The following is a 72,089-nucleotide window of genomic DNA, read 5'->3' on the forward strand; positions in this document are numbered from 1 at the left end:
TGGAATTCTGCCAGATTCCAAGGTTTTCGTGTGCTATTGGCCACGCCTTCCGCATTGGCCCGGGACCCAGGACCTGGACCGCCTAAAAAAATTTCGTACCATCAAAAATGACCTAAGGAATTGTAGTCACCGCCCCGCCATGATCGTTCCTCTTTTTTGGCATTTTATGTCCATAAAACTGGAATTCCGCCCGATTTCCAGATTTGTGTGTGCTATAGCCGATGCCTTATGCATGGGCTGGTTCCCCGAACCGCCTAAAATTTTCTCGAGCCTTCAAAAATGACCTAAGGAACAATAATCATCGCCCCTCCATGTTCGTTCCTCGTATTTTGGCATTTTAGGGCCATAAAATTGGAATTATGTCTGATTCCCAGATGAAACGTGTGCTATAGCCCACGCCTTCCATATAGGCCCAGGCCCCGGGCCCGGACCCGGATCGCCTAAAAAAATTTTGGACCATAATAAACGACCAAAGGAACAATAGTCACCGCCTCGCCATGACCGTTCCTCGTGTTTTGGCATTTTAGGGCCAAAAAACTGGAATTCTGCCCGATTCCCATCATCTTCGTGTGTTATAGCTCACGCCTTTCGCATGGGCTTGTGCCCCCATTCCGGACCGCCTATAAATTTTTCGGGCAATCAAAAATGACATAAGGAACAATAGTCACCACCTCGCCACGACTGTTCCTAATATTTTGGCATATTAGAGCCATAAAACTGGAATTCCACCCGATTGCCAGATTTTCGTGTACTGTAGCTCACGCCTTCCCCATGGGCCCGAGTGCCCGGACCGTCTCAAATTTTCTCGGGCCATTAAAAATGACTTAAGTAACAATAGTCACCGCCTCGCCAAGACCGTTCCTCATTTTTTGAGGTTTTAGGGCCATAAAACTAGAATTTTGCATGATTCTCAGATTTTCGTATGCATAGCCCACGCCTTCCGCATGGGCCTGGGCCCCCTGACTCGGACCACCTAATATTTTTCCAGAGCTATAGAAAATGACCTATGAAACAATAGTCACCGCCTCGTCATGACCGTTCCTCGATCGTTCAAGTTTTATGGCCATAAAACAAGAATTACACCCGATTATCAAATTTTCGTGTGCTATAGCCCACGCCTTTCGCATGGGCCCGAGCCCCCAGACTCGGATTGACCTTTTAGGGCCAGAATTTTCATGTGTTATAGCCCACGCCTTCCGCATGGGCCCGGGCCCCCGGATCTGGACCGCCTAAACTTTTTCCGGGCTATCAAAAATGTCTACAGGAACAATAGTCACTGCCCCGCCACGACCGTTCCTTATTTTATGGAGTTTTAGGGCCATAAACTAGAATTTCTCCCGATTGCTAGAATTTTCTTGTGCTATATCCCACGCCTTTCGCATGGGCCTAGGCCCCCGGATCCAGACTGCCTAAAAATTTCCCGGACCATCAAAAATGACCTAAGGAACAATAGTTCCACCTCGCCACAACCGTTCCTTGTTTTCTAGCATTTTTGGGCCATAAAACTTGAATTCAGCCAGATTGCCAAATTTTTGTGTGCTACAACCCACGTCTTCCGCATGGGCCCAAGCCCCCGTACCCAGACTGCCTCAAATTTTCTCTTACCATTACAAATGACCTAAGGAACAATAGTCACCGCCTCGCCAAGACCGTTCCTCATTTTTTGGCATTTTAGGGCTATAAAACATGAATTCCGCCCGACTACCAGATTTTAGTATACTATAGCCCACACCTTCCGCAAGGGCCCATGCCCCGGACCCGGATCGTCTAAAAAGTTTTCGGGCCATCAAAAATGATCTAAGGAATAATAGTCACCGCCCCGCCATGACCATTCCTCTTTTTTAGCGTTTTAGAGTCATAAAACTGGAATTTTGCCTGGTTACGTGATTTTCGTTCGCTATAGCCCACGCTTTCCAGAGGCCACGGCCTCTGGACCCGGATCGCCTAAAATTTTCTCATACCATAAAAATGACCTGAGGTACAATAGCCTCAATGACCATACCTCATTTTTGGCATATTAGGGCCATAAATCTAGAATTCTGCCCAATTCCCAAATTTTCGTTTGCTATAGCCTACGTCGACTACATGGGCCCGGGCCCCTGGACCCGAACCGCCTCAAATTTTCCTGGGCCATAACAAATGGCTTAAGGAACAATATTCACCGCCTCTCCATGAGTTTTCCTCATTTTTTGGCAATTTAAGGCCATAAAACTGGAATTCCGCATGATTTTCAAATTTTTGTGTGCTATAGCTCACGCCTTCCGCATGGGCCCGGTCCCCCGGACCTGTACCTCCTAAAATTTTCCCACACAATCAGAAATGACCTAAGAAAGAATAGTCACAGCCTCTCCATGACCGTTTCTCGTTTTTGGTGTTTTAGGTCCATAAAACTGAAATTACGCCCGATTCTCATATTTTCGTATGATATAGCCCACGCCATCCGCATGGGCCCGGGCCCTTAGACCCGGACTACCCAAAAGTTTTCTAGGCCATAAAAACTTACCAAAGGAACAGTACTCAAAGCCTCGCGACCGTTCATTATTTTTTGGCTTTTTAGGGCTATAAAATTGGAATTCCGCCTAATTCACATATTTTCGTGTGCTATGGCCCACACCTTCTGCATAGGCCCGGGTACCCGGACGGCCTAAAATATTTTTGAGCCATCAAAAACATCCTGAGGAACAATAGTCACCGCCACGCCATGCCCGTTCCTCATTTTTTGGGTTTTTTAGGGCCAAAAAACTGGAATTCTGTCCGATTCCCAGAATTTTCATGTGTTATAGCCCAAGCCTTCTGCATGGGCCCGGGCCCCCGGACCTGGACCGCCTAAAATTTTTCCGGGCTATCAAAAATGACTCCAGGAACAATAGTCACTGCCCCGCCATGACCGTTCCTCACTTTATGGAATTTTAGGGCCACAAACTAGAATTTCGCCCGATTGCTAGAATTTTCGTGTGCTATACCCCACGCCTTCCGCATGGGCCCAGGCCCCCGGATCCGGACCACCTAAAAATTTCTCGGGCAATAAAAAATGACCTAAGGAATAATAGTCACCGCCTCGCCACGTCCGTTCCTTATTTTTTGGAGTTTAAGGCCATAAAACTGTAATTCTGCCCCATTGCCAGATTTTCATGTGCTATAGCTCACGCCTTCCACATGGGCCCAGGCCACCGTACTCGGACTGCCTCAATTTTTCTCGGACTATTAAAAATGACCTAAGAAAAAATAGTCACCGCCTCGCCAGGACTGTTATTTTGGCGATTTAGGGCCATAAAACATAGGTTTTGCCTAATTCCCAGATTTTTGTATGTTATAGCCCACGCCTTCCGCGTGGGCCTGGTCCCCTGGACCCGTACCACATAAAATATTTCCTTGGCCAAAATAACTAACCTATGGAATAATAGTTATTGCCTCCCCATAACCGTTCCTCATTTCTTGGCGTTTTAGGGCCTAAAAACTGGAATTCCATCCGATTCCAAGATTTTTGTGAGGTTTGGCCACGCCTTCGGCATGGGCCAAGGCCCCAGCACAGCCTAAAAATTTTCTGGGCCATCAAATATGTCCTATGGAACAATAGTCACTGCCCTGCTATGACCATTCCTCGCTCTTTGGTGTTTTAGGGCCTAAAAACTGGAATTTCGTCTGATTCCAACATTTCGTGTGTTATTCGCCACGCCTTCCGCATGGGTCCACGTCCCCAGATTCGGACTGCCTAAAAGTTTTCCAGGCCATCACAAATGACCTAAGGAACAATACTCACCGCCTCGCCACGACGGCTCCTTATATTTTGGAGTTTTAGGGCCTTAAAACTGGAATTCCACCCTATTTCTAGATTTTCGTGTGCTATAGCTCACGCCTTCCGCTTGGGCCCTCAGACCCGGACCGCCTAAAATTTTCTCGGGCTACCAAAAATGAACTAAGGAACAATAGTCACCGCCTCTGTTTTAAAAGGCGTTTCTGGGACGAGCCCCGGGGCGAGGCATACCAAAAATGCCCCGGGGCAATGGTGTGGGGCGAAAGTCTCAAGAGGCATACGCCCCACAATTTGGGGCGTACGCCCGGGCGTTCGGGGCGTACACCCGGGCGTTCGGGGCGCCTTGTTTTAGTAAGGAGTAATCCCTAGAGACATTTTGTTGAATTAGTCCTTCAGATAATACCCAAAATCTCAAAAGTGAGTTTGATAATTACTCAAAAGGTTTAAAAAGGAACTCAAAAGTAAAGAACTTTTTTATTGATTTAAGCCCTAATTCATGGTTTTTTCAAATTTTTATCTTGTCCGCTAGTCTATTAATATCTCCCAAAAGAACCGAATATTTAAATTTTTTTTACAAATACAAAGAGAACTACATTTTTCTTCATAGCAGAAAATTTAAAATTTAAATTGCAGGTTAATCATCCTTTTTGTTCCTCCATATAGAAAACTTTATTCTTTTAGACTCAAATTACTTGTGCTTGTAAGTAACGTATAATAGATTGTTTTCATTAGTTTTTTGTGAGGATGGAGCACACATATATATATAGTTTTCTTCAATTGTTATGAAATTTTACCTGTTTATAAATATTAATTGTCATTATATTATTTTATAAAATATTAAAAATTAAATACCTATGGGGCTTAAACCCCGCTGAGGCATATGTAAAACACCCTGCCTTATACCCACGCCTTTTAAAACACTGTCACTCACCGCCCCACCATGACTGTTCCTCGTTCTTTGGCATTTTAAGGCCATAAAACTTGAATTCCGTTTGATTCCCAGATTATCATGTGCCGTAGCCCACGCCTTCCGCATGGGCCCGGGCACCCAGACCAGGACCGCCTAAAAATTTTCCGAGCCATCAACAACGACCACATGAACAATAGTCACCGCCCCGCCACGATCGTTCCTCATTTTCTGGCATTTTAGGGCCATAAAATTGGAATTTCGCCCAATTACCAAAATATTTATGTGTTATATCCCATGCCTTCTGCATGGGCCCAGGCCCCCAGATCCGGACTGCCTAAGATTTTTCGGGCCATCAAATACAACCTAAGGAAAAATAGTCACCACCTTACCATGACCGTTCCTTATTTTTTGGCATTTTGTGGACAGAAATTTGGAATTATACCCGATAGCTAGATTTTCGTGTGCTATACCCCACACTTTTTGCATGGGCCCAGGCCCCTACACACGGACCGCCTCAATTTTTCTCGGACCATAAAAACCGACCTAAGCAAGAATAGTCACCGTCTCGCCAAGATCGTTCCTCGTTCTTTGGAGTTTTAGCGCCATAAAACAAGAATTCCGCCAGATTCCCAGGTATGATATACCCCACACTTTCCGCATGGGCCCGGGCCCCTTGACCCGGACCACCTAAAAGTTTTCCCGGACCATAAAATATTACCTAAGAAACAATATTCACCGCCTCACCAAGACCGTTCCTCGTTTTTTGGTGTTTTAGGGCCTAAAAACTAGAATTCCGCCTGATTCCAAGATTTTCGTGTGCTATTGGCCACGCCTTCTGCATGGGCCCAGGACCCCAGACCCGAACCGCCTAAAATTTTCTCGGGCCATAAAAAATGACCTAAGGAACAATAGTCACTGCCCCTCTATGACCATTCCTCATTTCTTGGTGTTTTAGGGCCTAAAACTAGAATTTCGTCTGATTCCAAGATTTTGTGAGGTTTGGCCACGCATTCGTCATGGGCCAAGGCCCCAGGACCACCTAAAGTTTTCACGGACCTTCGAAAATGACCAACGGAATAATAGTCACCGCCCTGCTATGACCATTCCTCGCTTTTTGGCATTTTAGGGCCTAAAAATTGGAATTTCCTCCGATTCCAACATTTTCGTGTGCTATTCGCCACACCTTCCGCATGGGTCCAGGTCCCTAGATTCGGACCGCCTAAAAATTTTCCAGGCAATCAAAAATGACCTAAGGAATAATATTCACCGCCTCACCACGATTGTTCCTTATTTTTTGGCATTTCAGGGCCTTCAAATTGGAATTCCGCCCGATTTTTAAATTTTGTGTGATATAGCCCACGCCTTCTGCATGGGCCCCAGACTCAGACCGCCTAAAATTTTCCCGGGCCACCAAAAATGACATAAGGAACAATAGTCACAGCTTTGCCATAACCGTTCCTCGTTCTTTGGCCTTTTAAGGCCATAAAACTGGAATTTTGTCTCATTCCCAGATTATCATGTGCAGTAGCCCACACCTTCCGCATGGGCCCGGGAACCCAGACCAGGACCGCCTAAAAATTTTCCGAGCCATCAACAATGACCACATGAACAATAGTCCATGCCCCACCACGACAGTTCCTCATTCTTTGGCATTTTAGGGCCATAAAAATGGAATTTCGCTCGATTACCAGAATTTTTATGTGTATATCCCACACCTACCGCATGGGACTAGGCCCCCAGATCTGGACTACCTAAAGATTTCATGGGCCATCAAATATGACCTAATAAAAAATAGTCACCGCGTCGCCACGACCGTTCCTTGTTTTTTGGGTTTTTATGGCCAGAAAATTGGAATTCTGCCCGATTACTAGATTTTCATGTGCTATAGCACATGCCTTCTTCATGGGCCCAGGCCCCTACACACGGACCACCTCAATTTTTCTCGGACCATACAAACCGACCTAAGCAACAATACTCACCACCTCGCCAAGATCGTTCCTCGTTTTTTGGAGTTTTAGCGCCATAAAACAAGAATTCTGCCCGATTCTGATATATGTTATACCCCACGCCTTCCGCATGAGCCCGAGCCCCTGTACCCGGACCACCTAAAAATTTTCTCGGACCATAAAAAATGACATAAGGAACAATATTCACTGCCTCACCATGACCGTTCCTCATTTTCTGGCATTTTAGATCCTAAAAATGGGAATTCCGCACGATTCTCAGATTATCGTGTGCTATAGCCCACGCCTTTTGCATGGGCTCAGGCCCCCGAACACGGATCGCCCAAAATTTTTCAGTCCTTTAAAAATGACCTAAGGAACAATAGTCACTACCTCACCATGATTGTTCCTCGTTTTCTGGTATTTTAGGGATGTAAACTGGAATTCCACTCGATTCCAAGATTTTTGTATGCTATAGCCCACGCCTTCCACATGGGCCCAAGACTCCAGACCTGGACCGCCTAAAATTTTTCCGACCATAAAAAAAACCTAAGAAACAATAGTCACTGCCCCGCCATGACCATTCCTCATTTTTTTACGTTTTAGGGCCATAAAACCAGAATTCCGCCTGGTTCCCAGATCTTTGTGTGCTATAACCCACGCCTTCCGCATGGGCCCCGGCCCCAGAACTTGAACCGCCTAAATTTTTTCCAGGCTATCAAAAATGACCTAAAAATAATAGTCACTGCACTGCCATGACCGTTCCTCGTTATTTGGTATTTTAGGGCCATAAAACTGGAATTCCGCCTGCTTCCTGGATTTTCATGTGCTATAGCCCACGTCTTCCGCATGGACCCGAGCACCCAGACTAGGACTGCCTAAAAATTTTTTGAGCCATTAAAAACGACCACAGGAACAATAGTCACTGCCCCGCCACAACCGTTCCTCGTTCTTTGGCATTTTAGGGCCATAAAACTAGAATTGCGCTCGATTGCCACCATTTTCGAGTGCTATATCCAACACCTTCTGCATGGGCCCCGGCACCCAGATCCGGATCGCCTAAAAATTTCCTGGGCCATCAAAAATGACCTAAGGAACAATTGTCACCACCTTGCCACGACCGTTCCTTGTTTTTTGGCGCTTTAAAGCCATAAAACTTGAATTCCGCCTGATTGCTAGATTTTTGTGTTTTATAACCCACGTCTTCAGCATGGGCCCAAGCCCCCCGACCCGGACCGCCTCAATTTTGGTCGGACCATTACAAATGACCTAAGGAACAATAGTCACCGCCTCGCCAAGACCATTCCTCATTTTTGGCATTTTAGGGCTATAAAAAAAGAATTCTGCCCGATTACCAGATTTTAGTATGCTATATCCCACGCCTTCCGCATGGGCCCGATCCCCCGACCTGGACCACCTAAAATTTTTCGAGGGCATAAATAGCTTCCTACGGAACATTAGTCACCGCCTCACCATGATCGTTCCTCATTTTTTGGCATTTTAGAGCCTAAAATTAGAATTCTATCTGATTCCAAGATTTTCATGTGCTATTGGCCACGCCTTCCGCATGGGCCCAAGCCCAAGGATCTATACCGCTTAAAATTTTCCTGCGCCATCAAAACCGACCTAAGGAACAATAGTCACTACCCCGCTATGACCATTCCTCGTACTTTGGCATTTTAGGGCCATAAAATTGGAAATTCATGCGATTCCTAGTTTTTCGTGTCCTATAGCCCATGCCTTTCGGATGGGCCCGGGGCCCGAAACCTGGACCGCCTAATATTTTCCCAGGCCATAACAAATGACCTAAGGAACAATAATCACTGCCCCGCCATGAGTGTTCCTCATTTTTTTGGCTTTTAAGGGCCATAAAACTGGAATTCCGTTTGATTCCCAAAGTTTCGTGTGCAGCCCAGGCCCCCCGATCCGGATCGCCTAAAACTTTTTTGGGCAATCAAAAACGACAAAGGAACAATAGTCACCGCCCCTCCATGACCGTTTCTCTTTTTTGGTGTTTTAGACCCATAAAATTGGAATTCCGCCCCACTCCCTTATTTTAGTTCGCTATGGGCCACGCCTTCCACATTGGCCCGGACCTTTGGACCCGGATCGCCTAAAATTTTCTTTGGCCATAAAAATGACATGAGGTACAATAGTCACCGCCTCCCCATGACTGCTCCTCGTTTTTGGAATTTTAGGGCCATAAAACTTGAATTCTGCCCTATTCCAAGATTTCCACATGGGCCCGGGCCCCCGCCACCCGAACCGCCTAAAATTTTTCTGGGCCATAAAAAATGACTTAAGGAACAATATTCACCGCCTCTCCATGACTGTTCTTCGTTTTTTGGCGATTTAAGGCGATAAAATCAGAATTCCGCCTGATTCCCAGATTTTGTTTGCGCTATAGCCCACGCCTTCCGCATGGGTCCGGACCTCCTACAATTTTCCTGGACCATCAAAATCGATCTATGGAACAATATACACAACCTCTCCATGATTGTTCCTCATTTTTTGGTGTTTTAGGTATATAAAACTCAAATTTCGCCCGATTCCAAGATTTTCAAGTGTTATAACCCACGCCTTCCGCATGGGCTCAAGGCCCTAAACCCGGACTGCCTAAAAAATTTACGATCCATAAAAATGATCAAACGAACAATAGTCACAGCCTCGCCGTGACCGTTCATTATTTATTTCATTTTAGGGCCATAAAATGAGAATTATGTCCTATTCCCAGATTTTCGTGTACTATAGCCCACACCTTTCGCATGGGCCGAGGCACCCAGACTTGGACCGCCTAAAATGTTTTCAAGCCATAAAAAAGGACATGAGGAATAATAGTTACCACCTCGCCACGACCGTTCCTCATTTTTTAGCGTTTTAGGGCCATATAACTGGAATTCCGCCTTATGTGCTATAGCCCATGCCTTCCGCATGGACCGGGGCCATCGAATCCGAACCGCCTCAAATTTTCTCGAACCATAAAAAATAACCTAATGAACAATATTCACCGCCTCGCCAAGATCGTTCCTCATTTTTGGGGGTTTTAGGGCCATAAACTAAAATTCCGCCCGATTCTCAGATTTCCGTATGCTATAGCTCATGCCTTCCGCATGTGCCAAGGCCCCGGACCCGGACCACCTAAAACTTTTCTTGTGCCATAAATAACTATTTATGGAACAATAGTCACCGCCTCTCCATGACCGTTTCTTATTTTTTGTGTTTTATAGTCTTAAAACTGGAATTCCACCTGATACCAAGATTTTCATGTGCTATCGCCCACGCCTTCCGCATGGGCCTGCGCCCACAGATCTGGACAGTCTAAAATTTTCCCTGGCCATCATAAACGACTTAGAGAACAATAGTCACCACCCCAACATGACCATTCCTCGTTTTTGCGTTTTAGGGCCATAAAACTGAAATTCTGCCCGATTCTTAGATTTTCATGTGCTATAGCCCACGTATTACGCATGGGTCCGGGCACCCAGACTAAGACCGCCTTAAAAAATTTCGAGCCATCAAAAACGACCCAGGAACAATAGTCACTGGAACGCCATGATCGTTCCAAGATTTTTGGTGTTTTAGAGCCACAAAACTGAAATTCCACCCGATTGCCAGAATTTTTGTGTGTTAGAGCTCACGGCTTCCGCATGGGCCCGGGCCCCCGGATCCGGACTGCCTATAGATTTCCCAGGCCATCAAATACGATCTAAGAAAAAATATTCACCGCCTTGCCACGACTGTTCCTTATTTTTTGGCGTTTTAGGGCCAAAAACCTAGAATTATGTCCGAATGCTAGATTTTCGTGTGCTATAGCCCACCCCTTCCGCATGGCCCCAGGACCCTGTACCCGGACCGCCTCAATTTTTCACGAACCATTATAACCGACCTCAGAAATAATATTCATCGCCTCGCCAAGACCGTTCCTCGTTGTTTGGAGTTTTAGGGCCTTAAAAAAAAATTCTGCCTGATTCCCAGGTATGTTATAGCCCACGCCTTCCGCATGGGCCCGGGCCCCCGGATTCAGACCACCTAAAATTTCTCCCATACCATAAAAAATGACCTAAGGAACAATAGTCACCGCCTCGCCATGACCGTTACTCGTGTTTTGGCATTTTATAGCCTAAAACCTGGAATTTCGCCCGATTCCAAGATTTTCGTGTGCTATTGGCCACATCTTCCGCATGGGCCCAAGCCCCCGGACCCGGACTGCCTAAAATTTTCCCGGGCCATCAAATACGACTAAGGAAAACTAGTCACCGCCCCACTATGACCATTCCTCGTATTTAGACATTTTAGGGCCATAAAACTGGAATTCCGCGCGATTCTCAGATTTTCGTGTACTATAGCCCACGCCTTGTGCATGGGCCCGGTCCCCCAGACTCGGACCGGCTAAAAAAAATTTGGGCCATAAAAAATGACCTAAGGAACAATATTCACCGCCCCGCCATGACCGTTCCTCATTTATTGGCGTTTTAGGGCCATAAAACTGGAATTCCGTCTGATTCCCAAACTTTTGTGTGCTATAGCCCAAGCCTTCCACATGGGCCCTGAACCCCGGACCCGGATCGCCGAAAGAATTTTAGGGCCAGCAAAAATGACCTAAGTAACAATAGTCACTACCCCGCCATGACCGTTCCTCTTTTTTGGCGTTTTAGATCAATAAAACTGGAATTCCGCCTGATTCCCTGATTTTTGTTCGCTATATCCCATGCCTTCCTTATGGGCCAGGGCCTCCGGACCCAGATTGCCTAAAATTTTATCGAACCATAAAAATGACCTAAGGAACAATAGTTACCGCCTCCCCATGACTCTTCCTCATTTTTTGGCATTTTAGAGCCATAAAATATAATTCTGTCTGATTCCAAGCCTTTCGTTCGCTATAGCCCACGCCTTCCGCGTGGGACCAGGCCCCCGGACCTCCTAAACTTTTTTCATGCCATCAAAAATTACCTAAGGAACAATAGTCACAGTCTTGCCACAATTGTTCCTCGTTTTTTGGTGTTTAAGGTCTATAAAACTGAAATTCTGCCTAATTTCCATATTTTCATGTGCTATAGCCCCCGCCTTTTGCATGGTCCTGGGCCCCTAGACCCGGACTTCCTAAAACATTTTTGGGCCATAAATAATGACAAAAGGAACAATAGTCACAGCCTCGCCATGACCGTTCATTATTTTTTCGTGTTTTAGGTTTAGAAAATGGAAATTCTGCCCGATTCCCAGATTTTCGTGTGCTATAGCCCACACCTTGCGCATGGGCTCGGGCACCCAGACCCGGACCGCCTAAAAAGTTTTTGAGCCATCAAAAACAACCTAAGGAACAATAATCACAACCTGGCCACTACCATTCCTCATTTTTTGGCATTTTCGGTCCATAAAAATAAAAATCCTCCCGATTCCCAGATTTTCATGTGCTTCCGCCTTGGCCCGGGCCCTTAGACCTTGACTGCCTAAAAATATTTCGGGCCATAAAAAACGACCAAAGGAACAATAATCACAGCCTCGCCATGACCATTTATTACTTTTTGGCATTTACGGCCATAAAATGGGAATTCCGCCCGATTCCCAGATTTTCTTGTGCTATAGCCCACACCTTCCGCATGGACCCGGGCACCCAGACCCCAAACCGCCAAAAAACTTTTTGACCCATCAAAAATGACCTGAGGAACAATAATAACCACCTCGCCATGACCGTTCCTCATTTTTGGCATTTTAGGGCCAAAATATTAGAATTCTGCATGATTCCCTGAATTGTTGTGTGCTATACGCCATCCACATGGGCCCGGGCCCCCAGATACAGACCGCCTATAAACTTTTCGGGCCATTAAAAGCGTATTTATGAACAATAGTCACTGCTTCGCCACGATCGTTCCTCGTTTTTTGGCGTTATAGGGCCATAAAATTGGAATTCCGCTCGATTGCCTGATTTTATTGTGCTATAGCCCATACCTTCCCCATGAGCCCGAACCCTCGGACCCGGACCGCCTCAAAATTTTTTGGACCATTAAAAACAACCTAAGGAACAATATTCACCGCCTCACCAAGACTGTTCCTCATTTTTGGGGGTTTTAGGGCCATAAAACTAGAATTCCACCCTATTCTCAAATGTTCGTATGCTATAGCCCAAGCCTTCCGCGTGGGCCTGGGCCCCGGACTCGGACAACCTAAAAAATTTTCTGAGCCATAAAAACGACCTATGGAGCAATAGTCACCGCCTCGCCATGACCGTTCCTCGTTTTTTGTGGTTTTAAGGCCATAAAACTAGAATTTCGCTCGATTGCCAAATTTTCATGTGCTATAGCCCATGCCTTCCCTATGGGCTCAATTCTTAGATTTTCATATGCTATAGCCCACGCCTTACGCATGGGCCTGGGCCCCGGACCCGGACAACCTAAAAATTTTCCCGAGCCTTAAAAACGACCTATGGAAGAATAGTCATTGCCTCGCCCTGACCGTTCCTTATTTTTGACATTTTAGCACCTTAAAATTGGAGTGCCGACTGATTCCAAGATTTTCGTGTGCTATAACCCATGCCATCCGCATGGGCCCGGGCCCGTAGACCTGGATTGCCTAAAACATTTCGGGCCATCAAAAATGACCTAAGAAATAATAGTCATTGCCCCGCTATGACCATTCCACATTTTTGGCGTTTTAGGGTCATTAAACTAGAATTCTGCCCGATTTCCAAATTTTTGTGTGCTATAGCCCACGCCTCCCGTCTGGGCATGGGCCCCAAGACCTGGACTGCCTAAAATTTTGCCGAGCCATTAAAAACGACCTAAGGAACAATAATCACTGCCTCGCCATGACCATTCCTTATTTTTTGGCGTTTTAGGGTCATAAAACTGGAATTCCGCCCGATTCCAAGATTTTTGTGTGCTATTAGCCACGCCTTCCGCATGGCCTCCGGACCCGGACCGCCTAAAATTTTTCCGGGCCATCAAAAACGACCTAAGTAACAATAGTCACCACCCCGCTATGACCAATCCTCGTATTTTGGCGTTTTAGGGCCATAAAACTGGAATTCCTCAGATTCCTAGATTTTCGTGTGCTATAGACCACGCCTTCCGCATGGGCCCGGGCCCAATACCCGGACTGCCTAAAAACTTTTCGGGCAATCAAAAATGACATAAGTAACAATAGTCACACTCCTCCATGATCAATCCTCGTTTTTTGGAGTTTTAGGGCCATAAAACTGGAATTTCATCCGATTCCCAGATTTTCGTGTACTATATAGCCCACGCCTTCCGCATGGGCCCTGGATCCTGGACCCTGATCGCCTAAAAACATTTTGGGCCATAAAAAATAACCTAAGAAATAATAGTCACTGCCTCACCATGACCGTTCATCTTTATTTGGCGTTTTAGGGTCATAAAACTGGAACTCCGCCTGATTCCCTGATTTTCGTTCTCTATAGCCCACACCTTCCGCATGGGCCCAGGCCCCGAGACCCAGACCACCTAAAATCTTTCCGGGCCATCAAAAATGATCTTAGGAATAATAGTCACAGCCTCGCCATGACTGTTCCTCATTTTTTGGCGTTTTAGAGCCATAAAACTGGAATTCCGCCTGATTCCTTAATTTTTGAGCTCTATATCCCACGCCTTCCACATGGGTCCGGGCCTCCAGACCCAGATCGCCTAAAATTTTCTCTGACCATAAAAACGACCTGAGTAACAATAGTCACCGCTTCCCCATGACTGTTTCATTTTTTGGCATTTTAGGGCCATAAAACTGGAATTATGTCTGATTCCCAGATTTTCGTGTGTTATAGCCCACGCTTTCCGCATGGGCTGGGACCCCTAACCCGGACCTCTAAAAATATTTCGGGCCATCAAAAATGACCTAAGGAACAATAGTCACCACCTCGCCATGACCGTTCCTCTTTTTTGGCGTTTTAAGGTCATAAAACTGGAATTCCGCCCGATTTTCTACTTTTCGTTCGCTATAGCACACGCCTTCCGCATGGGCCCGGGCCCCTAGACCCGGACTGCCTAAATTTTTCCAGGCCATAAAAAACGATCAAAGGAGAAATAGTCATATCCTCGCCGTGATTGTTCATTATGTTTTGGCGTTTTAGTGCCATAAAATGGTAATTCCACCCGATTTCCAGATTTTCGTATGCTATAGCCCACACCTTTCTCATGGGCCCAGGCACCCAGACCTGAACTACCTGAAAACTTTTCGAGCCATCAAAAATGACCTGAGGAACAACAGTCACCACTTCACCTTGACCGTTCCTCATTTTTTGGCGTTTTAGGGCCAAAAACTAGAAATCCGCCTGATTCCCTAAATTGTTTTTTTGCTATAGCCCATGCCTTCCGCATGGGCCCGGGCCCCCGGATTCAGATCGCCTAAAAATATTTCGGGTTATCAAAAATGACATATATAACAATAGTCACCGCTTCCACATGACCGTTCCTTTTTTTTGGCGTTCAAGGGCCATAAAACTAGAACTCCGCCCGATTTCCTGATTTTCGGTCGCTATAGCCCACGGCTTCCGCATGGGCCAAGCCTTCCGGACCTCCTAAAATTTTTCCATCCATCAAAAATGACCTAAGGAACAATAGTCATAGCCTCGCCATGACCGTTCCTCGCTTATTAGCGTTTTAGGGCCAAAAAATAGAATTCTGCCTGATTCCCCGAATTTTTGTGTGCTATAGCCCACGCTTTCCGCATGGGACCAAACCCCCAATCCAAATCGCCTAAAAAACATTTCGGGCCATCAAAAACGACCTAAGGAACAATAGTCACCGCCTCTCCATAACCGTTTATCTTTTTTTGGCGTTTTTGGGCCATAAAACTGGAATTCCGCCTGATTCCCTCATTTTCGTTCGTTGTAGCCCCAGCCTTCCGCAAGGGCGCTGGCCCCCCGGACCTCCTCAAATATTGCCGGGCCATCAAAATCGATTTAAGAACAATAGTCACAGCCTGCCATGACCGTTCCTTATTTTTTGACGTTTTAGGTCCATAAATTTGAAATTCCGCCTAATTCCCAGATTTTCATGTGATGTAGCCCCCCAACTTCCGCAAGACCCCAGGCCCCTAGACGCGAACTGCCTAAAAAGTTTTCGGGCCATATAAAATAACCAAAGGAACAATAGTCACAACCTCGCCATGACCGTTCATTATTTTTTGGCGTTTTAGGGTCATAAAACTGGAATTCCGCCCGATTCCAAAATATTCGTGTGCTATAGCCCACGCATTCTGCATGGGCCCCGACCTCTGGATCTAGACCGCCTAAAAACTTTTCTGGCCATCAGAAACGACCTAATAAACAATAGTCACCGCCTCGCCATGACCGTTCCTCGTTTTTGGAGGTTTTAGGGTCATAAAACTGAAATTCCGCCTGATTCCCTGATTTTCATTTTCTATAGACCACGTCTTCCGTATGGGCCCGGGCCCCCATAACCGGACCTCCTAAAATCTTCCTGGGCCATCAAAAATGATCTAAGGAACAATAGTCACAGCCTCGCCATGACCGTTCATTATTTTATGGCATTTTAGGGCCATAAAATGGGAATTCCGCCTGATTCCCAGATGTTTGTGTGCTATAGTCCACACCTTCCACATGGGCTCAGGTACCCAGAACCGAACCGCCTGAAAAATTTTTGAGCCATCAAAAACGACCCGAGTAAAAATAATCACCACCTTGCTATGACCATTCCTTGTTTTTTGGCGTTTTAGGGCCTAAAAACTAGAATTCCGCCTGATTCCCTGAATTTTTGTGTGCTATAGCCCACGCCTTCCGCATGGGCCCGGGCCCCCGGATCTAGATAGCCTAAAAACATTTCGGGCCATTAAAAATGACCTAAGGAATAATAGTCACCGACTCGCCATGACCGTTCCTCTTTTTTGGTGTTTTAGGGCCATTGGAATTCCGCCCGGTTCCCCAATTTTCGTTCGCCATAGCCCACGCCTTCCGCATAGGCCCGGCCCCCCGGACCCGGACCTCCTAAAATTTTTTCGGCCATCAAAAACAACCTAAGGAACAATTATCATAGGTAGGGGTGTACATAGGTCGGGTTGGCTTGGATTTTGCAATTAAGAAACCAAACCAATTGTGTCGGGTTATTAAAACTAAAGATCAAACCAAACCAATAAACTCGAATTTTTCAATCTCGATTTTTCTCGGATTTTCGGGTTATTCAGGTTTTTTTAGTTTTTTCTCCGGTAAAATCTTCGTAGCACAAAACATGTAACTTGTGCTCTAAATATTTCTTTAATCCTAGTAAGATACAACTATATAAGGTATTTTCCAAGAAAATAATACAAAATATGAGATGTGTCGTGGCAATATCCTAAAATATTCAACAATAAAATTACGTTATATATATATATATATATATATATATATATATATATATATATATATATATATATATATATATATATATATATATATATTAGCTAATTAAAAAGGCATAATAAAAATAAACATAATCTAAAAGTAGCAAGTCATGCTAAAATAAGTAAACTAATAAGGGAGTATAAATTACATGACTAAACGCTAAAGAAAAATAAAAATAGGTTATGCATTTTTATCTAAATTATTGCAAAACAAAAAATAAATATTCAATACATTGTCATTCCTAGTATTAAATTGAATGTCTTTTGTTAGCATTGGTATTGATTTGATTTTGGTTTGGGCTTTTGTTAGCATTATTTGAGTTACTAATATTAATGGCTATAAAACTTATTAGAACATTCAAAAGTTCTAAATCCAGCCTTAGAAATAATACCTTAAAAGATAAAATTATGAAAAAAATTTAAGAAATATTTATAAATTATATCACAATAAATATATTTATATATTAAATATATCTAAAATTTCTATATATGTATTGTCGGGTTGGTTTGATTTCGGTTTGAAATTCTTTAGTTAAAACTAAACCAAACCAATTATGGTCGGGTTTTTTTTCAACACCAAACCAAATCAAACCGAACCATAGTCAGGTTTTTTTCTCGGTTTTACTCGGATTATCGGGTTGGTGCGATTTGTCGGTTTCCTTTCTACATCCCTAGTCACAGCCTCGCCACGACCGTTCCTCGTTTTTTGGCGTTTTAGGGGGAAAAAATAGAATTCCGCCTGATTCCCTAAATTTTTGTGTGCTATAACCCACGCCTTCCGCAAAGGCCCGGGCCCCCAGATCTATATCACCTAATAAAAATTTTGGGCCATCAAAAACGACCTAAGGAAAAATAGTCACAACCTCGCCATGACCGTTCCTCTTTTTTTGCGTTTTAGGGCCATAAAACTTGAATTACGCCTGATTCCCTAGTTTTCGTTCGCTATAGCCCACGCCTTCCGCATGGGCCCAGGCCCCCGAACCCGGACCTCCTAAAATTTTCCCAGGCTATCAAAATCAACCTAAGGAACAATAGTCACAGCCCCACCACGACTGTTCCTCGTTTTTTGGCGTTTTAGGTCCATAAGTTTGAAATTCCTCCTGATTCCAAGATTTTCATGTGTTATGGCCCCGGCTTTCGACATGGGCCCGGGCCCTTAGACCGGACTGCCTAAAATTTTTCTAGGCCATAAAAACGACCAAAGGAACAATAGACACAGCTTCGCCATGACCGTTCATTATTTTTTGGCGTTTTAGGGCCATAAAATGGAAATTTTGCCCAATTTCCAGATTTTCATATGTTATAGCTCATACCTTCCGCATGGGCCCCGGCATCCAGAGATGGACCTCCTAAAAACTTTTGAGCCATCAAAAAAGACCTGAGAAACAATAGTCACCGCCTCGCCGCGACCGATCCTCATTTTTGGCGTTTTAAGTCCATAAAACTAAAATTTTGCCTGATTCCCAAATTTTCGTGTGTTATAACCCACGCCTTCCTCATGGGCCGAAGCCCCTAGATCCGGACTACCTAAAACTTTTTCGGTCAATATAAAACGACCAATGGAATAATAGTCACAACCTCGCCATGACCGTTCATTTTGTTTGGCGTTTTAGGGCCATAAAATTGGAATACCGCCCCATTCCCAAATTTTCGTGTGCATAGCCCACACCTTCAGCATGGGCCCAAGCACCCAGACCCGGACCGCCTGAAAACTTTTCGAGCAATCAAAAGCGACCTGAGGAACAATAGTCACCACCTCGCCATGATCATTCATCATTTTTGGCGTTTTAGGGCCAAAAAACTAGAATTCCGCCACATTGCCTGAATATTTGTGTGCTATAGCCCACGCCTTCCGCATGGGCCCGGGCTCCCGGATCCAGATCGCCTAAAAATAATTCGTGCAATCAAAAAGACCTAAGGAACAATAGTCGCCGCCTCGCCACGATTGTTCCTCATTTTTTGGCGTTTTAGGGCCATACAACTGGAATTCCGCTCGATTGCCAGATTTTCGTGTGTTATTGCCCATGCCTTCCCCATGGGCCCAAACCCCCGGACTCGGACCTCCTCAATTTTTTTCTGGCCATCAAAAAAGACCTAAGGAACAATAGTCACCACCCGCCATGACCATTCCTCATTTTTTGGCATTTTAGGGCCATAAAACTGGAATTTCGTCTGATTCCCAGATTTTCGTGTGTTATAGCCTACATATTCTGCATGGGCCCGTGCCCCGGACCTAGATCGCCTAAAAAATTTTCGCCCAATCAAAAATAACCTAAGGAACAATAGTCACCGCCCCGCCATGATCATTCCTTATTTTTTGGCGTTTTAGGGTCATAAAACTGGAATTCCACCCGATTCCAAGAGTTTCGTGTGATATAGCCCACGCCCTCCGCATGGGTCCAGGCCTCCGGACCCGGACCACCTAAAATTTTTCCGGGCCATCAAAAACGACCTAAGTAACAATAGTCACCGCCCCGCTATGACCATTCCTCGTATTTTGGCGTTTTAGGGCCATAAAACTGAAATTCCGCCAAATTCTCACATATTCCTCTGCTATAGCCCATGCCTTCTGCATGGGCCCGGTCCCGGACCGCATAAAATTTTTTCGAGCCATCAAAAACGACCTAAAGAATAATAGCTATCGTACCGCCATGACCGCTCCTCGTTTTGTTTGGTCTTTAAGGGGCATAAAACTGGAATTCCGCTTGATTCCCAGATTTTCGTGCGCTATAGCTCACATCTTCCGCATGGGCCCGGGCACCCACACAAAGACCGCCTAATTTTTTTCCGATCAAAAACGATCCGAGGAACAATAGGCACCGCTCCGCCACGACTGTTCTTCATTTTTTGGCGTTTTAGGGCCCCCGGATCCGGACCGCCTGAAAATTTCCCGGGCCATCAAAAACTACCTAAGGAACAATAGTCATCGCCACAACCGTTTCTCATTTTTTGTCGTTTTAGGGCCATAAAACTGGAATTCTGCTCGATTCCCGGATTTTCTTGTGCTATTGCCCACGCCTTTCGCATGAGCCCGAGCCTCCGGATCCGGACCGCATAAAATTTTTCTGGACCATCAAAAATGACCTAAGGAACAATAGCCACCGCCTCGCCATGACTGTTCCTCGTTTTTTGGCGTTTTAGGGCTATAGAACTAGAACTCCGCCCGATTCCCAGATTTTCGTGTGTTATATTTTTTACGATTATTCTCATTAAAAAAAATATAAGAATGTGCTTTTTTGGGATGGACTAATAAGGAATCTAAGACGAACAAATTAAAATGGAAGGAGGACATCTTATAATATGATTACGCCTACGTCTAGTAATAATAATAAAGTATTCACCATCCCCTACGAATATCAATTGGCAGATGTGTTCTCATAAAACCAGTAGTTTGAAGGAATGAACATGCGAAGAGAAATTAGTTCAATGATTATCTTGTTCCAATGCAACATCTGAAATAAACTAGAGTCACAAGTTCGCCTTCAAGACATCATCAAGTGTCTTAGAACGTTAAGATAATGAGAACTCAATCATTTGAAAAGAATTTTAAGGCCAAAAGAATTGTGTACTCTAACTCTCTTCGGATCCCTATGAAAGTTACACAATATCATGTACAAAATCAACAATCTACTATCCTACAACTAGTAACTTCTCCTAAGGTTACACTCTTCGAAAAGAATGTCTTCTAACAAGTAAACTAGTACTATATGCATTTCATTTTTACAATCATTTCTACATTGAAACAAACATACAAGCTTACAAGATGGACGGCTTCAATAAGTTCTGTGCATATGCTGCAAATTTTCATGTATCCTAAACTTGGGTTTTCTCAGGTTGCCGAGAAACTTCCTTATCAGCAAAGTGAAGGAGCCTTCGAAGCCTTAATACCATGTCACAATGAAAAGGCAAAGCAGATCTTCTCTCCAAGTATGCTGGACTTACAGTCATCCATGATAAAGCATGGAGCTCTGCAGCTATGTTCTCGAGAATCAAGTGAGTCTCTATTTCAACGTCTCTTGTTTCTGAGCTGGTACCCCTTCCCCCAACCTTGCCGACACCCTTAAAGAATTTTTCCTGGATGATGTTGCTGCCACCATAGTAATCAACGAGGCTGACAGAAAGAACTGAGGGCCATTCCTCTTTAGAGATGCTCCTTGCATCTCTCCTCATTGTAGGTACTGCTTTTGAAACCACAAAACCAGTTGAAAGAGGGATAGCACAGCCCTTGCTGTGGAGAAGATGGGCGAGTGGTGGTGATTCAGCAGTTAGGCAAGTGTGAAGCTGAAGACCAACAGGAGGTAGGAATCGCATATTCGGTGACGGGATTAGAATATAGGAGTTGGATGTAGAACCAAGGGACTTCACTGGAGTATAACCTTCAAGATAACCTGGCTGACTCAGAACGCCACTACTTTGACTTGTCCCTGCAAATTTTACATATTCATATACGATCATACACAAGTATGAAACAGATATAACCAGGCATAAAAATGTGAAATGATAAATCCAAAGAAAATAAAAAAATTTCCATATGGTAAACCCCCCCCCCCCCCCCCCCACACACACAAAAAAAAAAAAAAAATACCAACACAGATGCCAATGCTTACCCCTATCCCGCTTTACTCCCTTGGTAACTCATATCCTAACCACAATTCCTTGACATTAGGCTATTCCTCCCTTGAGTTTAGCAAAGAAAAATTTCAATACCTCCAACTAGAGAAGCGATTCCCTTGGAGTTATCTTAAAAGAACATCATACTTACAAGTGGCCTAGTGCATTTTATCTCTGATTGGTTAAGTATTTAGAAATAACATCTCCTTTACAGTCCATAGTATAAGAGATTCCAGAAGAAAGGCAAGGAGCGGTAACTCAATCAGAGAAAAAAGGGAATCAAAACCAAAAGAAAACGGGAAAAGACGACACCTACCATGACTCACTATATCCGCTTGGAACATAAGCTGTAAGGAATGATCAATTGAAACAGAGACAAAACTAATGCTTTGCACCCATTGAAGTAAGCCCCTCGAGTTGTCCACCATACCCTGTCCACCAATTAACTGCTTCCTTGTGGATGGTTGCCCCATGCCACCTTTCATGAAAGAGGAAACCTTTGAGTGAGGACTGTACAATGGACTAGGGGAGGAAGGAAGTGCTCTTTCCTGAATCAGACCTATTTCCTGTTGCTGCAAGGATGTCCCATTACTACTTGCCGACATTCCATCAGGCACGGAGCGTCTTAGCTGCAGAGACCATTTCTTCACCTCAGATCCCCCAATTGCATACAAGGCTTTCTGCCATTCTGCGTCCAGAAAATTGCATTAATAAGATTAGCAACTTCAGCAACATTACAGATGAATGATCAACCAAGTAGACACTTTATTCTAGTCCCTCAAAAGCCAACAAGTCAATGTCATCAAAATTCAAAACCAGTAAGGAAAGCAACAATCATAACAATAAGCAGAAGATATTGATAGGATATGTTTACCCTGGCATTCGAGCTCAAAGAAGCTTCCAATACGTGCAATAACAAAATCCCTAGGCTTGGCATTGGCAGCCTCAGGAGGACATGCCTGAAGTATCTGGCATCCTTGCTGCAGAATTTGCACAAACAAGGATTGCAGACCTTTCGTATCCTGCCTACTACTAATTCCTCCAAATGGATATATATAATTATCAAGCAATTCTCCCCTGGAATCTGTCCATATACAAACCAGCCAGCGCCAATCCTCAGTCCATCCATAACAACAATGCAGGCTTGGAAGTGACTTTTGATGTGCAGAACCAAAGCCATCTGGTTCAGATGTTTCAGACTGTGTGTTTGGTCCAGTATCTCCGCCACCTGAAGAAGCTGAACTCTGCATAAAATTTCCACTTGTACCATCATCTAACAAAAGCTTTGAAGATTCAGCCATTAGATTACCCGACATAGGAAATGAAAGTCCACGATCCAATGAACCTGGTTCAGCAAGAATGTAAAGGGGCTCAAACAAATAACGAACTTCATCTTGAAAAGAAAAATCCCCAATTCTGTTTGGATCACATCCCAGACTTCCCCCTCTTGATATTTGCCAGTTGTCCCAACTACCAGACCTTAGGCTAGCATCAAGTTCAGCCTCTCTTTGAAGGGAAGTTCCTATGCTTCGAGGACCAACACAGTCCTTCCACATACCTGGAACTGGGGAAGTCATTTGCATCAAGACCGGATGAGATCTACCAGACATGGATGATGACTGAACCATGTCACTGGAGGACCCTCGAGATATTCTGCGGGCTTTGTTATAAACTGTGAAAGCAATTTCCTTTAGGACGAGAAGCTCACTCAGAGCAGGACTTGTAACCCTAAAAATTGCATCAACAGTTACAATCTGCAATACCAACTTAGGAATACAAAATCCTGAAAGAGTTAAAACATTTGAGAGTGACTCATCCACTGCTGCTGAGTAACTTAAGGCCTTCCCGACTTGATTCTGCAGTGTAGATCGCCTCTCTTTGTCTGAAGAAAGAACCACTGATCCAACAGCAATAGAAGATTCAACCACCGTCTGTAGGACCGCAAGAGGCTCAGGGAAAGGGCAAACCACGTATATCACCTGATTTGACATTCAAATATACACTCCGGTATCAGTTTCTGTGAAATATTTTATCCATATAATACTGCTTAAATCAGATACTCCAATGTTTCATAATTATGGAAATGGTAGAACAGCAAATAACACAAGAACAACTATCCTCAATCCCAAACTAGTTAGGTATGCTATATAAATTCTCAATATCTAGTTCTTCCCATTTGGACTCAATAGAACAGCATGTCAAATTCTCATTCAAGGCTACATCCCACTGATTCCTCAAAAGTATCGATAGGGTATTTCAACTTTTCCGAAGAGAAGCATTTCGGACAGATGGAAGTCAAAGACCAAAATGATGTAACAAGTGGGTATCCTAAACTAATAGAAAAGAAAAAATCAGTAATTATTGACTCAGAAATGTAACCAGGAGTATAAGAGCCATTTAGCCTTAACCAAAGTTGCTTCATCTCAATACTAATTAAGCTTCTCAAACGTTTCAGCTGGTCACAATATATCCTTCTTTATAATAAAAAACTTTTTAGCTATTGGTACGTCTAGTGAATCTCCTAGGCTACTAGTACTGTTTCTTATCCCTGGTTCTTTATTATTACATGTTGTATCATTCGCTTCCGTTGCCCTATTACATTGTTGTTGCTATTGTTTGTTGGTTTATTTCCACTGTTCCTTGAGCCGATAGTCTATCAGAAATAACCTCTCCATCTTGTGAAGGTAGGGGTAAGGTCTGGGTACACATTACCCTCCCAAGACCCCACATGTGGGAATTACAATCACTTCGTATGCTGCTCTACTTTAGAGATTTATCACTTTTGAAGCTGACTAGTCCCCTTTAACAGATGTATTTTAATAGAAAATTTTGACCCCTACGGAGGACGAAACATTTATAAATGCCCCCTACTATATTCGCCCATCCAATTAATGAGCATTTCACTAGCCTCAGGTAAGTGAGAACTACTCTACCAGTGGTAAATAGAAAATAGACATTGGGGTAACAATATTATAACAGACCAAGTCACTGTGCAAGTCATTCTTTTACTATCAACTTGACAGCTCCTCAACCCCAAGCCATAGCATCATAAACATTGTTGTTACGACCAATCATATTGAAACAAATGGGTATGTAGTGGAGGCACCAGAGACAGTAAGAAAAGTTCTAGTTGACAAGTACTTTCCAATTTGTCCTTTCGGATCCTCTTATCCAGAAGACATGGAATCACTCTTTTCTCTCAATCTATTCTTTCCGTTTTGCTTTGCTGGCGAAGCTTAAGTGTATAAAAAGGTTCCCATATCAAGAGAAAGGGGTGGCACTGTCCTAACATCTAAACTCTATTAACAGGGTACATTATTTCCACCAATCCACAATGGACTCGGGGAATTTCAGTTTAATGATGCATCTTCGACTTTATAGTGCAATAGAGAAACGAGAGGGAAAAAGAGAGAAAGAGAAAACAACAGCAAGATAGAGAAGAGAAAGTAGACGAGGAATAAAGAAGAACAAACAAAGAGAGTCACAACTTACTGTACACGGACCAGTACTTCCTTCTTTTGGATTCATAGTCATGCATGAACTAGGCTTTAAATTCCTGAGAACTTTTGAGAGAGACTTCAAATAGCTTTCTAAATCCCAGCCATTGGAGAGGGATAGGAAATAATCACTGATTGATCCCAGCATAGATGTGCTACTGCTGTCTATCTTCATTGACTGAGGGCAATCAATCAGAACAAAACCAGAAGATACATTCTTCCCGGAGTCTATCTCCATCTCATTTCCCATACATTGAGGTGAATGAGTTCCCAGTTTGCATGTCTCATAAACTGAAAGAGAGAAGTATAGTCAATATACAAGTCGAGGAAAAATTTCATTCCTCAAACATAGAGGTAGCCATATTTACATTACAAATATCCAAGTCAAGGACAATTTTGAAGCTTGATTTATATCGAGAGGAACGCAATAATATGATCTCCCTTTTTCAATTACTTTAATATACTACTTTCGTCTCATCTTCTTGTGCAATTAAAAAAAAGATCTTAAATTAGTCACTTATCCACATCTTCAAAATGGAAGAGACATGCAGATTGAGTAATAAAATGTAGAATATTAAATATGAACCAGCCACCTTGTAAAATCAACTCGAAAATACACTTTTCAGATACCTGAATGTTATAGCATGTTTGGCCAAGCTAGAAAATCATCTTATTTTGAGAAGTGCTTTTTCAAAAAGTGCTTTTGGAGAGAAACAGTTTGTGTTTGGCTAATCACTCCAAAAAGCACTTTTGAGCAATAATTTGTGTTTGGCCAAGCTTTTCAAAAAGTGCTTTTAAGTATCAAATTACAAATAAGGACATGTATAGATTTACTTAATAATTAATATTATAAGTAAATAAATAATCTCAAAAATTTATTATTAAAGACAATAATTAAATCTTGTCATTTTATTTAAGTAAAATATGAGAATAAAATTAAAAGTACTTTAATTCTTATAATATGATTTAAATATATTAAAAATCATTCAACAAATATAAAAGTATTCACCCCTAAAGTCACTATATATTAGAAAGTTATCCTAAAAATAAGAAGAAATACTTATACATTAATACCAAAGTATTAGGTTTAAAATAAGTAAGGTTATTTTGGTATATACTATATTTTGTTAAGGGTATTTTTGGTAAGAAAAAAAGTCAAAACTGCTTTTGCTTTTGCTTTGGGAAGAAGCTACTTTTTTCTACTTCTCAGAAACTACTTCTGCTTCTTCCCAAAAGCACTTTTCCCCTCAAAAAAAAATTGGCCAAACACCTTAAGTTGGGGAAAAAAAGTACTTTTGGGTAAAAAAACACTTTTGGAGAAACTTGGCCAAACAGGCTATTAACCTTCTTATAACCATAGCAGCCAGTATATTATTTTCTATTCAGATCAACATCAATTTAAGTATACTAACCAGTTCCAAGCTGTTGGAAAAAATCAGTTGCAGCTGTTGTTAGAGCATTGATGTCTGGGCAGACAACGTAATATGACATCTGAAAAATGTTGGAAAAAATGGTTAAGGAAAATAATAGTTAAGGAGATGCAAAAGAGCTTCTTAAAGATAAACTTGCTACTTGTGTTATCTATCTTAAACTTACATGCTTGGGCATTGCATAGGGCTCAAAAGGTGCCTTTTCCCAGAGCTGAAGAGAACTAGGTGATGTCTTAAGCCAATCATCTTGGTATCTGCAACGTAAAATGACTTTAGTTCCTACCTTATAAAAGCGAACTTAAGACCAGAAACAGAAAAGGAACTCAAAATAATTTGGTGGTCATGAATACAATGTAACAATGTCCATGTGAGTCCTCTCCATTAACAGGTGAATACAAGAACCAAATGCAGCTCCAGCATGCTTTCAGTTAATTCAGTTATCAGCAGGTTGAAGCCTTATAGGTAATCCATATGAAAAGAAGTCCTAGAACTTAGTAAGTGGTGACAGATTGCAACTAAGTAAAAGGTAATCCATATGAAAAGAAGTCCTAGAACTAGCAATTGGTGACAAATTGCAACTTAGTAATTCAACTAACACCATCACATTTTAAGGCTTCAGGAGGTCTCTTAAGGGACTTCACCGCCTTGTTCAGGGAGCATTATCACCTAAGGGTCATCCATCTTTTATTTGCAGACGACACTTTTTGGTTTTATGTGATACAGATGCTTCTCCGCTCTCATATTTGAGGCAAATTCTTATTTGGTTCCAGGTTGTCTCAGGTCTCAAGATCAACCTTAGTAAATGTGAGATCACACCAGTGGGGAAGGTGAACAATGTTGAAGAGCTAGTGCAAGTTTTGAAATGTAAAGGTGCATTACTTATTACATACTTGGATCTACCGTTGGGCGCTTCAAACAAGGATCTTGCTGTGTGGAACCCGGTGATTGAGAAAGTCGAGAAGTGGCTAGCAGAATGGCAGAAGAGGTACTTGTCAAAAGGAGGGAAGGAAGTGTTGACTAAGAGCACTTTGTCTAACATGCCTACATACTTTATGTCATTATTATAGGCACAGGCTACCGTGACAGAAAATCCGGAAAGACTTCAGCAGAATTTCTTATGGGATGCTCCAGACGGCACAAGCAAGTTTCATTTAGCGAATTGGAAAGTCGTCACATCTACGAAGATATTCGGGAGGACTTGAGTGAAAGATCTTAGGTGATCAACAAAGTCCGTCTAGGAAAATAGATTTGGAGGTTTGATACGGAGGAGAATATTGTTTTAGTCTCTACTTGATTCCCACAAAGATAACATCTGGAGCATAGTTGGAATTTTCTCTTCACAAAATTGTCTTGTGTCAAAACTGGCTCTGTCGCCAAGAGCCAAGTAAAGTAGGCAACTTTGTATGGTACTTTAACTTTCTATATCATCTTGCATGGTCAATATCCAACCCGATTGTTTGATATATTACATTCTTCATAAGCTGACTCATAGAGAACATTCCTTTGTTATCATTTTGCCATATCATACAGTCCTCCACCCAGTGTTGGAGGAAGCGAGGGCTTCAACACTTTAAGAGAGAAGCGAACCGAAGGGTAGTTCGCTTCAAATGACTGAGGCAAAGCAGTTTTAATGAAATGAGATCTTCATCCCCTGAAGCGCGAACCGTGTGCAGCAACTGAAGCGATGAGGCGTGTGTTTTTTATTTTTCTTTTTTATTGTTAAAAAGAAAAAGAAGTACCAGACCTGCGTGTACATGTTTCTCACCCTTGGTGTGACTTTCTTGTGCAAGTTGCGACTAGGTTTGGGACTTTATATTGCTCTACTTCCTCAAGCTCCAGGTATGGCTTTCTTTTTTCTCCTTTTTTTCTTCTCCTTCTCTTCTTTGTTTCTCTGTTGCTACGTTTTTTTCCTTTTCTGTTTCTTTTATTCTTTCACTTCTTCAGCTTTTATTTTATTCATCTGTTTGACTTTTTGTTTCACCATGTTAATTTAATTGAATTCTTTAAATTATTCTATTTCTTTTTAAAGTTATATTAATTGTATAAATTTATTTATTTGTCTTCTTCTCTCAGTTTTTTCCTCATTTTTTTCACTTTGTTAATTTAATTGAATGTTCAAATTGTTCTTTTTTTTTTGTTTTCTAATTTGATTAAATTTTATTTATTTATTTTTCTTCTTCTATCTGTGTTTTTTCATGTGCTCTAATGTTTACTTTGAACTTTTTTTAAAAACTGCACTTCACTTCAATGAAGTGAGCGCTTCGCTTCTCGTTTCGCGCTTTAAGTGAAACGAGCCCTTGTCGCTTTTTGTCGCTTCACGCTCTAACAATTACTGCCTCCACCACTAAAATCCCTCTGAAATTTGCTAGGACACTATAGAACTCTGTTAATCTGTCCACCTCACAATCATTCAACAACTTTCTGAAGCTCAGATTCCACGCTTGATCTGACCATACCTCACCCACAGTAGCTCTTTGTTGCTGACACAGGTTGAAGATGTAAGGATACAACTGCCTTAGGATGCTTGAACTAACCAATTGTCTTTCCAAATGATATTTTCTTGTCGTTACCACTATTGAAGTGTGTAACCATCTCATCTAAAAGCTTAAGTTGTTAGAGAGAACACACTTTTATTTACTTAATTATGTCTTCAACACGCCCCCTCACGTGCAAACGTGATTTTTTTTATGAGCCAAGCACGTGGAATTTTTTTTTTATATTGGGTGGCGATGAGACTCGAACCCAGGATCTCAGCCTGTTGTGATACCATGTTGCAGTGTGTGACCATCTCATCTAAAAGCTTAAGCTGTTAGAGAGAACACACTTTTATTTATTTAATTATGTCTTCAACAACCAACTTTGAGACTGGATTTCCTTTTGATAACTGGCCATAAATTACTTATGGATCTCTCCACTCAAAACGCATAAGGTGTATTTCCTGGTTTTGTTGTCCGATTGCATCTTTAGTTTTAAACTTCTAATAACATCCTTCCACAAGGATTTTTTCTTCAGATGCAAACATTTCAACAAGCAGCTTTGGTTATGAATCTTTAGGTTCCTAATTCCCAAACCCCCCCTCTTTTTTGCTAACAGTTAAGGACTTCCAGTTGACCAAGTGAATTTTTTACTTCTCGCTATTGCCTTGCCAAAAAGCAAAACTTCTCCTAAGAGCATCCAACCTTTTAGTTACACTTGCTGATGCAGGGAAAAGAGACATCATGTATGAAGGTATTGTATCTAGTACCCAGTTAATCAGAATTGATCTCCCTCAGACAAATATTGACTTTTCCAGTTTGTCAACCATCTTCACATCTTTCCAGTACTCCATTCCATATTACTTTGGATCTACTCTTAGCACCCAGTGGCACCCCCAAGTATGCTATAGGTAGATTTCCAATACCCCCTCCCCCCCCCCCCCAAAAAAAAATGTCTGCCAAAGCTTGTATCTCCACTGTTTCATTCCCTGGGTAAATATGACACTTACCCCAGTTAATATGTAATTCAGAGGTTGCTTCAACTAGGATAAAAATCACCCTCAGCATTCTATATTGATCTTCCTCAGCATCACGAAAAATTAGAGTATCATCAGCATATTGAAGGTGAGATATATCCGGGCTATTGTCTACCCTGCAGTTCACTTAAATCCGTTGATCCAATCATTCACCTTGGTAGTTTTTAACATGTTATTATATCCCTCCATTGCTAGGATGACCAGAAAAGGAGACACAAGATCACCCTGCCTTAAGCCTCTTTGAGATGAGAAAAACCTGAAGGAGACCCATTAATCAGGACCGAGAACTTCACGGTACTAATGCAGAAATTGATCCATCTATGACCAAACCTCATCTTTTGTAGAATCCCTGGCAGAAAGCTCCAATTTACATGATCATAAGCCTTTTCTATATCCAACTTATGGAATTGTGCAGGGGTAACTCACTTGTAGTGGAGAAGTATGAATTATGGAAGGGGGTGGAGAACTAGTAACATCACAACCTGTGTGGATGTGGTCTTTGGAGGGGCATGATGAAGGGGTAGGAAGATTTAGGGAAGGGGATGGCAGCAGGATAAGTTTTTTGGGGCGTAGGTGGTATAGAGAGAGTAACCTAAGATTTTCTTTTCCCAATCTATATAGACTATCATGCCAAAGAGAGTTGACTGTCCAACAAATCTGTGGAACACATGGGGGAGTTCGCTGGGGCTTAAGGTTTAGGAGGAACATCCAAAACTGGGGGGCGAATTTCAAAACCTGGTTGATCTATTGTACGGGCAAAATGTTCCAAATGACACTGCTGGCTTGTGGAGATGGAGAGAGAGAAGGGACGTTTGTTCATTGTTAGATCATATTACCAGAGTTTGCTAGTGAGAGAGGAATCAGCCTTTCCATTTGGATTCCCGGGGCGCCCAAGGTGTGCTCCTTCACGTGGCTGGCAGCGAGGGAAGTGATACTGACAGCAGTGAATCTGAGGAAGCAAAGGATCACTTATCTTAGTTGGTGTTTTATGTGCAGATGCTCGGGAGAGGATGTAGACCATCTCTTGCTACACTGCCAAGTGGCTACGCGGTTGTGGTCAGTGATCTTAAGTTGGTTTGGAATTTAATGGGTGATGAGGTGTGGCATAGTTGGGCCTTCCGAGGAAGGAAAAGAAGACCGAGAGCATGGGACGTTGCACCATTAGCCATTATGTGGGTTTCATGGAAAGAGGGAAACATGAGAGTTTTTGAAGGAGTTGTTAGTGATTTCGTTAAATTACAGAGTAGTCTCTTGTTTCTAGTTTTGTTTTGGGGTATCCATGAGGCTCTTTCATGTAGCTGATTGGGTTTCTTTTGTAGAGAACCATCTTCTGGTGTACCCATGAGGTTCCTTCATGTAAAGATGATGGGTTTCTTCTGTAGAGAACCATATTTTGGTGTACCCATGAGGTTCCTTTAAGTATAGATGATTTGGGTTTCTTTATGAATACAGGAATGTCTTTCTTATAGAAAGCAGGGGTAAATGGACCAGCACATGAGAAATAAAGCAATTTGGTATATAACGAAATTTGGAGAAAAGGCAACGTGCAATGTTCACTAATTCAAAGAGGAATGGACAAGGATCAACCACCTTCAGTATAAAATACATACCCAACAAGTATAGCAGGATACGGTACTGCAGACAATGTTGGCCTAAGCCTTGAGCCTGGTAGCTGCTCTGACTCTGATAGGCAAGTGTCTTGGCTTAATCTGCGTTCACTTGCCTCATCCACCCTAATTCCATCTGAAACAAAAAAGAATTTTATCAAAACCCATGGCAGGATAATTCACAGTATGACCATGATAATTCACACCTTTCAAACTAGATCCACCAGCGGAGGACTGAGATGGACTTATAGGTTCTCCAACAGAAAACGATATGGTACTTGAAGAATCTCGACATTCACTTGCACTTGCAGTGGACTCTGCAGAAAAACCATCACCAGATATTCCCCCATCATTTGATTGACTGCGACCTTTGCACCAATCAACAACAGATAAAGGACCTTCCATAGTACCAAAAGCAGATTTCATAGCTGTTTTTATATCATTCTGCAGCAGAGTGAGGGCAAATGATGCCTGAACCTGAATGAAGATGTTCAAATATTAAGTTGCGAAAGGTGAGAAACCCAAAGTTATACAATGTGCGAAATTTAGCAACAAGTAATTATGCATCTTCTCACCATTCAAACTAAAAATTTGTTTCAGGTGCTTACCCATGGAATCAATAATGAGAGTAGTCGCATGCTAACCAATGTGAAGAAGAAAATGAACGGAAAAAAAATCACAACTGAGAAAGAACTTTCCTCCGACTCAGATGCTAACCATGTGACACCTAAATTGATAAAAAGGAAAACTATACACTGGGGAGATAAAACTAATAAATAAAGTAACAAATTCTACATCATCTCATCGATAACGATAAAGATCAAGAGAAAAACTCTGAGCTGAAAAAACACGGATAGAATGCAATTTAACATCTCCATGCAGCTACACTCATGGATGTTTATAAAAATCTTGTTTAAATATTCTTTTCCTCAAAACTATCAGATAGCACTTCCCAATCTGTCCACAGTATCATAATCATGAGTAATAGGTCATCTGTGGTATTATTGCATTCTTATGAGACTACACCACCAGCATAAACAAGCCACTGTAGCCTAGGGTAGTAGACAAAGCAGGCTAAGAGTATGCCAGAGGTGCCTCTGCTGAAAGGGGAGAGGAGGGCTACATTCTATCAACTGTGAACTCATACAAAAAGTATTTACTTAAAAACAAAAAGCTTACATCAGCTGAAAGTGGATCAATAAGCTCCACGCCAGCAATATCCAGCGAATGACAGGAAGCCAATACTCCCCCACAACCTGCATGAACCATGGATGGTCCACATGAAAAGCCACGCCTCCACTGCTCCTGCAGTGTGAGCCAACCATAAGGACCATCATTATTATCAGCATCTAGTGCAACATCAACAAGAGATGTAGCTTGCTGCACAAGTAAAGCCACCCCGTCAAGGAGTTCCTGAAGCGGTTGCCGTAGCCCATAAGCTAGCATACTTTCCTCAATGAAAGAATTATGCTGAACAGAGTGGCAAGCTTCTAAAGCAGATGATGGTTGTTTCATGCCCTTAGAAACTCCAACAGAGCGCCACACACCAACTTGTGCATTAAGGGTCCCATCCAGTAATCCTCCATCAATATCACCTGCTATCCTAACTGGTATTATTTCTTTCTTTTTCATCTCGGATTTGCTTGACATATTGTCCACTGTAACCACTGCTTCACCTTGTGGCTGGTTTATAATGGTACTCCCTGACATCCTGCTCGCGCCAACAGGAAGGTAGCTGCTTGAAGACAATAACGTATGCCGAATCTTACACATAAATGCCTGGCACATAAGGCATTCAACTTCTGTTGCTAGCACAGTTTTCATTGATTGACCAAAGCTGTCTGCTTTTAGTAACGCTTCATTGGCTTTCTCGGTTTTATTGTGGATAGATTTAACAGAATTTGTTGAATTGAAACCATAAAATGGAGACTGTTCTACTTGAGCCTCACGTGTAGCGCAACTATGGTCAGAACCAGACAACTTGCCGTCATTTTTCTCTTTTCCACTTTCAATATGAGTGTAATATCTCTTTGATTGAATAATGGAGCTTGTATCACGCCTTCCAGAACCTGTTTTGAGGTTTACAGTGACACCAGACTTCTCCTCACATGCGTCAAAGTAAGGCGATAAAGGTGGGGTTGCAGAGTAGACATAGCTATCTGAGCTTGAATTTGAAGTATCCACTTCCCGGGACTTCGGGAGATAGGGATTCCTGAAAATCAAATGGGACTTCTCACCTGTAGGGGTTTCAACTGCTCCATACTCTGGAGCAAAAGTCATCAGAGCTTCAGCTTTAATTAAGTGATCGAATTCACCAGCAATAGCTGCTGAAGAATTGTTTACTTGATAAGCAACTGCAGTGCTTTTTATAACTTCTTGATGTTTGCTCAGTGAATCATCCAGACTTGCTGGCGGTGGTGGTTGATTAAAGCTATCAAATGATGGAAAACCTACTGGCAAAAGCATCTGATCTTTGACATCCATCATCGAAGGACAGGGGCTGCTACCAACATCTGCACTATCTGCTGCAGGATACATAAGAGCCTGAGACTCTGCAGTTCCTGGAGGCTTCAAGAATAAAAAAGAGAAATTAGCTCATTTACTGGTTAGGGAAGCAAAAGAAGAATATCTACTACAACAAGGTGACTCGCATTCATCTGGCAAGCAACAGGCATCTATTAGCTACCAATGATGTCCTGTTATGTCCAATTTATTCATAGTTCCACGTCATCCAGTAAAACAGCACATCCATCTCTTATGTGCATTGTGCTAACTTCGCAAACTCCAATTAATAACTAACACCCAAACAGCAGTGCATTCAAATATCTTGAAGCAATTAAACTTTACGGCAAATCTGTATACAAGTCGTAGAATTCCTATCTCCCATGGTGGCATGATTAATGTGTACACACTCTACTCCAAGAAAACAAAAACAAAAATGAATCATATTTAGGTTGTTGTGTTTCATGCGATGAAACTACTGGATCATCTGTTCCCTTGAGATGCTTTGGTTTGCTTAGTTTCATAGATTAGCAAAGCCTTCCATCTGATATAAGAGGGCTGATTGGTTTGACAAAAATCAGCTACTCAACTGCATTACACATTTATATTTTATAACTCTGAGATTTTCAGATTTAACTTGTAAGTTCCAGGTCAAGGAATAATCAGGGTCTTAACAAGACTCTAGCACATACAGTTGAGATGATGCAACCGCACTTTGTCATGGAAAATATAACTACCTCTCCAAACGGCAAAACGTCATTCTCAAAGAAGTCACCAAAATCTCCAAACTCAGATAGAAGTGCCTGAATATCCATGCCTACACCTCTATCATCATCATCCCAACCCCACTGAAGCCCAATCTGATCATTTCCTCCAGTTATTGCAGAATTATTAACTTCCATTGAGGCATAGTCACTTGTTGATGGATTTATCACTGCTCCTGCCTGACTAAATGACTCTGAAATCCCAGTTCGTGACCTCTTAAAGCCCTGCATAGAAACATGAAATGTCATTTCAGCCAATTCCTGTAAACACACGCACACCATAAGAATTGAGTGGAGAAAACAAAAGAGCACACGGCACATGCTATCAATATGGATAACTGGAACTTTCACATTTTAGTAACATTTATGCAAACATTTCAGAGAAATAAGGTAATCACTAGTCCAACAAAGGTGGGAGCAAATACTGTAACAGAGTTCCTCTTCAACACCCAAAAGAGGGGGAGAAGAATCTCTATGCCAAAGAAATTAATCATCATCGACCTCACAAAGAAAAGATCAATTATACCAATGTCATAATTATGCTGCAGAATCTATGCAATTCCATATTTCAGTTACACATGCTGTGCCAATTTAATACTTATATAAAAGGCGGATCCAGGATTTAAAATCTATGGACTCAACCTTTAAGATTCTTAGCATTGATGCCCTTGTATTTTTAAATGGGTTCAGACCTACCGTTTGTTGCAATTTTAGTGAACTTTTACACAAATTTATGTTCCACGTCAAAAGTACTGGATTTAGATGAACCCGGCACCGCAACTCAACATCCACCCCCAACTTATACTACAAAGAGCAGCTATTATGCTGGGGCGGGGCCTCTAAATCTTTTCTAGCCTTTATTAGAGTCCAAATTCAGCTAGAATACTATGTGCATCCAGTGCAAAATACGTCTTATCCACCCTCCACTAACTAGCTTCAATCAGATACTATTATCTCTGAAAACTCTTCTCAGATCCTTCCTCTTGGTTCCAACATTCCAGATCCTTCCTCTTTGTTCCCTTTAGCAAAAGAGGTATAATGAAATGGACAAACGGTTGTGCGTCTCTCCCTCTTCTATAATCATAAATTATCATATTTATCAATACTAATTATGCCACTGTTACAGAGATAACATAAGCAACAAACATTTCTGAGAAATTCCATCCATACAAATCTTTTTCATTAGCATCATTGCCTGCTGATCAGAGCAAAAAGTTCGCAGCCACAATAACATTTTTAGGTTTAAGAATTTGACAGATATCTTTATCCATGACCAAACAATCAAGTGAAAGAAGTAGAAGCAGCCAAAACAGAAATTGCAGAAGCGCAATGAACCAAAAATATTTATCTTTAAAGCAGAATTCCTAAAAATGAACTCAAACTTTAAAACTCCAGATAAGTTGTTGATTATCTTCATTTTGAATGTCAAACTTAACTAATTCTCGTAGTGAACTCACAATTTCTATATTTCTTACAACTTTGACCTTTTTCTTTCTCTATTAGGAGCAGAACAATGAAACAATTGAGAAGCCGGTATGTGGACCTGAGACCTCAAGGTTTGATTATAGAAGATACAAAGAGAAGAAAAGACCAACAGTATCGGCGTCAGCATGCTTGTCAGTTTTGCTGCAACAAAGTCCTGAGATAGAATAAGCTCTCTATTTGTGCACTACAGCAGAGAATAAACACAGATGTGCAAGACTTCATGCTTCAACAATTCATAGCTTCCAAGTCATGTTATACTTTCTTTAGTAGATTCCTCCTTGGATGGACATGGAGTGAAGCACATAGAAGGTTGCAACTCAATTCTAAGAAGGTACTATGTACCTCTTTGAATTTGAAAAAAAAAATGAGATAACAAGATAGTAATAAGAATTGTCTCCAGTTCACTAGTCATAGCAGGATAAAGAAGGTTAAGATCGAATCAGGACTACATATTCAAATATAAGATAGTGCGTACAGTCCAGTGGATACAAATTAGAGAGAACTCAAAATTATGTACAGGAAGCATACCGTTTTAAGATTGTCATTTCGAGACTGATCCACAGAAGATAATCCAGACGGTCTACACATCAAAGAATCGGCATCTGCTTCAAGATCGCCAGCTCCTGAGGTCTTGTAATCACTATCACTAGAAGAGGTACTTACGCTGCTAACACTACTACTATTGCTATTACTACTACTGTTATACTGCCGATTTGAGCGCATGATGTTTGCATCAAGCCAAGATCCATCTGTCGAATTGACTTTGGCATCACTACTAAAATCAAAACTGCAAATATTGTGGATTAGATGTATGAGATAGAAGTTCAACCTAAAAAAAGTTATGGAATGAACTGCCAATATGAACAAGCTGAGAGTACCAATGCATAAAGGAGGATGTAAAGGACAATGAGGGCCCAATCCAGTTCTGCAGCCAGAATCTGCGAATAGAATGTTTGAATGTTAATTTGTTCTCTTTTTCAGTAGTGGAAAAAGAAACTTGAACGGTTTCTAATTGTGCATGTCATCCTTGCATAGAACCATCTTAATAATCTTCTCTAAGCCATTCTAATTTTATCAAATGTCCACGGAGGAACTCTTCATGATTCTCAAGTAAGTTTTTAAGGGGAAAAAAAATTCAGAATCATTTTAATCATTCTATTTTTTTTTTTTTAGAATCACAATTCTCAAGTAATAGAAAAAGCAAAGTCCCAAGGGAGGTTCTATGGAGATCTTTGGAGGCTAGAGGTGTTCCGGTAGCTTACATTAGGGCAATCAAGGACATGTATAATAAAGCTAAGACCCAAATTACATCGGTAGGAGGAGACTCAGAAAACTTTCCAGTAGTGATGGGGTTTTATCAGAAATCGCTCTTAGCCCGTTTTTATTTGCCTTGGTGATGGAATATGGATGTATTGACGCATCAGATTCAAGGGAAGGTGTCATGGTGCATGTTATTTGAAGATGACATAGTACTGATTGAAAAGACGTGCGGCAGCGTTAACACCAGACTGAAGGTTTGGAGACAACCCTTAGAGTCTAAAGGTTTCAGGTTAAGTAGCACTAAGACAGAGTACTTGGAGTACAAGTTCAGTGCTATGACTCGTGAATCTGACATAGAAATGAGGCGGAATTCACAAGTCGTCCCCAGGAGAGGGAGTTTCAAGTACCTTGGGGCTATAATCCAAGGTAATTGGGAGATTGACGAGGATGTCACACATCGGATTGGAGCGGGGTGAATGAAATGGAGACTCGCATCCGGTGCCTTGTGTGATAAGAATGTGCCACCAAGACTCAAAGGTAAGTTCTACATAGTGATGGTTAGACTGACTTGTTGCATGGGGCGGAGTATTGGTCAGTCAAGAACTCTCATGTCTAGAAGATGAAAGTTGCGGAAACGAGGACGCTAAGATGGATACAAGAATGAAGATATTCGGGACAGAGTAGGCGTGACCTCCATGGCGGACAAGATACAGGAAACAAGGCTGACATGGTTCAGGCATGTCAAGAGGAAATGTACAGACGCCTCCGTGAGAAGGTGCGAGAAGTTGGCGATTGCAGGCCTAGAAAAGGTAGAGGTAGGCCGAAGAATTACTGGGAACAGGTGATCAGGCGGGATATAGCGAGTTTGCAGCTTACCGAGGACATAACCCTTAAAGGAGGGTGTAGAGGTCGAGGATTAGGGTAGAAGGCTAGTAGGTAGTTGCGCGTTTTGCTTTTCCTGTCAGTAGTATCAGTAGTATTTTCGTATTTCCTTATTCTTAGTTCTCTAGTACTACATGTTGTTTCTTCTGCTTCAATTTTCTTATTATCTTCTTGTTGTTACTGTTTATTTTACATCATTATTGTGTTTATGCTTTCTTGAGCCGAAGGTCTATCAGAAACAGCCTCTCTACCTGCACAAAGTATGCATATGGTCTGCGTACACACTACCCTCCCAGGCACCACTTGTGGGATTACACTGGGTTTGTCGTCGTTGTTTAATTCTCAAGTAAATTTGAACTGAAAGGCACCCTAGTCACACACAAACAGCACTAATATGCACTTTTGAGAAAATACTCGCACGCATGGATGTTAGGCAAGAATATATTGATTTGTCAGGTTGATTCTGGGTAAGGGTCAAGGTTAAAGCAACTAAGCAAGAAACACTAAAAATTAGCCAATAAGTATTCAATCCCAGCTTTATTAATTAGATCAAAGTATGAGATGTCAGTATAGAAACTTTGCTTACAGTGGAAACCACAGATATAGACTTCCCACAGAGAACTTATTCTCCATCAGCCACTCACATCGACTCTGATAAAATTTTAAGAGATGGAATCTATTATAGCAAAACCTCAAAAGATGGAAGACCATAATATTTCTACAACCTAGTAGTGGATGGATGGTTATCTGACCATTACTGTGGCGAAAAGGCCAGATATTTAAAAGAGTAGTTTTCTGTCATTAATGTGGAAGGTCACAGATTTGTCTTCCAGCACTCCAGTGAAAACCTTCAACAAGACTGAAAGGACACTAGTTATATGCTGACTGACACTAGTTTAATGTATCTCCTTTTTTATCAGCAACTACTTTAATGTAATCTTCTTCCACATCAGCTAGATGCAAACTTATGCTCCTTCCCATGTGCTCTTGTCTCTTGCTCTCTCTCTCTCTCTCTCATCAATGAAACTTCTGTTCCTACTCCAAAAAGGAATGAAGAGAAAAAACATTGTCAGAATTTAACAAATATACCTTTTTAGAGAAGATCTAGCACATGCTGTTTGCACCACTGGAACAAGAATAGCCTCAGGAGGGTAAATAAGCATTCTTGAACTTTCTTTTATATTGTTGTTTCCTGGCGTAGTGCAGCCAAGGCTAACTTCAACATAGCAATTCTGTCCCTTGAGCTGATAACCAGATCGAGAAACATTGCATGGTAGCCCAACAATACCGTTTGAAGCACTAAACTTGCAGGAACTGTTTGAGCAAGTCAAATAAGAAGAACCACAGTAAGGCAACCACATTAAGATGAGCTCTATCACTTTGAAAGAATGATGTTCACAAACACGAAAAGGAGGGAGTGAGAAGGACAAATTTTAAAACAACCAAAAAAAGGGGGAAAAAAGAGGCAAATTTGACCTAAGATACACTTGCTTCACAAGATCAGCAGGGCAACATCCAGTGAGCCTCCCACGCATTCCATGAGGTGAGACAATAACTGGAAAAGAGGAAAAAAAGGGATAAATGAAAATACGAACATACCTAACCATTCAGGAGCATAACGATGGTGCCAAAAGGTTTTTTATTGGTTGAAAACCAAGTTCAACAAAAACAACAACAAACCAATAAGTTACTACAAGTGGGGTCTGGGGAGAGTAGTGTGTACGCAGACCTTACCCCTACCTTGGGAGGGTAGAGAGGTTGTTTCCGGTAGACCCTCGGCTAAAGACGAGATGAATCAGTGGCAATAAGTGGTAACAACAACAAGGTATTAAGAAACAACAACAACAAACCCAGTGTATACACTCCGCAGACCTTACCCCTACCTTTAAGAAGGCAGAGATGTTATTTCTGGTAAACCCTCCAAGGTATTAAGAAAACCGAAGCGAAAAAAGAAATCAAATAGTAGGTAGAACCAGCAACCCAAGAAAGAAGAGATACTAGAGCAAGAAAAAGGGAAACGCTCGACTGCCTACTAATTGTCCACCCTAATTCTGGACTTCCAAAACCAAGTTCAAAATTTTTATATATGAATAAAAGCTCATATTTTTTATTGTTAAGTTTGTTTAAACTATAAGTAGACTGATTAAAATGTGGATTTTCTTTAACCCATCTTTCTCACATGCTAATAAGAAAGATGTTGCTAACCCGTGTTGCTAATAAGATCTTAAAATTTCAGGAGGCTCATAAACATTTGTGAGAGGACGAAATTTATAGCTTAACCATAGTGTATCATTTATTTATTTTTTTTGATAAGGTAACAAGTTTCATTAAAAGGACCCGTATACAAGCAGTACACCGAAAAACATAGAACCATAACGTATCATTTAAGCAATTGACAATCATGGCATACAGAAGATATCTATCTTAGCTTTCTAGCACTTTTCACAAGCCATAACAGCTTACTGCTGCCAGAAAAGCACTCCCATACAAGCAATACGTAAGGTTTGATCCTAAAATACTCACATCCTAAACAATCTCGGCAACCACCTCCCCAGAAGAGCAAAAGTTACAAACAGCCCCCCCCCCCTCTTCCAATCTTTACTCTTTTTGCACATAGAAACCAATTAAGGCTTAAAAATTTGTGGAGCCTTCTAAATTTCAGGAGGTCAATAATATCGACTCTACAAAGGACTAACAACCAAGAGAAATCAGAAGATCAAACCATCTAAAAATGCAGACTTGTCTATTAAAGTAAATATAAATTTAGGCCTTACAAATGATTTCTATATATGATTTTACTCACAAATTCAGCACATAATGGAGTGCAACAAAAATGTGCATGTTTTGCCGCTGGGTTTATTTCCAACTTCCATTATTTTTGGAGTACTTTTACAAAATCAATCTCAAGGATCAACACATTTCTTTAGCTTCGCTTAGATTCCATTAGGTTGTAATTAGTGTAATGATAGCAAGAATCTCACAGGTTCTGGAAGAACCTATTGGGTGATTAACAAAATTCAGCATCTGAATGTACATCCAAGCCTTTAATTGTTTGTAAAAGCATTGTTTTGCAGCGAAACCAACCTGGAAGCCTCTCACCAGAGACATTAGATGTATCCTCTGATATTTTATCAATGTCACCACTTGAAAGTGCTCGTATAAGCCTAGAAGAAGGTATGAAGAGCAATAACTTATTACAGGACCAAATAACAGATAGCCAAAAGGATAGATTGCAATCCCTCCCTCAAATTAACAATGTAAACAAGGGTTCATTAAACTTACTTTGCAGATATTATAACGTGGACAAAGATAGCCTCTTCCGTAGCAGAAAATATGAACTCAACCACTGGCTGTCCCTTCCTTTAAGAAAGCAGCAATTGCAAATCAAACAGATATAAGGGTTAATTACAATGAAATCGCGATTAGAATGACAGAAGAATAACTCGGGAACTAGCATACATCAAGGAGAACAGTAATACAAAAAACACTTAGACCATGATTAGTATCCAATTCAAAAAATGAAAATGCAAATTCCAGGCACTGGGGAAGCTATGAACATTTAGCAGGCAAATAAAAAAGATATAGCTACTACAAGTGCCACATCCAGAAAAGACTAAAAAGATGTACGTTTTCTCAAACTTCTAACTGTACATAAAAACAGAATGACTCCACAGATTGAGGTTGTAACTGAAAAATCCAAAAGTATACTAGATTGGAATCAGCACCACAGTCCTTTTATCTCCATAACAACTTCTAAGCCGAGGAGCGCACGATTTCATGGCAACATAAGGAAGATAGTACGGTAACAAAGGAGGTTATAAAATCATAGTAAAATCACAATTCTTGATCTCTGTGGTGTCAAACCACTTAGGCAAACAAAACAATGTAACATTAATAAACATACCTGAACAACTCTTCATTCTGTGAAAATGGATGGTGTTTTGTAAATACATCTCCATATCTCACATATGAAAGTCCTCTTAGTTTTCTGCCATTTCACGTTAACAAGTAAATAAATAATAGATCATGGAAACCTCTAACATGTTAGAATAACAAACATTACCTTTCCATGCAATTCCTTAAGGCCTGAGATAGCGCAGCAGCAACCTCTTCTGAATCTCCAGGAGCCACCCAGAGACCAGATGCCAAAACTGCAAAAGATATGATAAAGATTGTTAAGCAAAGCAAAACGAAAAACAAAAACGGGAATCAGGATAAGTTCAAGAGTTAAGTGCAACTCAATTACAAAAACAATGACAATTGGTCAATCAGTCCATCAACAACGCCTCAATCCCAAACTAGTTGGGACCAGTGATATGAGTCCTCTACATATTCCGCTCTATTCAGGCCCGTCAATATTGGTAAGTAACTTGCCGTTTAACACAGATGCCTAGTTCTCTAAGATTGGAGGTTTTCAAAATTCCACACGTGTCCTCGCCAGACCTAACTCAAGTGTAAAAACAACTAAACCCTTAATCTCAACTAGTTGGAATTGCCTACATGGATCCTTTGCTTCCATTGTATTCTACTCTTGGCTAAACCTGCTTTGATTCCTAAAGATTGTAGGCATTTTCAGACAATTTTCTTCATGTAACTTTAGGTCTACCTCATCCTCTTTTAGCACCTTCAATCATCATAGTGTCGTCTAATATAACATACCTCTTAATTTGGATACAGCTGACTGTGCCTTTTCAACAACAGATGAATGCTGCCCAGGGGAAAAAAGCCAGAGCTTGATCTTCTCATCTGAAAACTAAAAGCAAGCAGAAGTTAGACAACTAAGAAATTTACAGTTTAACTACTTTGCTGATCATCCATACCAGGGTTGTGAAGACCCTGAGATGGGTCCCAAGGTCCAACAAAGGAATTGGTCCACGTGCTGAGAAATCCTTCCTTCTGCAATTGCAGATGCGATGAGAGCACGAGCCATGTAGCAGCGTCTTTCTTATCCAGCTTCACACTTTAAAATAGATCGCAGAACACGAAGAATTAAATAAATTTTACAGGTAGTTTATTCAAAGGAGACAGCACTATGCATAAAATGGACTTTAGACTGCTCAAATATCAAACCTCTTGTCCACCAGAGAGCTGACATCAGATTCATGAGGAAGAAACTGAAACCAAGATATCTGATGTAAGCCACCCTGCAAAACCAGAAAATAATAAATGAGTCCAAGGCAAATATATGCAATCATAATAAGCATCACAACATCAGGGACAGTTCAAGAGTATCATATTAGAAGAAACTATATCTCTTTCTCAGTAATTTTAGACAATCAGTACAAATGGCATGAAAAAGATGCACACAGGCCACATATTTATTAGGATATACCATCAAAGCAGCTGAGACTTCCTCAAAAGAAAGAAAGCTGGAGGACTGATAAAATCCCGAACGTGAAAGGGAATTACCGTTGGTACTACATTATATGTGAACCAGTTTTTGGATCAATCTGTGTGGTCAAACTTTTGGGAGCACCGTACGAGAGCTACAAATATCTGGAATGGTGTAATTGAGAAGTTTGAGAAAAGACTAGTTACAAGGCAGATGCAATGCCTTTCAATGGTTGGCAGACACACACTAATAGTTAGTGTCCTTGACAGCATACCAACTTACTACATGTCACTCTATCCCATGCGAAATAAGGTTCTTAAACAGCTTGACATGATCAGAAGAACCGTCTTACGGGAAGCTAACAGCAAGAGCCACAAACTCCACCTAGTGAAATGGTCCAAAGTCACAATTCCAAAGCACCATGGTGACCCGGTATAAAGAATCTGACTATGCACAACAAATGCTTGCTCATGAAGTGATTGTAGAGGTCTACACAGGAGGATCAAGCTCTATGGAAGAAGGGTGTCAATGCTAAATATGAAGTTCAGAATCATTGGTGTAACAGCTGCTTAGAGTTCCACATGGAATATGCGAACTTTGAGGTCAGTTCTCTCAGAATACTCACTTTGCAGTAGGTAATGGTTTACATATCAAATTTCGGGAGGACAATGGTTGGGCAGTTGTACTCCTAATGGATGATTACCAAACCTCCTTTCAAATTTCACGTGTTCCAGATTCAACCATATTCCAGAACAGAGAAGACAGCACCTGTAACCTATACAAGACTGCATGTTTGAGGACTTACTTGACCTTTTCTCTAGACTGGATAATTGCATAGTGAATAACCAGGCAGTTGACAACATAAAGTGGGGGCAATGCCAGTGAAGGGAGACACCCAGTCAAAGCAGGCTACACTTTCTACTGTGCACAGAATGAACGGTTGATTGTTAGCCATGGAAGCTAATATGGAAAAACTAAAGTACCAACAACTGTTATATGTTTCAGCTGGAAAGCTCTGCATGAAGCATGTCTTACCAGGGATAACCTCGGTAAAAGGAACATTCAGATTGTGAATAGATGTTATATGTGCCTTCAAAATACAAAAAACAACAACCACATGCCACAGAGTACTAAGCACGCCTTTGAATGTTGCACTTGGAAAGTTGGTAAAGCCATCAGAAAAATTTGGAAGATGATCCCTTCTAGCATTTTTTTATAATGGTGGTGTCGGGGACAATTTGCACGCACTTTGACTAATTTTATTGGGTACCTCCTACCAGCACTAGTACCGGATAACTCGCCCACCATGACTTAGGCAGATCGGGAAGAAAATACCTAGTGTCTTTTGCCTCCGGGGTTTGAACCTGAGGCCTCATGATTCTTTCCACTTCATTGACCATTAGACCACACCCTTGGGTGCGATCCCTACTAGCATTTGTTGGTGTGCATCAATGTTGTAAATAGCGAGCGCTACATCGCTAATAGCGTGTGGCGACGCGAGGCGAGCCAGCTGCGCTTTTTTGGTATGTTGCGTTGCGAATCAGAAAAGGCGAGCGCCTCTGCCTGTGTAGCGAGAGGCACTGCGAGGCGAGAGGCGCTTCGAGGCGACGCTATTTGAATAAAAACGGAAGAAAAGTAAGCGATTTAGATTAAAACACAAAATTAGGGCTTGGGTTTCACTTCTTCTCCTTCAGCGACGAGCAGCGACCATTTCTCGGCAGAAAAATTAGGGCTTCATCTTCTTCTTCATCTTCATCAGCCATCAGCACACTAACTCAGGTATGTTACTTTCTTTTCTTTTCTTCTTCTACTTTCTTCTTCTTCTATTTCAGCTGTCTTTTTCTTTTTTTCTTCGCTCTGGTCGACTTCACTATTGTTGTCTTCTTCTTTTTTCTTTTTCTTTTTCTTTCTTCACTGTTCAACTCTTTCTTCTTTCATTGCTCTGTTTTTCTTCTTCTTTATTTGCTCTGTTTTTCTTCTTTCTTTGCCCTGTTTTTCGACCAGAGCTCTTTTTTTTTTTTTGGGTTCTGTTTTTCGAGCAGAGGCAGTAGCCCTTTTTTTTTTGCTTTGTTTTGTTTGCTCTGTTTTTTCAATTATAGACTTATAGTTTTATAGAGTAAAATTAATAGCATATTGACTTGATAATTTTTTTTCTATAAAACAGCATTGAAATGGCTTCACATTGAGTCTTTAATTTTTTTCTATTGAGTCTTTAATTTTTGAATTGATATATTTATTAATATATTATTGTTATTGAGTTTTTAGTTATATGGATATAATATTTTATGTTTTTGTATAAATTGTCACTTCACATCAAAAAGGCGAGCGCTTCGTTGCGCGCCTCTCGCCTCAGTGAAGCGGGCCCTCGTCGCTATTTGTCGCCGCACGCTATCCAAAACACCGGTGTGCATGGACATAATGGAACAGAAAATGTTTTGATGGTTTATCAACCCCAAATCATTCTCTTAAGGCTAGAAGTCTATTGTATCTCATTAGTTGGCATAATGTGTCCCATGTAGATCCCCTAATAACTCTTTTGAACTTTGTTAGCTCCCGGGACTTAGCATAACCATTGCAGCAGATCTATGGAGTATGTTTATATCACTTTTTGGGCTTAGATGGGTCATGCCACATAATATCAGGGATGTTTTTGAGTCTTGGAGTTACTGGAAAGTTGATAGCACCATCAGGAAAGTCTGGAAAATGATACATGCAGCTATTTTTTGGAGCATTTGGAATGAGAGAAAGAGCAGATGTTTTGATGGAGTATCAACTTCTCCTCACAAACTCAAGGCTAGATGCCTCATGTATCTGTATAGCTGGGCTTATCTATCCCCTATAAACTCCCCTGATAGTTTTTGAATTTTGTTAGCTCCCTAGAACTAGTATAAACATCTGTAAGGAGCTAACAATCCTCCCTTTATTTTGCTATACTCTTTTGTAATTTCTGCATCTTCTTGATGCCAGCAATGAAACCAATTACTTCACCAAAAAAAGGACTTAGCATAGCCATTATGTAATGGAGCTAACATCCTATATTTTGCAATCTTACATTTTGTGCTCTTTTGCATCTTCTTGACGGGAAGCTACTTACTTCATCAAAAAGACCCTAAAAGATGGAATAGGAATGTATATACAAGGAAGAAGATCACGTTGAGGAAATTGATGACAAGTTCTGGGACTCAGAGAGGGTAGGAGGAGAAGGATTTTACTGGAGGAGAAAATGAGAAAAAGGGTGATAATGGAACTAGTGGTTGTGGTAAGTTGCTAAGGAAATTAGCTGAAAGCAAACGAGAGTGTTCGGTAAAGAAACTGTCTGCTGGTTGGGGAAAAGTATTTGAGGAGGAGAAGAGGTCAGGAAGGCAATTGAGGGCCCCGCTGCTCTCCTTTTTTGTGGGGAAAGAGAGGCTAAGCTATGTCGATCAAACTCTTCAAAATCCATGTACATCCGTGTCGACACGACATGGGTTGGGTGTGGGTATGGATCCACGTCAGATTTGGACAACTTAGGTGCTTTGACTATATCTATGACCGAGAAGTATAGATTGATTAGTTTGATTAAGGGTTTATGTCATATAAAGAATGAGAATGCTTTGCTATTACGCGTATCTTATGAATACAATATTAGGTGTTTATAAGGAATTAAATTTTATTAATTTTAGTTCAATAACTTTAATTAACTAAAATATAAGTCGTAATATATATATATATATATATATATATATATAGATACGGGTGCTTTAATATAAATAAAAGAATATATATATATATATATATATATATATATATATATATATATATATATATATATATTCTTTTATCGGTCATATTCCAGCACCCGTATCCACACTAAAATCCATGCACCCAAATCCTAAAATTTATGTGATGAAGAATCCGACCTCTAGATCTACACCCTTATTGGATACCCAAACCCGAGCCCGAGCAACATAGAGGAAGTACAATTGAGGGCTTGTACCAAAAAAAAAATACTCTAGCAAGACTGGAAATAAGAAAACGCATGTTAAGTTACCTATTTGAATTCCATGGAAACGGGATAATAGTTAGGACACAATTTCATTACTAGGGTTTTCAAACTTATAAAATTAAGCAAGTAAAAATAACAAATCAACAATAAGAACTTGCAACTTAACCCTCAAAAATAGTAGTCCTAATATCAGAACAAAGGCAAGGGTAATGAGTCATAAAAGGATATAATGCAAGAAACATACGATCTTGAACACATTTGTCCACATTATTAGATAATTTTGAAGCCCGCTGAAGTAAACACGTGTAGTTCTCTGGAATTTGGATCTTAGGGTATATGACGTGTATCGAAGGCATGAAGCATTTCCTTGCACAACAAAGGGGCTGCAGTTCCTTCTAACAGAACATGGAAAACGAAAAATAACAAAGGATTAGTGTTTGTACGAAAAAGATAAAGGGACTTAATAATCTCACCCCAAAAAAAGTAAGCTTCTGCTTTTCTAGGACAACTAGAGAGCAAACAACTACTTTTATGTTACTTGGGGAGATCCTTTTAGCTAATGGTAAAGCAATCAATAGATTAAGCGTAGAACATAATTCAAAACTTTAACTCCAGATCTCTTCAGTATGCAATAACTTTCCATCTAAAAATATGCATCTCTCTCACTTCCAGCTTCAAATCATACAAAACTCCATCAATCAAATAAAAACAACAAAACACAAACAAAAAGGCACAAGATCAGAATCCAGAATTATCACTCCGCATTATAATAACACCAAGGAAGGCGATATTCATTTCAGAATTAGAATTCTACATAGCAAACAAATTTGAGATCAATAAATAACAAGGCAAAAATATTATAAATTCACATTTTAAATGAAAATTAAGTTGAGTACAAGTAGACGACAAGAGAAAAACTGCAGACGAAGCACTACCGTATGTACTAGTGACCATCTAAGGCTCCAAGTTAAAATAAAGAAGCGTCTTTCGAAATCAACCCCATTTGTAACAAGGAGAGCGAAAGAGTTAAAAAAATTCAGTAAGCCAAAACTCACAAATCCAAATAGATTAACTTAAAAGATTTTCTTCTAGATTAATAAACAATAAATTGAAAAATTGGTTGCAACATGAAAACTTGCTACTAGAGAATTGGAAGATAGCATCATCGATGAAGATTTTAGCCATAGAGATTTTAAACTTTTTAATAAATAATCAAAATTTCTCTTCGTAATTCGAGAGAATACTTCTCTACCTTCTTAAGGTAGGAATACGGTCAACGTACACTCTACCCTCCCCTGACCCACTAGTGGATTACACTAGGTTTGTTATTGTTGTTGTAATTCCAGAGAACACTTCAACAAAGCCACCATGCACACCGTCATACACCCGGCCGACATCCCAATGGCCATTAAAATCTCCTCCTATAATAAGCTTCTCGGTGAGCGGAATGCCCCGCACTAACCCATCTAAATCTTCCCAGAAGCGCCTCTTAACCTCCCCGTCCAAACCCACTTGAGGTGCGTAAGCACTAACTACGTTCATGGTACACCCTCCCACGACTATCTTAATAGCCATCAACCTGTCATTCACTCTCTTAACCTCCACCACTAACTCTCTAAGTTCCCTATCCACTAAAATGCCTACCCCATACTTCCCTCTCACTACCCCTCAGACAACTCTAACATATGAAAGGAAATTCTAGACAAGGTTTCTAAAGTAAATGATCTTAAACCATGATGTATAACTCGATAAGCATTAACATGGAGTCTTGAAATGATTTCTATACCCAGTGAAATTTACAATATGATTTCTACATGAAAATTCTAAGTCATTATTGCTAAACAGGACAAACCTCATACAATAAGCATTTTCTTTCTTGATAAACATGTACTGCTCACGTTTTAATTGATACAATCAGAGTTTAACTTCCTAACAGAACATGATTTATACTAAGAAATTAAACAACACCAAACGCTTATACAAAGAGCCAGCCGTAATTCATGATATTTAAACTAAAATATTCGCACAAAGGTCGATCCTAAATCATGGTATCAATAAAAAAGTAGACCTTAGCTCGCGTTTTCTAATCAAGCCATATAATCATTCTAGTTGTTAAGAAGAAAAATCAGAGCCTTAAATGTTACTGACCAATTTTGGAGCAGCGAAACGGGGCTTCGACGGCTTCGGATCTACTCCTTTTTCTACGGATTCGAACTAAATGGAAGAAGTTCGGAGTAAAACTTGCTGCCTTAAAAGAAAGTAATCAAACGAGAAACTACAGTAGCGTGGTCCAGAACTTTGTGTATATTTTGAACAGTGGTGGCGGCTCTGAACAAAGTAGTCTGAGATGCAAGTATTGATAATAGAAAATCTAGGGCTTGAGTCTTTGAGCGAGATTTTGAAAGGCTCTAGAGTTTTCATCCACAGTCATATAAAATCTTCGAGGATGGATTTTGGGTCAGCCTTCGGCAGAAGAAAAGCAAAGAACAGAAAGCAGGTGTTCTTGCTTTGAAATCGAAAAGGGGGAAAAAGTAGATTTTGTGTCTCAATTACCTTAGTCAAAATCGTCGAGAGTAAAGGATTTGCTTTCAAACGATTACCCAAGTGGTGAGACCCCTCCTACTTGCTTGAGATTTGTGATTTCTTGGAGAAGGAAAGAGAGAGAGGTTGAGATGGGAGGAGGGGTAATGTAAAATAGATAAATAATCTGTTTAATACATAAAAATGTGTTAATTAGTGAATGATACCCAATATATTATGGCTTTCCGAATGTGATTATTTAATGTTGAAATTCCAATTTGAGTCTTTAAAATATAAAGTTAAACATTATTCACGAAGTATTTAATTTTTAAGTTAATAATATAAATTTTATTCATATTTAATTTATTTTTAAAAAAATTATTATTTAATCCATCTTTATGAATAATTATTTTTTTAATTTATTTTGCCATCACTAGTTGAGAGTCACGGACCTATTTGTTTGTAATCTGAAGGGCTTTTGGGTTTGTGCTGGTCTTGATGGTAAATAAGATGGGTTTGTGCTAGGTTGGGCTATTTAGTTGTAAGAGGTCTTGCTAGGCCGAATTTGATAGGCTATTTTTTTTTTTTTTAAAGAATTAACCCAAATAGCCGTCTACCTAACATCTTAAATTAAAAATAGCCAATGGAGATATAGTGTATGCATAATTTATATATTATATGTGTATAATTATGTATAATAAATGTATAATCTATGTATATGCTAGAAAAAATAAACAATAAATATGACCGGCTATTTGTGTAAAGATCCCATTTCCTTTCTCAAATTAATTTATCTGGGCTTCTTAGTCTTAATAACTTGGACTAAAATAACAACAACGATAACAAACTCGTTGGAATCCCACGAGTAAGTTTTAGGGAGAGTAATGTGTATGCAGACCTTACATGTCATATGAAGGTGAAGATACAAGTTATTTATTGCTCATGTGTTGTCCATCTATCATTATTCATGATCATATCTAAGCAGGGCCTAAGGCAAAACCATATTCGGAGGCCCTTAATCCCAGTATAATCTCACTAGTGGGATCTTGGGAGGGTAGTTTGTACGCAGACCTTACTCCTATCCTAGAGTAGAGAGGTTGTTTCCGATAGACCCTCGGCTCCCTCCCTCCAAGAACTCCCAACTTGCTCTTGGGGTGACTCGAACTCACAACCTCTTGGTTGGAAGTGGAGGGTGCTCACCACTAGAGCAAACCACTCTTGTCAAATATACTAATTAATGAGGGAAGAAAATTATCGTAATTTATAAATTTATTGTATAAAATAACCTCAATCAAGTAACAAAAAATATACTGTAACACTTTTATTATTCTAATTATTTATATAAATTATATAATATATAATAATAACAATAATAATAAGAATTTAAAATAAATTTGGGGCCTTCAAAATTTGGGGGCTAAGGCAACCAAAGCCTTAGAACCGCCCCTGTATCTTAGTTTGGGTCAAGTTATAATTATTTGCTCGCTTGATTTATCTATATAAATCTAAAAGGGTAATAACAACTAAATTCTAAAGTTGATCAAAGGTTTACATTTGGATCGTACAAATAAAACATGTCTTCGCGCAAAGAAGTATCATTTGCTACCGCTGCCTTTTAAAAAGGCAAGAGGTCCTGTTGATTGGCCATTATATTCGACAATGTACCATTACTGGACGAAACAAATTGGAAGGGAATTTTCGATTTTAGCGTGTCAATTTTTCATTATTGTTAACATGTTGAATAAAATTAGGGGTGTCAATGGATATTTATAAATCGATTAAATCGATTGAACCGTACTGTATCGAACTGATTTTTAGGTTTCTTTATATAAAATCAAAGGTTTTTATATAAATCTACAACTGTACCGATAATTATGGTAGGTTTTTTATTTTATGAAAATAAATCAAAAAAATACCGAACTGTACCGAATAAATTTACATGTAAAAAATATATTTATATACTAAGTTTAAAAATAATAAAGTATTAAATTTTTCTTAACCTTTGAAATTATAAAAATAATTACAAGCCAACAAGTAATTAAAGTCAAAATCCTAATTTCCAAACCTATTATGTTACTAGCAAGACACAAAGTATTCTAACGATTATAAGTAGCAAATTATAATATATTGAATATGTTTCTTTTTGTATGATTTAGATTTATCTTTTTGAATATTTAATCTTCTATAGACTTTATTCTTAAGTCCCAACTTGGTTAATATCTTTCTACTCGTGTGATTTATTTTTTCTTTGTCTTTGTTTAGTTTCTTTTATGTTGTTGTAGAGTAGTTGATGGATCTATACTATAGCCATCTTTCATGTTTTCTTAATTCATCACCATTTAAACAGTAAAATCGTTTAGAGAGTTTTGCTAAGTCCAATAAAAGTATGTATATTATTACATTTTACTTTTACTAGCGACTTTTACATGACATTTAAAAAAATATCGAAAATTAACCGAATCATATAGATACCGAAAAGAAACCGACATGATCGGGACGATTTCGAAAAGTTTAATTTTAATTATATATAATAGAATAATCAAATAATAGATATGATACAAATTTTATAAATTGGTCGAACAATTGACACCCCTAACAATGATCCCACTAGGTTTTGTCTCGTATAATGATTGCAAATGAAAAGTAATGATGTTCAAGAACTGTCCAAACCATATTTTGTACGAAATGAGATAATAAGAAACCAAAAAGTAAAAATGAATTAAGAGTAGAGTGCCAAAAAAAAAAAAAAACTATTAAACTTTTCAGGAAGTAGACATTTTTTTTCTTTTAACTAAATTTTGTAGCATTTTTCCTCTTTAAAATTTTGAAGTTCAAAAATATCCTCCTCCCCTTGATTTTTGGTTAACATTAATTACAAAATACGTAGTAACTTAACTCTTTAGTCTTTTTTTTTTTTTTAGTAAGAGGGGAAACCCGCATACAACCTTTTTCATAGTCTCTTTCCTTTGGGCGAGCATTCGGTAGTAAATACTTTGTGCGCATTGGGTAAACTTCCCCATGTGTAATAACCTGCAAATCACACAGAGAATGTAACCGCACTAAATAAGATATGTGCGACATGCTCAACTCATAAACATTGAAAAGAAAATCGATCACAGATCATCCGTATAGATGATCGTTCTCCAAAAACCCCCCGAAGGGTCTCTTTAGTCTTTATGTGTGCTTTTCTCTCTGTTCTTTTCATAATGTTTCTTTCTCCATTTCTTTCCTTTTACTTCCAACCACCAATTTCCACTACATAGTCAACCCACTCACTCCTCTCCTTTGGCCCCTCTGTTTTGTCCTGCTGCAATCATTCTTCTTCTTATACTCCCCCCTCATTCTCTTCCTTTCAATTGTTCCCCTTCTCTTCCTTCCTTCTGCTTCTTCTCTTGACCTATCAATTTCTCATTTCTTCTGTAGTTATTTTTGTTTTTCATTTATTTATCTTGGTGTGCCATGATCTTTTTCTTTTTCTCTTTTCTTTTCATCTTGTTCTCCATTCCTGCGAAGCAGGTTGCTAGTAAAAAATAGGACTCCCTTTTTTTAGAAAAATCATGAAGAAGCAACAAACTAAGGATAAACTTGGTATTTTAACTATAAAAAGTAGCAGGATAAAAATGTCACAGACAAAAAGTTCATGAGGATGTTATGAAAATTACTCTAAGAAAAAAGCATTTATTTTTCAATAATCAAAAGAGTTTTGTGGCATATTACGTAGTACTAGTAGTACTTAATAAAGAAGAAAAGAAAACAGCCTTTGGAGAGCTGAAATATATTGGTTCCAATTGTCTAATATATCAATTGGATATTTGGTATTTGGAATTAATTGTAAAGACGTCCTTTTTCTCACACTCGAATCTAAATCCCTTTTCTCACACTCGAATCTAAATCCCACGATTAACATTAACAGAGATGCTTATCCGTAAAATGGTACAGTTGAATTTATACGTGGTGTCTAGATAAGTGAACTAATTTGATCCTGAAATAATGCAATAATTAAAGAATTGTACAATACTTAGCCTTAAAATGTAGATAAAACAGCAGAGATGACAGTTCCGGGAACAAGGTTTCCGAGCATAGTAATGATGAGATAAAAAAAACGGGAAAGTAAGATTACATTAAGCTTTATATAGAATGTAGTGTAAGTTTAGCCAGAAATTTCGTGTCCTTTACAATGATAACTGGGCTCACTATTTATAGTTGTGTCTAGGGAAGGAGGTCCTAGGATTGTGCCCTCCTTTAATATCAATTATGAGGGTCATTGATGAAAATGTAACGGTAAACATAAATGTCAAATTCTCTGTAACGGGTCGTCGCTCTTAATGCTGCAGAATATTCTTTATCAAATGCTAACGGGCGCAGAGCATTTAATACACTTTAATGAACGTTATCCCTTCGGTGACAAGCGGAATGACTGCGTTCGGTCTTCGGCCATCCCCGTCTTGGATTCCACGTGTCTTTCCTTTAGATGATCATGTGTCATATCATATTTTACCCTATACATATAGCCCTCTGCTTTCCGGTGACATAACTTTATATTACCAGGAAGTTGGTAGAAACACTATTTTGGCGAGAATTACTATAACTTCCTCTGAAGGCTTCTGACGGTTGACTAGACGTGCGTCTATCCGCATTTAATGCCCCAAACACGCGTCATCCCACGATTCAGCACAGCTTTTGCAGATTGTTGAAGTAATCATGGCCGAATTTAGCCACCAAAATTTCACTTATGCGCATCATTCTTTTCCTTTGCATTTCATAATTTCTCGAGCTTCTGATTTGTATCTTTGTTCTCCATCCTTTCTCTAATTCTCTTCAAACAAAACCCTTTTCCTTCGTCTTATTCAATGGCTTCTTCCTCCGAGCGTGCCGGTTCTTCAAAGAACAAGAACAAAGTCGAGGACTCTGCTCCTCCAACAATGGGTTCCATCATCCCAAGAAGACTCAGTACCATAAAGGACTTTGAAGAGAAACTCCCTATTACTAACCCTCGTACATGGGTTGTTAGTAGGTACCCTTCTTCCATTCGTCCTTCCAGTATTCCTGCTGTGAAGGAAGACTGCCACTGCCATGAGTTGGATATCATTGCTCCTAATCTATCAGAGCGAGTGACCCTTCCCAAGGAAGGTTTTACATATTTTTACACGTATCCATTTACTTTGGGTACGTTTTCTTTGAGTGGAGAGCTTGATTCCGTGATTGCGGAGTTTTGCCTTCGCTGCCAAGTGTGTTTGGCACAGGTAAGTCCTTCAGTGTGGAGGACGGTTGCATGCCTTCGACGCTTGTGTCAGGAGACTGGAGAAGAGCTAACGTTAGCTCGTATAATCAATCTCTAATCCCCCAAAGTTTTTCGTGAGGGTATGATAACCCTCTGCAAACGTGGTCACCATGCTCTGTTGACTAGCATGGATAATGACAATGACCGTGGGTGGACGAAACGGTCTGTTGCAGTTGCTACCAATAATATCATTCTGCCAATGGATTCATCCTTTCCGCACGCTTGGAACCGCACTCGTAAGATCTTTATTTAATATATTTTCTTTCACTAAATATTATTCTATGGTTGTATCGACTCTTCACCCTTCGCATGTTTCAGCAACTCGATGGATCCCACCGGTGGTGGAAGGCTTGGACCGGTGGGTTCAGAAGATATTGGACGTCACGACGCCCGAAACTCGTTTGTGGAAAGAATTGGCCCTTAAATACGGGTGGAAGGCCAAAAATCATGGTAATTTTAACTTACCTTGCTTCCATATTTTTTGTATATGGAGAACATGGTCGAACCTTCTGACTTGTTCATGAAATTAGGTCTACATGCGGGTTCTGTTATTGTCCCTGAGGAGGACGTCTTAGTTGATCATGCTGATGCAGCGAGGCTGCTTCAGGAGGCACTTACTCGAACAGTCTCCGGGCCTATTTCAGAAGCAAACACTTCTTTACGGCATCTCCGGCCAGAGGATAAACAACTAAAGAGAAGACGTTCCTTCGTGGTCGGGTAAAAGAATAAGAGGGAAAAGACTAATGCCCTCGAGTCATCTCTGGTGGCGATGGTGACTGGTCCTCCTTCCGGGCCGATCATAGACACCGTGATGATTGATGATGATGAAAAAGCTAGTGATGGGGGAACTTCTCTACATAGGAGGCGACGATCATCATCATCTTAACAGGATGCTTGACCTGTAAAGACAGTTACACCAACCGAGGACGATGTCTTAACACTGTGGGGAGAATTTGATTTGGTAGATAATGCTAACTCTCGTTTTAGGGCCCCAAGTGAAGTGTTCGGTATTGCGGGGTTGAGTACCGGATCCATGCCGTCTTTGGTTGGCGAGCATCCATCCAATAGCACTACATTTGATGCAACTTTTTCTCACCTTTCGACTCCACCAGCTTCATCTCCACCTTCACCAACACCAGCAACTGCTACATCATTTCTAGCGGCCGCACCTGACCATGGAGAAGGTGTTAAATTCCTCTTCCCTTATCCCCAGTTCATGTGAATTTAGGGCAAAATTAGGCTGCCCCTACCAAAGATCCACAAAGGAGGAGGAATGTTATCCTTTAGGTCTCTACCGGGTGCAACCTGCTCTCCTGGCCGGTGGAGCTTGCTAATTACCTGAAGCCTTTGGCTTCATAGAAAGATTGGCAAAAGATTCAAGCACTCTCGGGGGAGTGTTTGTTGAACAATGACATGCACAATGTCGTAACGGTGCATTCCTTTCTTCCTTTGTTACTTCTTCTACTTTTGTATGAATGTATTCTAAGTTTTACTTCTTCTTGTTTTGTAGGCCAACTTTATTGCTTCTGAGGGCCTTCAGAGGTTGATTCGTTAGAAGGAGAAACTTACTTCTGAATGGAATCAACTTTTGGTAGAACGGGACCAAACTGTTCTCTGCCTCTCGGAACTGGAAACCAAAGCTATTGAGCCCATTGTTTTGGAGGCTCATTTGCAGCAAAGTGAGCAAGAAGTGGTAACCCTTAGCCAATAAATTAGCCCGCTGAGGGTTAGATTTGATGAAGCCAAGGCCAAATGGGTTGAAGTCCAGGGCGTCGTTCTTGCTGCAAACGAGCGCGAGGCTACTACTGCCGAAAAAGTGACAAACTTAGAAGCGGCGTTGAACTCTAAAATGGAAGAGCTTGTTGTAGTGAGGGCGAAACATGCCCGGTTGGAAGAAAAGTACAAGAAAACTATCGAGCACAACAGGTATTGATACCCAATTTTGCCCTCATATTTTTCAATAGTATATATACTTTCAAATTTTTTTTTTTTTTTTTGCATCATTACTTAATTTACAAAAGTTATACAAGTATTTTTCTTAAGCCTTAAAATTAATTTTCTTGCATTTCAATTACTTGAATAGGTATTAATTACCCCTTTAAATTATTTTGTGAATACTGAATTTAAACTTTTTATATGTTTATAACCTTCAGCTATTATTTTAAAATGCTTATTTGATTAAATCATATTTTTTACACTTATTTATATACTTTTATTAATTTTATTTCTTTTCATATCTTTATTTTTAAAAACTGGCCCAAACCAGACTATTTCTTCGGACCCATTTGGCAGCCCAGACATCCCACCTTAGCCCAATAAATACCCCAGCCCAAACCAGATTCCCTCTAATTCTATAACCCGATCGGGACCCGTTCTCCTAACCTGCCCCATCTACCTTTGATCATGGCCATTGATCTCAGATGATCAATGGCCCATAATAAACCCTAATTTACCTTATATCCCATAACCCAAACCCTAGACCCCATTTCCCATCTCTGCCGCCTTCAAACACTCCACTTCACCTCTCAAACCTAAACCCTAGCGATCGAAATTGTCTCACCCTTTCTCTGCATATTTCCTTCAAACTGGAGATTTTCTTGCCTTTTCTTAATGCTTACCACTCTAATATGTTAATATTGAGTACCGTTCCATATATGGAAGGTGTATCTCGTGTAAATCGGGTCCAAATGGGCTCGATATTGAAGATATTGTGGGATTCCAGCTAGATACCTCAAAGAGCACGGAGTATCTCTCCAATTTGGGCATATTTTCATCGAATCCAGCTTAATTAGGGTTTGCCTTACTCGTTGACCTAATTCCAATTTGAAATTGATGTGCATTTAGTCTTTTCCTTACACTGTATGATGGATTTCCTTTTTCTTATTATGTATGATTGATTTTGTTTTCCTTATTCTATATGATTGATTTTCTTTCCTTATTCTGTGTGATTAGTCTTCTTTCCATGTTCGTTCTTTCAGTTCCTACTACTATATAAACCCCTCCCCAATTTTCCCCCAAGGAGACTCTAGCCGGCTTAACAAATACGATTATTCTCTCACTTTCGCCTTCTATATTATTTATTCTCTCTTGATTATGGCCGGCTGAAAGCCAAGGCCATCATAATCTTCTTCATTAACTTCCCTAGTGCGAGCACTGCTCGGGGCTCACTGACGCTCCTGTGAACTCTGATGCACTGGGATCTGGGGTTATCACTTTTGTCTTTCTTTTGACGTCACTGCTGAGATTCTGAGTTAGTCACTCTTTTGCTCGTTTATCTTTGCAACTGGTTAGCATTCTTGACCTTTTACAACCTTAATTATTACTCCTTTACTTGTTCATGTATATGTATTCTGCGTGCCCACACTGTTTGAACTTTTAGACAAGTATGCCTTAAGCTTCTTTATTATTTGTGAACTCCGAGCATTGTATTGTTGTATGCTTACTGTAATTCTATTGTCATGATGATTTTCTATAGTTCCATGTTCTCTAGTATTGAACTCGATAAGTTTCAACATGTGTAGTATACCTACACTCTTTATCATTGAATCAAATGATTTCTGGCCTTCTTAGGTTCTGTCTGATTGGTCATGCTCATGTTAGCCTCGATATCGTATCTTTTGCCCTTTATGAGTTCACATTCATGCCTTGGATTTCTGTGATTTTTGTTTTTGGTAGAAACTGCTCGCCCATAGTCTACTTTAATCCTTCATGTGTAACCTGTTATTTCATGCAAATTGATTCTTGACTCTCACATGTTATATTATTGTCTTGATCTCTAGCCAAGCATGTTTGTTTGCGATTTGATAATTGTGTTCCTTGACTTGTCAATCACGCATTCTTAGCATTGCTTCTAGGATAAACACCAATGTGTAGCTTTTTTTTAAAATCTCATGTAGGGCTGACTAACATGAATGGATGCTTGTCTTGTAGCCTATAATTGACATGTGAGTTCTTTAAAATCTTTGTGCTATAGTTAATGTCCATCATGTTAAGTTTCGTGATCAACTAAGTGATGTTTGCCAAATTGTGCCCACTAGCATGTTGTTATGCTGTTTGCAACTGCATTCTCACAAGATTCTCATGTTAAAACCTTCCTATAGAGACTGCACTCTACCTGCTTCTTGTTCATGATCCTGTTAAACTATCATCTAAAGGTCTTTAGGTTGTTTTTGGTTCATGCTTTACCTTGAAACTCTTTGGAATGGTTTACTATCCTATGAAGGTCAATCTTATCACTATCAAACTTTGTTTCTGGAATTACAAAATATAGGCTTGCCTCATATGTGTCTTGTGTGCTTTTCTATTTAGCATAGTCCTACTTATATATCTTGGCTAGAATTGTTGATGGTTGTAGCTATAAGAACTAAGTGTTTAAGTTGTTCTATGAGTATTGTGCCACCTGCATAGCTAGATTTAGCATCCATTTGGGTAAAAAATGTATTGTTGGACCTGGGCATTGGATTCAGGCACACTCTAGTTGTCTTGTGAGCCTGTGGTTTGGGCTTGTTGTTTGGCCGGAGAGTAAGACTATTAAAGGCCGAGAATATCCCTTGGTTACTTTTGTATTGGGCTTGTAATCGCTTTAGCAGGCTTGTTTCAACCTGTATTTTGTCATTTTCAAGTTTGTATTATTTCATTCTTAGGTCTGTAATAATTAGTAAACAAACTATTGAGGTGCTAATAAAATTAGGGAAACAGGTATATTCTAATGCTTGCACAAAAGGGTAGAAAACATGCCTATAGGGTCAATGTGGTCTATTTGATATTTCGTTCAGTATGCCTTATATGATGTTTAGTTTTATGTGTTGTACATTAATAGAAAGCATGCTTATAGGAATCATGCACTCACTTCACTTCATTTGTCAAATATGCTACACCTGTTTCCATGTCTCCTATTCAACACTCTTCGATAATATGTTTATAGGATACAACAATGCAATACCTTTACTTGCCTAGATATCATGACTATAGGGTCTTAACTAATTAATCAACTACTTCGTGATGTTTTCTTTGTACTGCTTCACTTAGATAGCATGCCTGTAGGGATAAAGTGTTACAAAATCAAGTCCATTCGACAGTTATTAGAAATCTTGCCCATAGGATGTTGATTTGCACTGCTAATCTTGTGTTTTCAAATGACTTCACTGCCTAATTATACGACTATTATAGATCATGCCTATAGGGATTTCCACCTGCATAAGACGATGTCTATAAAACAAGCATTAGTAATTCAGAATTAAGAGATTGTTTTCACTAACTTATTACGCAAAACGATTAGATATCATGTCTATAGGACTTGCAATACTCAAATCTGCATATACGTTAGTCTGGAAATTACAGCATTGCCTATATAATACTGGAATCTAGAATCATATAGAAATCATGCCTATAGGACTTAACGATTCCAACATGTCTTAATGTCGTCTAGTGCCTAACCAGAAATCAGTTTGCGTGCTTTCCTACTTATGTGTAAAGGTTAATTGAGCCTTTTATTGCAATTATATGCAGTCATATCTGTTTTTGTTGTCGCCTAGTTTTATCATTTTTGAGCACCTGAGTGGAGTCTAGAACTACCAAATAGTAGATCCAAAGCCTCCTGGACAATAGACATGGGACGGGTAATGCATGCATAGGGTATGACTTAGAAATGAATTAGAAGGCCTTTAAGTAAACAACTTTAATATAGTAATCGGGTAGCAAGAGATGATAGTCTGTGCCCGCTGAATAATATGAGCAACCCCTATCTTAAGGGAGTTACGAAGTATTATTTATGTTGCACGGGGTGATCCTTTAGGCTAAAAAACTTATGACCCCCCTTTTCTCATTTATGTACTTGTTATCTATATTTAATCGTTGAATGTAGATCAACGTGGTTTGTACCTACGTAGTCATTAAGACTTGTATCGATTCCCATATGTTTTAACAAGACTCTACGGCTTCCGAATTTCACTTCTATTTATTTGATCACCTAGCTTAACTATATAATCCACATAGTCTAAAGTTCGGCCGGGACCCACAGTTGTGGACCTCGAAGAGTGCCCAACACCTTCTCTTTGAGGTAATTTAATCCCTTACCCGATCTTTGGTGGTGTTGAATAGTCAAATAGAGTTATTTTAAAACGGGTGCCCTAACGCACCGTAAAAATCGTTAGGTGGCGACTCTTCTTTTAATATCTTCCTTTAAAAGAGTTGTCACACGTCGAAACCCGCTTTCGCGAGAAAATGGGGCGCGACAGCATGGCGACTGCGCTGGGGATCTTAGGCTTTTACCATAATGAACTTGACTTATGTGGATTGCTTTCTCTTGTTTGCTTTAAACTTCTATTACATGCACATCCCTTCCCTTATTCACTTTTATTCACTTTAAACTGCTACGACGTGCACATCATTTCCTTCATTCTCCTCTATTTGCTTAAATTGCTATGACATGTACGACCTCTCTCCATCTTCTTCATCTAAGACTGATATATTATGACTCTCTCATCCTTATTTCCCTACCTGTTTCGTTATGTTCTCTCACATTTTCATGGGCTAAACTGGCATCTTTCTTGTCTTTCTTTTCTCTTCTTTTCTTGTTCACTTTGCTATTTTATTTACTGTTTTACGTACTTTTATCGTACAAATACTTGGCAATGTGTTATTATTCCTGCATAAAGAATGCTCCGCATCACACTTCACTCGTGCCCATTATCAATATAGCGACGCTTGATGAGTGTCCGCGTTTTCCTAAAATCACTCCTTTTAAATCGGAAAGGATTATTTGCGGTAGACTAGTCGATCAGCGGTGCAGTCGACGGTCCCGTGCCTTTCCCTCTCAAGTTGTCCACTTGGGAGTACCGGTTTAGACCTTTCTAGAAACCCTACTCAGATTTGAAATGTACATGCATCATGCAAAACCTAGTACAGGTTGAAGCGTTGTTAATGTAATAACCTGCTAAGATGAACCTTGTCCAAAGTCCGATGGGATTTCCACAATCCCAATGGAAACTACTATATTATGTGCATTACTTGGAGAAAATGTGCCAACCTGTTGATCATTATTGCGTAAGTAGTCCAAATCTGGAGGGAGGAAAGGCTAACCTTTGTTTGTTTGTAGAAAATGAAGCACGAAATCCCTAGGTTCGGTATAGTCCAAAACATCCCACCTTTGCTACTTGACTGGTGGAAAGACCTTGCACCTTGTGACAAAAATCATGTGAGGAGAATACTTGGTGACCTGCCATCTTTGATGAACGTTCGACCAAATATGGAGTTGATTGAGGCCGATGCCATGTTCTGGGATGAGAAAAGAGATGTTTTCCGATTTGGCAATATAGAAATGACTCCTCTCTTAGAAGAAATAAGAGGCTTCACCAAGTTTCCATGGGATAGTCCGGGATTACTTGTAGCAGAGAATCGCACTCCCCGCGGTTTTCTAAAAATATTGGGTTTTAAGAAGAATGATGAATTACTCTGTCAAAAGAAATCATACATCCCTTTCGAATTTCTTTACGAGCGTTATGGGCATAGCAAATCGTATCGTCTTCACCATGATGAACTCGCCATTACGTCCTTGGGTTGGGTGCACCGTCTGGTTTATGTGTTTGTCGTCTACTTCTTGGGTTTGTTGATATTTCCAATGAAAGGAGGAAGGATTCATACTCGCTTAGGCATGGTCTCCAGGACCTTGATGGATGCCATCGAGGGACAAACTTATACCATAATCCCTATGATCTTAGCTGGGATGTACCGCGCTCTAGATCAGTGCAAGCAGGGATTTGGACACTTTGAGGGTTGTAATCTATTACTACAAGTCTTGCTGCTAGAACACTTTCAGAGAGGAGAGTACCGTCATGAGCTTCTACAAAGGCCACTGAATGACTACATAGCCAACCATCACCCAAAGAAAATGATGTTTATTCCAGACAGGTTTGCACAACCTGAAAATGCTATAAGTTGGGTGTGTTTCTTTAGCAATCTGTCAGACGATAAGGTACATTGGATGTTTGAATGGTTTCCTAGTAGTGAGTTCGTCATCAGGTCAAGGGGGACTACTCATTTGGTACTGATCGGGTTGCGAGTCATCTATCCTTACGCTCCTATAAAGGTAATGAAACAAGCTGGAAGGAAACAATTCATACCTCGGATTTTCAACATGGTCCAGTAGAAAGCAGATTTCAAGGGAGACGTCATTCCATTCAAGGGAGACGCCATTCCATTCAAATTCGAGGCACAACATATGTGGAACCAAAAGATCGTTGTGAAAAGAGAAACTATCGAGCCAGATAGGTATCACGCTGGTCATATGTACTACTATCTATCATGGCTGGAAGACGACGTAGTAGGGGAGGTCAAGCCAGGAGTCAATCTAAAGAATAGGATCATAGACGAAGTGGTTGAGGCACACGTTAAGTACAAGAGACTACGTAAAAGGGTGTCCGAGTCTGAAGCTAAACATCTGGAGCAACACAAAGTGAACATGGAGGCGATAGGGGAATGGAAGGAGATTGCCACTAAATCAACAGAAATATTGGAGTACTTGGAACAAGGACTGATTGTTACATCCCGTACTTTTGAACGTTGGATTTGTCATAAGATAATTGACATAAGTTCAAGGACAAGACTATTTTTGAGGTTGTAAGTATTTATGATATTTCAAACAAGTGATAAGTAAGTGTTATCAAGGTAAGGGGGTAAACGAATCAGAGAAATTGAGTATCGCCAAAGGTTGTCAATTTGGGATAAAATACGATCTGAGCTATAATACCCGGTATTTATGGACTAGTGTCATACAAGGTACCCTATGACCATGATAGTACGGTGTATAAGGTATGTTAAAAGTAAGTAGATGTGGATTTGTCGTATTCCACGTGTATATGTATATATGTCTTTTGGGCATGTTTTCCTCACGTATGTTATTCACGTGATTCAGTAGTTTATTGACAGATGTTATTCATGACCTACCCTTAATTCATGTTTATATCTTAGACGCATGCTTAGGGGTGTTCGACAGGTAGGACTCGGGCACTCGTCATGGCTCATCGGTTTGGGTCGTGACAAAGTGGTCTCAAAGCATGCCGTGCTCTACGGAGTCCGTGCCTAATAGAGTATCACTTATGGGTGTGTTGCGCACCACATTTATAATTGAGAGGCTATAGGGCATTTAGGAAATGTTACCTTTCTTTTGCTTCCAGATCGTGCCATAGAGTTGAGTCGTAAGCAGTCAGTATGAAGCTTTTGTCGAATTTTGTATGCACCAGAGGTGCAAGTATTACAGTAGAGCTTTAAGGCATGGATGTAATTTCCACCTATGTAGAAAGGAGTTTATGAAAGCGACAGAAGATACGATGCGAATTGAAAGGTAAGTAAGGTAAAGGTAAAGAAGATATGAGATACTCAAGTGTAGAAGGTTGTGAATAGACCAGACTTCATATAGAGGTTGGGTTTTAGTTTAGTTTACACATGAGACTCTGAAAAATGTTTTTATAAATATCTAAGAGTTAACATTTGAGGACTAATATTTCTAAAAGGGGGGAAGGATGTTACATCCCGTACTTTTGAACGTTGGATTTGTCGTAAGATAATTGACATAAGTTCAAGGACAAGACTATTTTTGAGATTATAAGTATTTACGATATTTCAAACAAGTGATAAGTAAGTGTTATCAAGGTCAGGGGGTAAACAAATTGAAGAAATTGAGTATCGCCGAAGGTTGTCAATTTGGGATAAAATACTGTCCGAGCTATAATACCCGGTATTTATGGACTAGTGTCATACAAGGTACCACATGACCATGATATTAAGGTGTATAAGTTATGTTAAAAGTAAGTAGTATGTGGCCTTGTCGGCTTCCAGTCATGGTTATGTAGTTGTCTATAGTAGCCTTGCCGGCTCGTCCTACCGTATTTTGCATGTATATGTATATATGTCTTTTGGGCATATTTTTCTCACGTATGTTATTCACGTGATTCAGCAGTTTATTGACAAATGTTATTCATGACCTACCCTTAATTTATGTTTATATCTTAGACGCATGCTTAGGGGTGTTTGACAGGTAGGACTCGGGCACTCGTCATGGCCCATCGGTTTGGGTCGTGACACTGATGGATCTAGAAGGGAATATGAGAAAGAGACTCTCGGACTGTCAAGGCATGAACGACGATGAAAGAGAAAATCTAGCAAAAGCTTACTTACTGTTGGATATGCGCGATCTGGGAAATTTGATTGATGGGGTCAAAAGAGCCAAGCATGGAGAAGGTCCTTCAGGGACCCACTAGATTAAGACATAATGTTCTTTACTGCTTTTTAGCTTAGATTTCGATGTAATAAGGCTTGATGCCATTAGTGACTTTATTATTATTTTCGATTTAGTGAAGGTTTGTTTTGGCCTATTTTCGCATTAATGAAATAAAGCAAAGTTGGCATCAATTTTCTCCAAGTTTATGTGTCGCTTAGGCCTACCTCAGGTACAATGAGGTCCCCAAAATTAGGACGTGAATTATTGCACGACTTTGTGAAACATGTTTAAATACTGCAAAAATTCTTTTATTTTCGCCTTACTAACTTGGTTACCTTTCGCTTTTTTTCTCTCTCTCTTTTGATTATTCCCATTCCCAAAGGTTGGTTCGTGCATACTGGCATCGTCAGCATGCCACACTAGATCCAGAGGTCCTCCACCTCCTCCTCCACCTAGCGACCCAAAAGGCAAAAGCAAGGGAAAAAGGGAAGATGGATGATTTAAGTATCAAGAAAGATAATGCTACCATGGCAGAAAACGTTGAAACTTCAGATGGCAGAAGTACTACGGGGCAGAACGAGCTGGTCTTACGTTTGGAGCAGAAAATCCTGGAACTATAGGGCGAGCTTGAGCAGGTACGAAATCTGGCAAACCTCTCCCTCACTCTCAATGTTCCCGAAATCAACGATAAAAATCGGACTACCCAGAACCAAACGCCCCCACAAAACCCACAAAACCAAAATCCACCACCAAATCCTCCCGCACCTCACTAGTATCATAATCCTGCACCCCCATAGAACTTTAAACCGCCACCAGTGCCAATCTCTCAACACCTCTACCATCATCCAACTCAATACCCGCAAATCACTACTTATCACACCCCTCAAAATGCACTGCAACCCACTCCTGATCCCCAAAACTCAACCAACGACCATCCATATACCCAAGTTCCAGGAACTCGTCAAAGCAACCCGATATATATGGAAACCTTACCCCATACCCCACAACAAACCCTATACATACCCGAATCGACTGAGAAGGACCTGCTCATTCGAAACATGGCAGAGGATCTCAAGACGTTTACAGGGAGAATCTAGAGTGTTGAAGGTGGTAAAGGCGTTGAAGGTCTAAACTATGAGGACCTATGTATTCAGCCGGATGTGGAACTGCCGGAGGGTTACAAACTTGCCAAGTTCATAATGTTCGATGGAACCAGACCACTGGTGATCCGAAAGTGCATCTGAGAACATACAACGACAAGCTTGTAGAAGTGGGAAAAAATGAACAAATCCGCGTGACTACTCATGCGAAGCCTTACATGAGACGCTTTGTCTTTGTATATCATTCATTCAACACGGAAAATGCGCTAGACGTTTTATAGACTCAAAACCTCAAGAAGAAGCCAACAGAAACCTTCTACGAGTATGCTACTCGTTGGAAATCAAAGGCTGTAAAGGTAAGGCCAACACTTGAAGAAGAATAAATAAACAAGTTCTTTGTCAGAGCTCAAGACCCGCAGTATTACGAAAGGTTGATAGTTATTGAAAATCACAAGTTCTCCGACATCATCAAGCTAGGAGAAAGAATAGAAGAAGGAATTAAGAATATGATGGTAACCAATTTCGAGGCATTGCAGGCTACGAATAAAGCTTTGCAATCAGGAGGTATTTCAAAGAAGAAGGAAATGAGTATCGTGATGGTAGCCCAGGGTCCCAAGTCTCTCCTCACATACCAATTACCTCCACCCACATATCAACATTCACCCCCCAAATACTAATACCTTGTCACCGTATATCATACCTACAACACTCAACCTGCATATTACCATTCACCTCTACCCGCCCGCCAAAATTACCTAAAGCCACGCCCAAATTTTGACCTCATACCTCCTAGACAATACACCCCAATTGCTGAACCCATAGACCAACTGTATGATAGACTAAAGGTCGCTGGTTATGTCACCCATGTTCCTGCCGTTGTTGTGGAAAATCCTTCCCAATAGATCAACCCCAACAAGACACGTGCTTATCATTCAGGAATGAAGGGTCATACTATTGAGGAATTTTTCACATTAAAAGACAAGATTCAAACGTTATTCGACACTAAGGTTATACAAGCAAAGGAATCTACACCAAATGTTTGCAATAACCCTCTCCCGGATCACAGAGGTGAGGGAGTGAATGTGATAGAAACTGACGAGGAATGGGATCAGTAAAGGTCCATCAAACTTATTCTAGAGGGAGACGCCCCTAAAACATCTCCGGTTACCCTCACGCCAGTTTTGGTACAAACCCTGGCGCCATTTGATTGAGGTAACTATACCTTCACTGTGATGGTAGCTCCCACACCAACTTACATGTCTGATGCCATCCCATGGGATTATGTTGCGGAAGCAAGAAGAAAGGGAAAAGCCAAAGTAGAAGAAACAGATGCCATGCAAGGTATGACGAGAACCGAGAGAGTTTACACACCTGAGAATCTGGGTGGAACAAGCAAGGAAGTTTCACCTAAGCCACCTGTTGTCGAGACTGGCACTGACGATCTTTGGAGGAAGATACAAGTAAGGGAGTACTCTGTTATTGACCACTTGAACAAAACTCCTGCTCAGATATCTATCTTATCATTGCTGCAAAACTCAGACGCGCACATGAATGCTTTGATGAATATGTTAAGCGAATCTTATGTACCCACCGACATCACTATTGGAGAGATGGATAACATGGTCGTACATGTATTGAAGATCCGCAAATTCACTTTTCACGAAGATGAATTACCACCAGAAGGACTGAGTCACAATATGGCACTGACCACTCTAAATAGACTGGGTAGATAGATGGAGGTTCGAGTCTTAACATATGTCCACTGACCACTCTAAAGAGACTGGGTAAAGGCCTGCATGAGATACGAATGGGAAGTATGAATATGAAGGCGTTCGATGGATATCAGAAAGCCACCATTGGAGAAATCAACCTCAATCTACAAATGGTGCCGACTTGGTTTGATATCGAGTTCCAGGTGCTAGATATATCTGCTACTTACAATCTATTGCTAGGACGGACATGGATACATGCAGCCAGGGCAGTAGCCTCGACTCTGCACTAGGCTGTGAAGTTCGAGTGGAATCATCAGGAGGTGATCATTCATGGAGATGGAAGCAACCCCATCTACACCAATCAGACCATTCGAGTCATCAAGAACAGGAGGAAATTGGGCGGAGAAACATATCACCACATTGAACGGGTCAATGCAATTAAAAAGGATCGATGGTGGAGCAAGAAGATAGAAAGCATATTGTTGTGGGCGAGATATGAACCAGGCAATGGTCTCAGTAAAAAACTTCAGGGGATCACCAAACCCGTACAACCACAGTATCATGGCACGACCTTTGAACTCGGGTATGAATACACATGGCAAGAATATCAGGATTGGACACCGCCGTGGCGTGCCCCTTATTATCCACTGGAACAACCCGTACCACTTCTTCACCAGATATTCCATCAGGCTGACATGATGTGGGGATCTGAGGAAGATGAGGTTTTGGCTGGCATAAGGTAATTGTTTCTAGATGAAGAAGACATGGGCTCTAGTGCAATTGTTGTTGAGGAGGAGGAAAAAGACCTTACCATTCAAACCATGGAAGAAGGATATGTTCTCAAGAACTGGACCGCTGCACCATCCCGGGCTCGACGAGTTCCTTGGTAGCCTGGCAATTAGCATGAATTACTTTCAAGTATTTTTGTGCATTTAAGACATTTTTCAGTATTTTGTTTTGAAATAATTACTCGAGCCATCGACTCGTATTTGTCGACATTTTTAAAGTTTATTAACGCATTACTACTTTTCATATTTATTATTATCCTTCTACATTTCTCTGAGTATAATTATTACATATCCCGATGAACTTACGACTGTGACATGTAATAAGACAATGCAATATAAAGACAATGATTCAAAGGATCTGGAAGACGATATAATACATGAGGAAATCATCAGAGAAGTAGAGAGCTTTGAAAACGAATCGAAGTCTAATATGGAGGAAACTAAGACCGTTAACTTAGGGGATTCCGAAATAGTCAAGGAAACACGCATAAGCATTTATCTATCACCGTTAGAGAAAGAAGAGTATATCAGATTCCTAAAGGAGTATGAGGACATCTTTGCATGGTCCTGCAACGACATGACTGGTTTAAGCACATCCATAATAGCTCACAAGCTACCCACCAATCCCATGTGTCCACTAGTGAAGCAAAAGCTCAGAAAGTTGAAGCCATATATGAGTTTGAAGATAAAAGAGGAGGTCACCAAGCAAATCAAAGCCAAGGTTCTCCGAGTGGTCATATACCCGACCTGGTTAGCCAACATTGTGCCAATTCCGAAGAAAGATGGGAAAGTTAGAGTATGTGTTGATTACCAAGATTTGAACAGAGCAATTCCTAAGGATGATTTTCCACTGCGCAACATACACATACTAATTGACAACTACACCAAGCATGAACTCCAATCCTTTGTGGATTGCTTCGCAGGATACCATCAGATTTGGATGGATGACGAGGACGCCGAAAAGACTGCCTTTATCACACTATGGGGAATATATTGTTACAAGATAATGCCATTTGGTTTGAAGAATGTTGGGGCCACCTAGATTAGGGCCATGACGGCTATCTTCCATGACATGATACACAAGGAAATAGAGGTGTACGTGGATGATGTTATCATCAAATCTAAAAGGAATTCGGATCACATAGAAGACCTGAAGAAAATTTTTGATCAGCTCCGAAAATATAATTTGAAGTTGAATCCTGCAAATGTGCCTTCGGGGTCCCTGCTAGAAAGTTGTTAGGATTCATTGCCAGTTGCCGAGGAATTGAGCTAGACCCGTCAAAAATCAAAGCTATCCAGGATTTTCCACCGCCAAAGAATAAGAAAGATGTGATGAGTTTTCTAGAGCGCCTCAATTATATCAACCGTTTTATAGCACAATTAACGGTGATATGTGAGCCAATCTTTAGAATGTCGAGGAAAGATGCTGCAACAAGATGGACTAAAAATGCCAGGAAGCCTTCGACAAAATCAAGGAATATTTATCCAAACCGCCCGTGTTGGTCCCACCAGAACCAGGAAAACCTCTGGTGCTTTATCTATCTGTGTTGGATGGTGATTTTGGTTATGTTCTAGTACAACATGATGAAACGGGAAGGAAGGAGCAAGCGATATATTATCTGAGCAAGAAGTTTTCGCCTTACGAAGCCCAGTACTCTTTGTTGGAACGAACTTGTTGTGCTTTGACATGGATAGCCTAGAAGTTGAGACATTATTTCTATGCGTACACTACATATCTCATATCAAGGATGGATCCGCTAAAATACATCTTTTAGAAATTCATGCCTATGGGTAAGTTAGCAAAAGTGGCAGATATTGCCGAGTGATTTCGACATCGTCTATGTAACTAAGAAGGCAGTCAAAGTGCAAGCATTGGCAGATCACTTGGCAGAAAATCCCATAGATGGAGAATACGAACCATTGAAAACATATTTTCCCGATAATGAGGTGTCGTTTGTAGGAGAAGATATCACTGAGGCATACGATGGTTGGAGGATGTTCTTCGACGGAGCAGCAAACTTCAAAGGAGTGGGTATCGGAACTGTCATAGTATCAGAAACCGGTCAACACTATCCTATATCCGCAAAACTAAGGTTTTCGTGCACTAACAATATGGCGGAATATGAGGCTTCCATCTTGGGACTAACATTGGCAATTGACATGAATGTTGAGGAGTTACTAGTAATCGGAGATTCAGATCTATTGGTGCACCAGGTTCTAGGAGAATGGGCTACGACGAACACTAAAATATTGCCATACTTGCATTGTGTACAAGAGCTGATCAAGAGATTCACAAAGATAGAGTTCAAACATGTTCCAAGGATTCAGAATTAGGTTGCAGATGCATTAGCCACTTTGTCTTCCATGATACAACACCTAGACAAGAATTTCATCGATCATATCCCAATAGGAATTCATAAGCAGCCAGCTTATTGTTCACATATTGAAAAAGAGATTGACGAAAATTCGTGGTTCCACGACATCAAGAAATACTTGGAAAAGGGATAATATCCACGCCACGCACACTAAGAAGCACACGCTTCGAAGATTGGCCAACCATTTATTTCAAAGCGGAGGAATTCTGTATAGAAGGACTCCTGATTTGGGATTGTTGCGATGTGTCGATGCCAAGGAAGCATCCAGATTGCTTGA

At 40.5% G+C, this 72,089-nt stretch overlaps 1 protein-coding gene across 6 annotated transcripts; it reads right to left on the bottom strand.

Moving 5' to 3' along the window:
- Nucleotides 1–20,429: 20,429 nt before the first annotated feature.
- Nucleotides 20,430–50,513, bottom strand: LOC104092842 (mediator of RNA polymerase II transcription subunit 13-like). 6 transcript variants are annotated; one of them, XM_009598524.4, is made up of 24 exons: nucleotides 49,969–50,513; nucleotides 48,065–48,215; nucleotides 43,574–43,647; nucleotides 43,324–43,463; nucleotides 43,163–43,249; nucleotides 42,567–42,654; nucleotides 42,408–42,491; nucleotides 41,786–41,863; nucleotides 41,588–41,667; nucleotides 39,980–40,058; nucleotides 39,593–39,817; nucleotides 37,240–37,299; nucleotides 36,890–37,148; nucleotides 34,850–35,101; nucleotides 32,790–34,178; nucleotides 31,817–32,087; nucleotides 31,614–31,746; nucleotides 26,659–26,746; nucleotides 26,475–26,553; nucleotides 25,058–25,353; nucleotides 22,440–23,544; nucleotides 22,125–22,253; nucleotides 21,882–22,043; nucleotides 20,430–21,378 (listed from the first exon to the last, which is right to left on the bottom strand). In XM_009598524.4, the coding sequence occupies exons 2-24, from the start codon at nucleotides 48,086–48,088 to the stop codon at nucleotides 20,768–20,770; spliced, it is 5,793 nt and encodes a 1,930-aa protein (XP_009596819.1). In that variant the 5' UTR covers nucleotides 48,089–48,215; nucleotides 49,969–50,513; the 3' UTR covers nucleotides 20,430–20,767. The 6 variants fall into 6 exon arrangements, with proteins under 6 accessions (XP_009596819.1, XP_009596814.1, XP_070048384.1 ...); XM_009598519.4 differs by having other exon boundaries at nucleotides 21,882–22,253; nucleotides 49,969–50,034; nucleotides 50,374–50,512; XM_070192283.1 differs by having other exon boundaries at nucleotides 21,882–22,253; nucleotides 48,065–48,212.
- Between the last annotated feature and the right edge of the window lie 21,576 nt (nucleotides 50,514–72,089).

Source organism: Nicotiana tomentosiformis, chromosome 12, assembly GCF_000390325.3.
Source record: "Nicotiana tomentosiformis chromosome 12, ASM39032v3, whole genome shotgun sequence".
NCBI classification, from domain to species: Eukaryota; Viridiplantae; Streptophyta; class Magnoliopsida; order Solanales; family Solanaceae; genus Nicotiana; species Nicotiana tomentosiformis.

Coding starts and splice junctions, on each gene's coding strand:
- LOC104092842 (XM_070192283.1), bottom strand. CDS start 48,088: ATGTGGACAAATGTGTTCAAGATC. Junction 42,655..43,162: donor AGCTGTATCCAAATTAAGAG/GTATGTTATATT, acceptor TATCTTTTGCAG/TTTTGGCATCTGGTCTCTGG. Junction 40,059..41,587: donor CTCTGGTGAGAGGCTTCCAG/GTTGGTTTCGCT, acceptor CCTCTTTTCCAG/TTATTGTCTCACCTCATGGA.